The sequence below is a fragment of the Panicum virgatum genome, chromosome 7K (assembly GCF_016808335.1).
Source record: "Panicum virgatum strain AP13 chromosome 7K, P.virgatum_v5, whole genome shotgun sequence".
Classification (NCBI taxonomy): Eukaryota; Viridiplantae; Streptophyta; class Magnoliopsida; order Poales; family Poaceae; genus Panicum; species Panicum virgatum.
In genome coordinates this window covers 40,355,925-40,424,678 of record NC_053142.1, presented here as the reverse complement: position 1 = coordinate 40,424,678, position 68,754 = coordinate 40,355,925, and the positions used below count along the sequence as shown (strand labels likewise).

Sequence of the window (68,754 nt, the reverse complement as noted above, 5' to 3'; positions counted from 1 at the left end):
GGCCCCTGAGAGATACATAAAATACGCAGAGCACACACCCAAGTCCTCCGTTCTTCTTCAGCTCCGGTCCCCTCCGCCGCCGGCCACCATGACGACGCTCGGCAACAAGATGAAGATCAACGCGAGGAACTGAAGCTTCAGAGCAAGATCCACAAGCCAACACCGAAAAGAAGCTCCAAACCTTGGAAGATGCCGCATGAGACATCGCCGCCGAACCACCCCGACGACGAATCGAAGACGCTGAACGAGCTTCGGCGCTACCTTTCCAGCGCTGGCAAGGGAAAGAAGCAACCAGCTCCGCAAGGAAGCTGCTGCCCCGATCCAGAGCCATCTTCGCAGAGGAAGAAAACCCGGAAGATAAAAATCCCATCCGATCGCAAATCGAAGGGAAACAAACCTCACCGACCAAACAACGAAGAACACCTCGCCGAAATTGGTCAGGAGGACCAAAAGCTCCATCATCGAGCCGCCATCACCATGGACGACGCCAACGGCGACGGAGAAAGCACCGTCACCCGGCGGAGAAGCCACTGCGGACACTTTATTCTAACCCTAGCCTAAAACCTAACCTAGGACTAGAAACTATACCGCCCCCGGCCAATTCGGCTTCCCCTCCCTCTCCGGCGCTGACGAGGACGCCAGAGAGGAGGGGGAAGCAATTCAATCAAAGCCGGAGCCAAGAAATCGCCTTCCGCCTGCGCTCGCTACTGTAGCAAAGGGGAAAGAAGGAAGGGGACTGAATATAATGGTTACAGGTTGAACAAGTTAACTTTAGATGTGAATTGTGAACTGCGTTGTAGACCATACAGGTGAGCCTGTTACTTATACATTTAAATCATGAATTATTTAACTATTTTAATTCATAAATGTTAAGGATGTATTATTCAACTATTTTAATCCACTTCTGTTTTCATCGATCAGACTTCAGACTGTTTCTAACATCATAAAAAAATCCATATCCATCATCACATCCTTATAACCGCACATCCGGCAAAAAATGGATTAGCATACAAAAATGTAATATCCAATCTGATCTGATCAGCTTTCATCCCCACCTACACCTAATACCAATAACCACTAGAGCCTAATCTACCTAGGTGTGCACAAAAAATGGTACTCTACGCAAACAGCATCAGGAATGTACACTAAGATCTACTCTCAATTCTGGTATCATAAAAATACGGATTCGACACAAGTCAGAACTTGAGCTCACTTCAGATCAGGTTACAACAACAGTTGAAATCACGGATAATGGCCGCTTGAAGATGATGGTTAGAAGAAACCTGTACACGAAACTGAAAACGCCATACATAGGCGTCATCACGTACAACTCTTGCCCCTCCTGCACTTGCAAAATTTTGAGGGGCAACGTTCTGCCAAGGTTTCCTGAATCTTCCCATGAGGTTAAGTAGTGCATATTTCACACTACTGTCAAGGAAAACGATTGTCGTCTCTAGAATATCTGCTTGATGGAATCCTTTGCATTGTCTGCGAGAAATCTGGCTTGAAGCGCTTGTTAAAATTGGGCGCAAATGACCTGTCCAAATAGAAAACTATTATAGAGCAAGCTTGCTAAGACTTGGGACGTTGTACAAGAACCAATATCCACCCTAGCAAGTACCAAGAAATTATGGTCTTTGATATAAAGCTAAACCTCAATAACCACCGAATAATGAAAAACAGACACACAATACCAAATAATCACCTTGGAGAGGCAGACTGTCTTTGAGAAAGTTGTCCCAGCATGGATTTCAACGTTCCATAAGCCTCATCAGCAGCCTATTAAAAGGAATTTTGTAAATGAACAGTTCAAGAATGAAGGGTGTAGATGAACCACACAATTCATTTAAAACAAAAGGCTCCCTTTTGTACAAAAACAATATGTTCATGCAATTTCTGTCATTCATCACATTGCACGATAGGACAGTACTTTTAATTTGTCTTTGCCTGTATCTTAAAAAGCAATATTTCAGTGATTACTTTGATTCCAAACCAGCTAGTAGCAAAGGTTGTTTAATGTGCAAACAAACTTTCAACTGAAACAAGACAATCAGTTGCCTAATAGAGAGAAAAATCCTCCTTTGCCGAATACAAGTGAAAATGAAGGCCCACTGACTCAGGCATATGTTTTTCATTTCAAGACACCCAAGAGCAAAAGAAAGGATTGAACTATTTATTCCATCTGCTTACAACCTGCAGCTTAGCTTCCTCCCATGTTGCTCCAACTCCTTTCCCTAGGATTTGCCCACCTATTTCTACCTGAAAAGCCAAACGCAATTTCGGAATAAGAATGCGCTACAGTTAGCATGAAAACAAACAAGATTATCTGTTTATGCCATCGGATCAAATTGAACCAAAAAGAAGAAAAACACACCAATGACAATATCATACACCAAATCATGTACTATCACAAAGTTAAATAGTAGCAGGTCTACTTTCACTAATTGATCTTACAATATCAAGATATACTAGACATGCTACATGATCATTTGATCCAGATGTTTGATCCAGATGTACTGACCTGAGCACGAACTTCTTTACCTGCTGAACCATCTGTAGAAGGCTGGGATAGGAATACTAAATTATACCCTTCAACTGTACACTGCAATGTACCATAACATCCTTTAGTTAAAAGAGCCTAATTGTCCAAGAGTTTGTAATTAAGGAAGCAACTTACAAGCTCCTTAAGAGCAGCAACAGAACCACCAGGTTTTCTTAAGTTGTCAATTCTGTCATTTATATATCTAGACTCATCTGAAGTGCTTGCAACTGGTAACATATCATCTCTATTGCTTCCTGGATATCTGTGTGAGTTTGAATAGCTATTAAAACCATTCTCCTTCACAACTGTCATCTTATCTGGGTCCCATGATAGAAATTTGTCTACAAATGAAGTTGAAGTCAAATATATGCATGTTTTATACAAAAGGAAGAGACTTATGCAAAGCTTTATGAGAAGATTGCTGGATTCTGTAATTTCCACCCTTTCTTAGAGGCATTCTGTACCTAATTCTGGAAGGAAAAAAAGCAAGATTCTGCATACTACAACCATGCCATCCAACAAAATGCAAATAGGTAGAAAAATCCGAACACCTAAACATTTAAGCAACCTTAGATTAGCAAAACATCATTCAAAACCAGAATGATAAAACTATTCCACAGTTTTGACACTTTGATCGAACCTCAGAAAGTCAGAAGCCAACTACTGAAAATAAAACTACCCATGACCTATCATCAAGTATAAAATATACCCAAAATGAAATGTTACTACAAAAATACCCCCCCCCCAGTTACGTTGCACATTAGCAACTCCAACTGAGCATAAAAAGAACGGGGGGTCGATCATCAATTCACCTGCCAGATTTCTTAAGGATGTATCAGCAGCTTGACACTGTGCTTCCTTCCTTGTTTTCCCAATTCCTTCACCTATTTTTTCTCCAAAAATCCAAACCTGAGAGGTATATCTATATCATAAGGTTTGAATAGAAAATACGAGACAAGCATAATAGAGTGATTTGCAATCAGTCACAAAGTTAAAAAGTCGGTGATAAAATTAATACATGCTTTGAGCTATAGATCAGCAAGGATCATGCAAAATGTAACTGTTAAGTATGATCAGGGCCCATAGGCCCATATGGACTACCTTATATACCACAACTGCAGACTCTGTTTAGACATTCACTCATTCAAGGTAACATGGTACAGAGCAGGTAGGGTTAGGGATACCTCATCCCACCCGAGATCCACTGTTCCGCCGCCGAGATCCACTGTTCCGCCACCGCCGGCCGTCCGGCGACCATCCGCCGTCGCGGATCCGCGAGTTGCGGACCCGTTTTGCAGCCGCCCGTCGCGGCTCGTGTGCGGGCGTGGCTCGTCGCCGCCCCGCCTTGTCTCACACCCCGCCCACCGTCGCTGCTGTACACGCGGCCGCCTGTCGCGGTTCGTCGCGGTCGTTCCCTGTCCGCCGCTCGTAGCGGCCGTCCCCCGTCTGCCGCCGTCGCGGCCTGCTACCGTCTGCCGCCGCCGCGGCCTGCTGCAGTCGCACACGCCGCCCGTCGCGGCCTCTGCTGCTGCATCTTCTTCAGGGGGGGTGCGGCTGTGCTGCTGGACTCCTCCACGCCGTCCGCCTCTGCTCTGCTGTGCTGCTCTGTTCTGGTTGGTTTTTGCCCTCTGCTGGTTGGTCTGTTGCTGTACGGGAGCTCTGCCCAGCCTCTGTTCTCTGGTTTGAGTACAAGTATCAGCATTTCTTCAACATTAAGTATCAGCATTTCTTCAACATATTGCAATCCAGTGTTATGGCTAGTGATATCAAACTTGATGCTGGGGTTCATACTAATGGAACCGTGTCAATCGTTGCTGCCTCTCAGAACATTGTTTCGCAGTCTTGGATTCTGGATTCAGGGGCTTCTTTTCATGTGACGTCTGACAAGTCTAAGTTAGTAGCATGTAAACCAGTCACTAATGCTACTTCTGTCCACAGTGCTGATGGTACATCATGTCATGTTACTCACCAGGGTTCCCTTCACTCTCCCTATTTTTATATACCCGATGTTTCCTGCGTACCTCAGCTATCTATGAATCTTTTATCAGTGGGTCAAATAGCTGATATGAACTGCTTTGTTGGATTTGATGATTCATCATGTTTTATCCAAGATCGTCAGAGTGGAAGTGCGATTGGGACTGGTCATCGCCATAGAGATTCTTCTAACCTCTATGTTTTGGACACCTTACATCTTCCTTCTTCCACTGCTCGTGTGTCATCTGCTGTGTCATCATCAGGGTCATCTTTCGCCAAGTGGCATCATCGTCTTGGCCACCTATGTGGGTCTCGATTGTCTACCCTAATTCATGAGGGTCGTCTTGGTCGTATCCCTATTGATTCTAGTTTCCACTGCAAGGGTTGCAGGCTTGGCAAACAGGTACAGCTCCCATATTCTAGTAGTACTTCTCATTCCACTCGACCTTTTGATCTTATTCACTCAGATGTCTGGGGTCCTTCACCTTTTGCTTCCAAGGGTGGTCACAGTTACTATGTCATTTTCATTGATGACTATTCTCGATACACTTGGATCTATTTTATGAAACATCGATCCCAACTATGTTCTATTTACCAGTCCTTTGCTCGCATGGTGCACACTCAATTTTCCACTGCTGTTAGAGTTTTTCGTTCTGATTCTGTAGGTGAATATTTGTCGTCAGCTTTTCACCAGTTTCTCACCTCCGAGGGCACCCTTGCTCAGCTCTCATGTGCAGGTGCTCATGCTCAAAATGGTGTTGCTGAACGTAAACATCGCCATCTTATTGAGACTGCTCGCACACTTCTCATTGCATCATTTGTGCCTTCTCATTTTTGGGGAGAAGCTGTCTCTACTGCTGTTTATCTTATTAATCGGCAACCTTCCTCCAAACTTGCTGGTAAATGTCCTGGTGAGGTTCTTTTTGGTATACCTCCTAACTATGACCATCTCCGAGTTTTTGGGTGCACGTTCTATGTCTTGCTTGCACCTCGTGAGCGAACTAAGTTAACTGCCCAGTCTGTTGAATGTGTTTTTCTTGGTTATAGTCCTGAGCATAAGGGTTACCATTGTTATGATCCTTCCTCTCGTCGCATGCATATCTCTCGTGATGTGACATTTGTTGAGAATCATCCGTTCTTTTACAACCCTTCTACTCAGCCCTCGTATTCGCCCACAGAGTCCACATCGTTTCTTTTTCTTCCTCCTATTTCATCCAGCGATACTGCTACTACAACACCACCACCACCTGTTACACTTATTCCCGATCCCACTCCTTCCATCACACCCGTTGAGCCTCCACCACCACCTCCTCCACCCTCTAAACCACCTGTCACAAAAGTTTACACTCGTCGTCCCAAAGCTCCTACCGAACCTCCATCTAATCCGCCTTCCTCGGCCACTCCTGATGCTCCTGTTTCTAATGATTCTAATACTCTTCATCAGTCACATGATGTTTCTAATGAGTCACAGATTGGTCAGCACTACAATTTACGTGATCGTACCACTATTGAGCGACCTGACAGGTTTGGTTTCTCACGTGTTGGTGCCGTTATTGATGAGCCATCCACTTATCATGAAGCTGCCAATATTCCAGAGTGGCAGGCTGCTATGACTGAGGAACTGGCTGCACTTGAGCGCACATGTACTTGGGATCTTGTTCCATTACCATCTCATGCAGTACCTATCACATGCAAATGGGTATTCAAAATTAAAACCAAATCAGATGGTTCTATTGAGAGATATAAAGCCCGCTTGGTTGCCAGGGGTTTTCAGCAAACTCAAGGTCTTGATTATGATGAGACATTTGCTCCCGTTGCTCACATGACCACTGTTCGCACTCTAATTGCAGTGGCTGCTTCTTGTTCTTGGACTATCTCTCAGATGGGTGTTAAGAATGCCTTTCTCCATGGTGATTTACATGAGGAAGTGTATATGCAACCCCCACCAGGTGTCCATGCACCTTCAGGATATGTTTGTCGTCTTCGTCGTGCATTATATGGTCTCAAACAGGCTCCTCGTGCTTGGTTTCAACGCTTCGTTTCTGTAATACGGGCTGCAGGCTTTTCACCGAGTGAACATGATCCAGCCTTATTTATTCATCATTCTCCGCATGGACGTACTTTGCTTCTTCTATATGTTGATGATATGTTGATTACGGGAGATGATATAGAACACATTTCTCATGTGAAGAAGCAACTTGGGGAGCAATTTCAGATATCTGATTTAGATCCTCTCAGTTATTTCTTAGGGATTGAGGTTTTGCATTCTGCCAAGGGCTATTATCTTTCTCAGTCCAAATATATACAAGATCTCCTTGCCCGCTCTGGCATTACTGATAATCGGACGGCTGCAACACCTATGGATCTTCACTTGCAACTTCGTCCTACTGATGGTGCTCCCTTGGAGGATCCCTCTCGGTATAGGCATATTGTCGGGAGTCTTGTTTATCTCACTGTTACTCGACCTGACATTGCTCATGCTGTGCATATCTTGAGTCAGTTTGTGAGTGCTCCTACATCGGTTCACTTTGGACACTTGCTTCGTGTCCAACGGTACTTAAGGGGGACATCATCTCAGTGCTTACTCTATGCTCATGATAGTCCACTACGTCTTCATGCTTACTCGGACTCCACTTTGGCGAGTGATCCCACAGACCGTCGTTCAGTCACTGGTTATTGTATTTTTCTTGGTTCTTCTCCTCTTGTTTGGAAGTCCAAGAAGCAGTCAGCTGTATCTCGATCAAGTACGGAGGCAGAACTTCGAGCACTTGCCACTACCACTTCAGAGATTGTATGGCTTCGATGGTTGCTAGCTGATTTTGGTATTTCCTGTGATACCCCCACACCTCTCCTTTGTGATAATACCGGAGCCATACAGATTGCAAATGATCCTGTGAAGCATGAACTCACAAAACATATTGGTGTTGATGCCTCTTTTACTCGGTCTCATTGTCAGCAACAGACAATTGCTCTTCAGTATGTGCCATCAGAGTTGCAAGTAGCAGATTTCTTCACCAAAGCACAAACTCGAGAGCAACATCGACTTCATTTGCTCAAACTCAATGCTTCTAATCCTCCATCTCCGCCTTGAGTTTGAAGGGGGGTGTTAAGTATGATCGGGGCCCATAGGCCCATATGGACTACCTTATATACCACAACTGCAGACTCTGTTTAGACATTCACTCATTCAAGGTAACAGTAACGTCTGCTTTCAAGATTACTTCCCGAAGCCCATATCAAGTTTCATAACTCCCAATATCTTAACATCCCCCATTAAATGAGACTATGTAAAAATTAGATAGTAAAATATTGTATCTACCTCAATGGAGAATTGCAACTCTGTCGTATCACATAAAGTTGATCGGTACTCCACCTAGGTGAACAAAATATGAGATATGTTAAGATATAAGATAAAGAATAAAATAGCAATATGATTTTTCATCTTAAAAATACCTTAAATCCACACTTTACTGCAATCTCCTCCAACACACCCGTGATTCCGCCATATTGTATGAAGTACCTTCCTGATTCCATTTGGCTGCTTCTTTGTCTTGAAGGAGCATGACGAGTTGCTATGTCCTCGCCTTCACATTGCAAATCAAGTTTAGAATACAATAAAGCACGCACCCACAATATTCCAAGAAAAGGAGTTGCATAATTTAGCTAGCAACAATAGGGATTTCAGCCAAACCATGTTTGGCAACTAGACCACACACAATATAATATGCAAAATATAAGAGGCAGCTAAACTAACTCAGAAGAGGTAGACCTCAATTTCCAGCCAAATAAATAGTCTCTTCTCATTTGGTTTAGAAATTGAAACCAAAAACTAGTGAACAAACTAAAACTGCAAGCTTCTTACATAACAGTGACAAAAGGAAATACAAGTGCAAAGCTTGCATTGAGAAAAGTGAAAACACACATAACTCTAAAGGGACAGTTTGAGATGAGAGACGAGTAGGTTAGCATACACTATGGATCTTAAGATATGATAAGCAAGCACAAAGAAAGACATGCACTGCAGACTGTACAATATGCTCAACAGCTGCAACTGCAAGAGGAACACCAGAACCATCGAAAGTAGAGAAACATATACCAGAAAAAGATCTATATGTTGCTGGTGCATGGTTATGAAGCACTTGATGATCTTCACTGTGACGTGGCTGCATAAATAAAGCATACCACAGACACCTCATTAACAAAGATCAATTAAAAAATAAAAATTCTGATAAAAAATGATCACAAACCTGAGGAGGATATCTCTGGTTCTTACAGCTATATCTATCTGCAGATGTAGGGTTGTCCCCAACAGGGAAGTATGATGGATGCTGTGGTTGCTTCTTATCATAATTTACAGAGTCAGACTCTAAATGGAAGTCTGTTGAAGGCTTATTCAGGTTCCTTGGATTCATCTCCTCTAAGGAAAACCAATTTCCATGAGATTGCACTGGCGGTACTGAGACTTGTGCAGGAGGTCCAGCAGGAAATGGCGGTGCAGCTTCTCTTGTGTCTTGACCATGCTGTAATATGAGAAGCCTTCTCCGAGTGTCAGGATCCAACTCAGACTCAGGAACCTCACCCTCTTCTCTAGCTGGAGAACCTTGTGAAGGATCCACAAGACCAGATTGAGCAACTGGCTGGCTGAATGAAGGAGGCTGGGGAACATGCTCATTATTCAAAGGAATCATGCCTAGTGGTGGTGCCATTGGGGTAGATGAGAATGCAGGGGTAACAAAGTGCTCTTTTGCAGCTACTGACATCACATGGACATCAGTTGTTATTGGATTCACAACTTGAAAGCTGGAAGAAGCTTCCTGAAAATTTCAGAGACAAACAAGGTGAGATGATTTAAGAATGCTAAAACCATTAGCAGTTGCTAGCAAATTTGAAGTTATTGGCTTACGGCATATATTAAGACTTATGTTAAGCCTGCTCATTGGATGTTTGAACAAAACCATAGGAAGCAGTTGCTAATAAATAGGAAGTTATTTAGCATTACCATTTGGTTGCTAGATGGAAGAAGATGATACAAATTGAATAATGCCATGAATAAAAGGTTTCTTTTTTGAAGAATTGATTGAACACTATAGATCAAACTTCATCAAAAAAATCTGCTGCAACAGCATCTCTCAGAATTTTGCAGTAGAGCTTACAATGTATCTTGCATTATTGCTAAAGAAATGTGCCCACTGTTGAGTTCCAAGTTATGCTTTTATTTTATGCTCATAAAAACCGTAAGAATTATAAGGTTGTATTTGCAATCCATTTTTAAGCTATAACATAATGAAGAAAAATCACACATAAATACTAAACAGTTACATCTTTAAAAAGGGCGTACCCAGTGCCGTAGGCTTCCCGCACTGTGCGGGGTCTGGGGAAGGGTTGTTTTTAAGCCCCAAGCCTTACCCACACAAATGTGCAGAGGCTGGGGCTCGAACCCAGGACCTTCCGGTTACAGACGGTAGGCTCTACCGCTGCACCAGGCCCGCCCTTCAAACAGTTACATCTTTGATATTCAAAATTGGATGATTTAACTCTAGGAACAAATATCCTAAATGAACACTAAGCATACTGCAAGACATGTTGTGCAGGGAAAAGTTTACTTAATCCCCTAAAGTATTGGTGCTTGTCTACTTAACCCCCTTAACTATAATCTATAAAACCAGATATTGAGCCCTCTAAACTATTCAATACCGTCTAAATACCCCCTAAGGCAGTTTTGGAGGCAGTTTTGCCACCATAGCAAGGTACATGTACGATGACATGGCAGCAAGTCGGCATATCAGTCCAATCCCTCTCTATCTCTACTACACTCAGGTCCCACATGTCATATCTTCCATCCTCTTGTTCCTTTCTCTGTTTTATATCTCCTGACCCCAATAATACTAAAAGAACGACAGATATCACTCAACTGTGCTCCTAGCTTCTCCACAATGCTCACCAAAGCCCCCCACGTCTACCGCCGTGCCGCGTGTCGTTAACTTAGGCCGAAAAGAGAAGAGCATGCTGAGGGAGCTCTACCGCGGCGATGGTGCCAGGGAGACACCAAAGATCAAGAAGACTACACAAGGACACTGAAAAAGAAAATAAAAATTATGCATCAATCAATTGGCTCGGAGCCAAATGATGATGCAATTCTTCTACAGTGGCAATAATGACAAGCTATACTACCCAAATCTCATTATTAATCAGTTAATGAGTGGAGTTCACATCAGATCGACTTGGAAGTCCAATTGGAGCCAGCTTCCCCTTGCTAACGCCGCATGCCTGATCTGATCCCCACCCTCAAGGCCTCAACGGCGTGCCATCCGTACAGTGCCGCCATATCTACTGGCATTCATGGCGGCCTCGACAATGTGGCATCAGCAACAACCATGTGCTCATGTTGCCTGTTTTGCGAGCCCTTGGCCTGTCAGCGTGTGGTGCCATCTAATTTGCGCATCAGATGGCCTACTGCTCTCGCAGTGCTGCCTACTGCCTGATTCATGCACCCGATGGTGTCAGAGCAAGAAAAGAAGGAACGTAAAGGGATGTCAAGTGGGACCGAGTGTATGAAAAAGGATGGAAGAGATGACCAGTTGAGTTGGCGCTACATCATTGTCCGTGTCATGCGCTAGGGTGGCGAAACCACCATCAAAAGTCAAAACTGCCTTAATGGGTTATTTAGACAGAATAGAAACCTTAGGGTCTCAAATATCCGGTTTCATACTTAAGGGGTTACGCAATCACACCACGATACTTCATGGGTGAAATGAAGCATCATACTTCTTATAATAGCAACATACTTGCTTCATCTCTATTAACTTCGAATTTTATACACTGTAGCAAAGTATCCAGAACAAGTCAATAAAAGTGCAAACCTTCATCCTCTTCTCAACCTCTGCATCTGCCATACCATCAAAAGCATGTGGATCTTTGTTTGCATTTGAAATTGCAGCATTCTCATCCTAGCAAAGGGAAAATTAATGTTTCTTGGTAGAAAGTAGGCACTAGGTAGCCAATCTGAAGCAATTTCCTTTATGAAAGTATACCTCTGAAATTAAATAATTGCTAACATCAGGAGCAGAAGGAATGCCATCCATTTCATCTTCATAACGAACCTCACTAATCCGGGGTAGGATGCCCTCGTCAAAATCTCTGCCAATAGAACGAATCATAAAACTTATTCTTAGGCAAAAGATTGTACGGAGCAGTTTGCATGGCAGCAGATACAGGACAATGTCATGACAATTAATTATTTAGAAGATCATATAGACAAATATGTCCTTACTTGAAGAAACCCCCCCTAACATTGCAAGCAACATTTCGGGCGACGCAAAGAACCGGAATAGGGAAGTTTGCCTAAAAATTGAAGAAAAAGTGACAAGGAAACCTCAGTAACCCATAAAATAAGATAGGTTTATGTTGCTATAAAGTAAAAATCAACCACTACCTCTGCCTGAGGGGCATAATATGGAGCAAATGCAGGAACAACGTGAACTCTACGCTGATCCTTCTCATCCCAAACTTTCAAACGGTCGTCAATAACAAGGGCCATTCCAGGGTTACAAGATCCATCATGGAATACATTTAGCAATGATTTTTTTGACCCTAGATGAGTAAATGTAGCATTAAACATCAAAAGGCTGGAAAGATCACAAGAAATTAAGTCCATGCACATGGAAATTCATAGAAGGGAGTAATACTATCAACAAACTTAAGAGTTTAGCAGTGACGTTATGCTCCTGATGTTTGTATTTAAGAAAAAATGTTTAAAACATACCAGATTTGACACAGACAAGTCTGTCAAGAAGTTGGACAGAGTTTATCAATTTTGAATCTGGATCAAGCAACCTCCACATTTCCAAAGCATAGTCCCTCTCGGCCATTGTGCACACATACACCTCAAAACGTTTGCGACCCCTTGCAATTAAGTAGCTCCGAAGGTCGTCCCATGCTGGTCTTAACCGTACCAGGACACTAGTATCTCTTATCTAGAAAACAGAAGGGAAGAGAAAAATAAGCCAGAAAGTCAATTGGCAAGCAAATGTAGTTGAATCAAAGCCTGGTAGATACAGGTATTACTACTATCAAAATAAAGTTCAGCTCTACAAGAGAGAAGAAAGAAAGATTGAACTTTTGGTTAGCCACAACCCTTAACCCATGTAACTTGGCCCTAACAGTATGGTAAGCCCTGTGTGCTAATAAAGCATTTGAGCACATAAAGCAACTGTCTAATGAACAAAATAGCAACAATAAGATTTGTGTATTATTTTCTTCTCCATGAAAAAATTATGCCAAGTAAAATCAGGTAAATGAGATGTCTGAAAAATATATTAAATTAACTTGTGGTGGTATAATTCAGTTTAGAACATCATGCAAAATAAACTGAATAAGGCAATACATTTCTATGCTTGCGAAAAGAATGGTGTGATCGATAACAAAAAGTGGAAGCAACATACATTTTAACATCACATGCTTTTAGAAAAAAAATTGTTTTGAGCTGTTTAGAGTAAAAGCTTATGTTATGAGTTACGTACCGATGGATTTATACGTGTCAAGATAATATTTTTCTCTTGTAACCTTATAATTGGGCGTGTCATAGGTTGTTGATGATTGTCAGCTAAGGGTGGGATGACCTCGGATTGTACTTTATACACTTCGCCGCCATCAGTAACCTGATCACTTTCTATATACTGCTTTAGTATAGACTTGTCATCTTGGTACCTCTTGATCTCTGCCAACATACCACTGATGCGCTGAGGATCAGTCTCATTACCCAATTTTCTCTGAAGTGTATCTATCCTATCTTCAAAAGACCGAGTAGTATTGGCAATAATTAATGTTTCATCAAGGTCAAACACAATGCCAAGACATCGAAGATTCAACATGCTCAAGCACGAGTTGTATAATCCCAATGGTACTTTATATCCCCAAAAACATGCATGATTTGGCAAGTTCCTCTTAGAAGTCATCGCCACTAAGTGTATCTCTTCCGCTCCAAGTGGAAAAACCGCTGTCTGCAAACATAATGCATCAAAGGGAACAAGATCAAACACAGAATAAATGTTTTCCACTTAGGGAATAATAAAGTGTGAAAACTTTGAAGAGCACAATGAAAGACATGGAATTTTACAAGGCACTTATAGCATATATAAAGTTTCCATAAAAAAGCCTTGCATATCAGAGTAACATTGTTATAAATTTTTGAAGCAGGGATTAGATGAACACCATTTACATATAAAATGTTGAAAAAATAAAACAAGAATTTCACAGTGGCGATAAATTTCACTACTCAGAGGACTCACAGGGACCAAAATAATATTTCTTAATACATATGCGCTCTTTAAAGAATACTGGTCCGATGAAATCCAGCAACATATTAACTTGCCAGTAGATGATTGCCATGGACATTAATTTGTTCAAATTCGAGTAATGCTTCGCTCATTCCTCAAATAGCTCTGTGAGCATATGTGAAGTTCAGATGTCAGGATGTCAACTGCTGAATAACACCAAATTCTTCATAACCTCCAGCACATCTCAATAACCAAATGACCAATATGTCGCATTCAAGATCTCAAAATATATTTTGATATTTGCTCCATTTCTGAAATACGGAACTCTGTTCCTGAAACTCATCCATTGAGCAATCAGGCCAGGTTCTATATTTGCATCAGTTCTATTACTTGAGATCAAGTCAATACCAAGACCATTGTCCAAAAACATTGTATATAAAAGTGAATTCTCATATAAGTTCCAGTCAGTATTTTTAATCGTGTCACATCTTTGTCAAAAATACCAGTCCACAGATAAATAAAATTGTTCATGCTGAATACAATAACCATTAATGGAGTAAATATTCCAGGAATAATTGATTCAGTAGTTTCTCTTCTGCAAATAAGACTCATGGTGTGGCTAAGGCTGTCCACATAAAGTAAGAGGTTCGATTTGTTCATTTATTCCATTAGTTCACTTTGCTGCTTACTTGTTTCGGTGCCAGGAATGATTCACATGTATACCTTGTTGTCCCTGAGGCAAGCGGTGTGCATGGCGACGAGCGGCGGTGGGGGCTCGTCAGCCGTTGATGTGGGACTGGACTCCATCACGAGGCAACGGGCGCCGGCCGCGACGGCGTGCAGCACGGCGAGCGGCGGGCACCGCTCGCTGGGCGGCGACAGGCGGTCCACCCGGATCGCCCGCGCCCATGACAGGTCCGTCAGGCCCTTGGGCCACAACTCCGCCTCCCCAACGGGGATGTTCCCGTAATAAACCACGGACTTGATCATGTCCGACGCACCGGCGGAATCAGGTTCGCACCGGGCGAATCAGATCCCAAATCCGAGTGGTTCCAGAGATGCAAATCCTCGGTTCAGCAGAGTCTGTTGCGCACGTCCACGCACCGCGCGCGCACTGTCCGCGCGCGCTAACAGGTTGACGGATCTGCGCGCCGGTGGATCTGTTCTTATCGAGTCTCCAGAACCAAAAGGAATTCAGCGACAGATAGATGCGCGCGTGCTGCTGCGTTTATGGTGCTTCTTCGGATCGCATTCGAGTTCTTCGCAGATTACGGACGGATTTGGTGCCTCGAGGTGGGTTGAGGATGGGTTTTGCGCAGCTCGTGCTAAGCCCCGGCAATGGCGGCAGCGGGGACGCTCGGGGAGGAGAAGGGAAGGGGGAGGGGGTAGGTGGCGACTTGCAAACCCTAGGCTGTTAGATATAGGGGCCGAGCCCATAAATAATTCATCTCAAAGGCATACTCCCGTACTTAGTTTAATCTTGCCGATGGACCATCTCTACGACAAAAAATTTGCGGATAAATTTAGTATATATAACTAATCAAAATCTCTTATCCTTGCCCATCTATATATTCTATACTAGATGATACCCCGCGCGTTGCTACGGGATTTTTTAAATAAAATTTTAACGTTAAATTTGAAAATAGAAAAATTAAGATGATTGCATGACAACATTCAAAAAAAATTGATGGAAAACATAAATAGATGGCCCTAGTGGATGTTGATGTGGCATTTGATATAATGGGTTCCTATATGATGCGGATAACTTGTATGTTAAGAGAAATAGAGTAAACGACTTTAGTGGGTGTCATATATATATATAGGCTATACAGATGATATGAATTTTACTTGCATGTTATTTTTTATGAGGATCTGGTAGAAATCGATAAACTAACAAAAGTAACATCAATAAAATATTTGATAACATTATAGAAGAATAGGTGCTCAAAGAAATAGAGTGTGTATATAAGTCTTTACGTTAATAGATTAAACATTAAAAGTATTGCAAAAATAGAGTATGTATATGACTTTATGTTAATAGATTAAAGATTAAAAGTATTGCACATAGTAGAGGTCATATGGACATTTTCTTGTTTATGGAATCTCGTAAAAATCGATAAGCTAAAAGAAGAAACACCAATAGAATATTTGATCACATTATAAAAGAATAGGTGATGAAAAAATAGCGTATGTATATGATTTTACTTTACTTAATTAAAGATTAAAAGTATTGCATATTGTAGAGATGACATGAGCATTTTTTGTAATTAATAAGATAGTTGAAAGTTAGTGGGACACTTAGTGGAGAATGAGGTGGACACCTTGCATGAAGAGAGAAATAGTTAGTGGGTGCTATCTATATAAGATATATAGATAGATGCAACCCACTAAGTGTCATAATTGTATTTCTCTCAATCCTCGTGCTGCCACGTCATCAATCCACTAAGTGCCATGTTGCTATGTCATCAACCCACTAAGTGTTATAATTTCTATTTCTCTCAGTCATGTTTTTCAATATGTTGCGCTTCATCAAAAGTATAAATAAAGAAGAAGCCCAACAGCCAAATTTTTTATTTATCAATTAAATATTACTCTATGCAACATACATATGTTAAATCCCCTCCCTTTATTTTCTTTTATTATTATATCATAAACATTATTTTCATTTATCAATTAAATATTAGTCTATCTAATATTAATAAATAAATCCACATTTGTTTCAAAAAGAAAAACAATTAGTCTCCTATAGTATTTCTGTCTTCTAAAATTGATACATCCCACTAGGAAACGTTAACAAAAAGAAAAACAATTAGTCTCCTATGGTATTTCTGTCTTCTAAGATTGATGCATCCCACTAGAAAATGTTAATTTATATTTCTCTCAATCCCCATTGAGCCACCAACAATGGAAGAAGCACTCCTTCATCCACCTTACTATATCTCTTCATTTCTCTCAAGTTTGTAACTTGATCATCCAAGCTGTCATTTCCTTAAGTCTCTCTATCTACCAATACACTCCCACCGCCACCCCTTCCACTTCTCATGATCTGTAGAACCCAACGCTATATATATTTTGCTTAGTCGAAGCCATCGTAGCGTTACACACACTCTCGACTCCATTATTCCATTCGGTTCTGGTAGCTCCTTGCCTTCCCCAGCTGTTTTGCTACTCTTAAATTTTGTCTTGCATCACTGTGGCATGCAGGAAGAGCACCGTGAAGGATTGTTCCAGGTCTCTTGTCTTCAATGTTACACATTCATTCATTATGTTCTGATATTGACGTTATGTTTGGTTCTTCCTTAATATTTTACTGTTTCATACAACTATATTTGTACAACTATATTTCCAATTATCAACATTTCACACACAACTGCATTCCTCACATTTCATTTTTAAAAAAAATATTTGTATAAATTTCGATTAGCCAAAGAGTCGATACAAAGTCGAATCACTTCACAAAATGATGCAGACTTTTTCTATTTTCTCCTAGAATAAAATTAAAGTGATCTTACCATACCAATTACGATTCCTCTTTTTATCAATTTCATCAACTTGAATTTTTTTATATATACTTCAATTTTAGTATTTAAGCATATCTTGTATACAACCATGCCATATATCTTCAATGCTAAAATTGACTACAACTTCATATCTCCATCTTTTCAATATACTCAACTTCAACATTTTTGTCCACAAATCCCGCAGCAACGCGCGGGGTATTCAACTAGTTCTCTATATTCCTTTTCTAACACACAGGGTCCAAACGAGAATACTATGATCTCTAGGAGTACAAGATTATGATAATTTTACTAGTTACTCTCTATATATTTTTCATCTATATTCATAGTTTTTTTCTTTACATTGCACATTTCGTTTGTCTTGAATATATGATTAGTTGAAATAGTGGAGCAACTTTTTTTCCTTGGTAAACATTTGGGGAAAAAACACATCACAATACATAAAAGAAGAAAATAACCATAATCCGTTGTTTTTTTTCTCATCTCCTTGTTCCCGGAGGTCCTTTCTTCCCCTCCCTTCTCCCTGTTCTTTCTTCGTCCGAGGCCTAATGCCCTGGCGGCTATGCACTTAGAGCAGTCCTAATCTAAAACTATAGTGGTTTCTATACCATTAAATATCATGTAAAATATGCAAAAAAAACACCCTGATTAATTAATGAGGAGAGTAGAGAGGAGAAAAACAAAAGACATCGTTTCTCAGGTGGGAAACAAACACCCTGCTTGTGCTTGCCGCCGCATGGCCGCGGACGGCGGACGCTCACGCTCAACACCGCGCTTGCCGCCACATGACAGGCGCTCGTGCTCGTCTCCGTGTACCTGCTGCCGCGCTCGCGCTGGCGGCCGCTGCGTGTTGCAGGCGCTCTCCCTGGCCTCCTGTGGCCGCCGTAGATCCGTCCGCTGCCACCACCGTATCGTGCAGGAGAGATAAAGGGAAAAACATAAATACATATGATCAAAAACATAAACAAGGATTTGAAACCTAACTTAAAAATGCTAGAGATGACTGGCTTAGATGCCAACCTCCAAAAAAAGAGGACTGAAGTTCGAATTCCAGACGACACACTTCACTGGGAGTGAGGGCATCGCCGGCCAAGCATATCGTAGAAAGAAGCTGGCTTCCCATTTAAAGTTTCAAAAAACCTAGGGTTGACCTAGCCTCTGGCCTTCGAAAAATGCTAGAGATGGGGATGGCTCCTACCTTAGAACTCCAGAATTCTAAATCGACCCCCCGCTTTCGACCCCCCGCTTTTATGATTCCTCTGACATTATTAGTGAGCTTAAGCTTGGATCATATATATATATACACACACACATATATATGTATACATATATATATATACATAGACATATATATATACATATACATATATATGTGTATACATAGACATATATATATATGTATATACATATATATATACATATATATATACATATACATATATATATACATATACATACATATACATATATATATACATATACATACATATATATATATACATATACATACATATATATACATATACATACATATATATATACATACATATTGTCTATTCTACACATAGGGTGTTGTAGTATTCAACGCATCAGAGTAAAATTCTCATGATATTTACTACTGCAACAGAAGGTCTTGATACAATAAATACACAATAGTGTGTTACATCATAATTTCCTGCCCACTTTCAGTGCACATTAATTACGTGTTCTCTTCTCCCCTTATTTCTCTCACATACTACCGTGGCTTCATTTCTAGGCCAATCAATTCCAAATCTCACACTAACTAGGTACGTAGGACATGTTTTCAACTCTAATTTATCCACTTTTAGGCACTTGACCGGTACTATTAGTAGATAATGATGGGAAAAAAACATTTTCCCGACAACTACGTCGGTTGGGGCAATATCAAGAATAGAAGTAGTGCAAATGATACTGTAGTAGTAATTTCCAGAGCATAAAAAATTATTAGTGTGCTTCCACGCGTTGCAAACCAGTTGCATGCTAGAGTAGTATTTTCCATTATTTAGAGTAGTATTGTGTTCATATTCAAGTAGTATTTTCACACTTTTTTAGTAGTACTGTTTCATAAATTATAGTAATATTTTTTTCTTACTCAAGTAGTACTTTTCACAATTTAGATAAGTATTGTCATAATTTTGAGTAGTATTTTTCCATAATATAGAGTAGTATTTTTTGTTCTTTTGATTAGTTCTATATACAAGCGTAATTCTTGGTTTATGGTGTGTGCTTGATTTATGGTTCTTTAGTACTAAAATTACTACATCTGGCAGCTTTCTAGGACATAGACTGCACTCACAGACCAACACATGTCTTTTCTGTACACTTTGTCCTCACTCGTGCGTACCCGGGAATCACTTCCTGGTCGGTCACCCATCCCCAAATTGCTCCGGGCCAAACACACTTAACTTCGGAGTTCTTTGGAGACCGGCTTTCGGAAAAGAAGTTGCATCTTGTTGGTATGAGTATCCTATTAGTCCTATTAAACCCTGGGCCGGGGTGTCACATACTCACCCCCTTAAGAGACCGACGTCCCCATCGGTCAATCCAAAGCCAAGAACGTCATCTCTTGGCCATGTCCCGTACGTCCAGTGCCAACGGCCCATGTGTCACACCCGTGCGTCAAGTGCCAACGGTCCCCGTGCCACGTCCGTGCGTCAAGTGCCAACGGTCCCCGTGCCACGTCCGTGCGTCCAGTGCCAACGGCGCATCCCAGATGCCCGCGCACTGACCCGCCACGCGCCCGTCCACATGCCGGTGGCATCTGCGCCCCCACACGACCATGCTCATGCCCGCGTACTTACGCCCGTACGTGCCCGTGAAACCGCGAGAGTCGGTTCTGATACCATTCTGAAACGAACCGGGTTGTTGAACGGGCAACCCGACTCCCTGTATCGTCGTGATAGTCCCTGGATCAGTAGCTATCACATACAGAACTCATTTCAATTACATATCACAGTCATACTTTGCGTTTAAACACAACAAAGATTTAATTATTACATAATCCAGCGGATTGTGGTACGAAATCATCTAGTACAAGCCCATTGGGCTAAAAGGGAACAACCAGAAAATGGAAGCGGTAGCTAGACTTCTGGGGCATTCTCCATCTTGGCGTCTTCTTTCATCCACAGGCAAACTTGAGCGAAGCACGAGTCGTCCTTAGTCCTTCCTTCAGTGTCGTCGTCGACCTTCGAGTCGGATCCTACATCTACCAAACTATCCCCAAGGACGGGATAGGTTCACGTCACCATCCGTATGCAAGCTTTAAGTGGATGTATTATGGTAATTAAGAATATCCAATGGATAAGGCTAGGGTTTCCTATGCGTAGCATCATCAAAGTATAGCATCTGCCAAAACACCTGACGCGGGCCATTCCGGCATCCCGAACTCCATTCCGGCATCCCGGACTCCCGGTCAACTCACACCTCCGAGACTTCCCCAAGTCCCTGATATCCAACCAAGTCGGTGCGAGAACTCCCTCTCCTCGCACCTCAGCTGCTATTCAAGCAGGAAAGTAGACTAGAGGGAGGTAGAAAAGTATCAAGGCACACTAACTAATGTAGGTAACAGAAGAGTAGGAATGTACATGACCGAGTACACGGCTATACGTATAGATTTCACCCTGCAGGGGTTGTACACCTGTACCCACTCGAATCGCTGCCAGCCAGAGGCCAGCTGACTGACAATGAGACACCGGTCTACTGAGAACAGGAACTAGCAGCCATGGCACCATCCCGCTTTCCCAGGTTTGGGCGCGTTCTCTCGCAAGAGGTCGCCCCGGGACTGTGAAGCCATCTAGAATAGGATTCCCATGAATCCCGCGAATCGGGGAACGCCAGGTCCACACCTGCTCCCCCTGCACTGACACTACATCCGCCTACAGGCTTGGTACCACGCTTACTAGCCTCGGATCGGATCTACCCGCATAGTGGATAAGTGGTGTGCACGCTCACAAAGTCCCACTAATCATAGTTACACCAACCGGTTCCTTATATGCCGGGGCGAGCATCTCCGTCCTCATGCGTATCCGCCACAACAGTCCGCGAATGGCACCCATTACAGGTAAGGCCCACAAAACACCTCAAGAGTCTAACCGTGTCCAACGACACAAACATGCACCCGCAACATGTGCTCGCAGGGTGTGCCCAACACACACCCCTAGCAAAGTCGACTTGCTCGGCTTCAATCTTTGCTGGGTCCACTGCAACTCCATCAGCTGTCAACACGTGTCCTAGAAAAGGCAACCTTCTCTAGCCAGAACTCACACTTGCTGAACTTGGCATACAAGTGGTTCTGCCTTAGCTTCTCGAGAACAATCCTCAAATGCTCGGCATCTTCTTCAGCAGTCTCGGAGTAGATCAAGATATCGTTGATGAAAACCACAACAAACTTGTCTAACTCCTCCATGAACACTTTGTTCATCATATTCATGAAGTATGCAGGTGCGTTGGTTAGTCCAAATGACACAACAGTGAACTCATACTGCCCATATCTTGTCACAAAAGCTGTCTTCAGGATGTCACTCGGTCGAATCTTCATCTGATGATAGCCGGATCTCAGGTCAATCTTGCTGAAAAATTTGGCCTTCCTCAATTGGTCCAACAGATCATCGATCCTGGGCAAAGGGTACTTGTTCTTGACGGTTACCACGTTCAGGGAACGGTAATCGATGCACATCCTCATGGATCCATCTTTCTTCTTCACGAACAACACTGGCGATCCCCATGGTGAAGCACTAGGTCTGATGTACTCCTTGTCCAACAAATCCTTCAGTTGCTTCTTCAATTCCGCAAGTTCTTCTACTAACATTCTGTAGGGTCACTTTGCGATAGGAGTTGTGCCTGGCACCTGGTCGATCACGAACTCGATATCTCTATCAGGTGGCAATCCTGGTAGCTCTTCTGGGAATACATCCGGGTACTCACAAACAACTGGCACGTCAAAGAGTGTCTTCTCTTTCAGGTTGCTCAAATTGTACACCTGAGGTACTTCTCGGGACTTCAAGGGCTCTACTTCTATCTTCTTCCCACCGGGGTGTTCTAGAGTCACAAGTCTGGGCGAACACGAAATCACTCCTTTGTGCGCAGTCAACCAGTCCATTCCCAAAATGACATCTATCCCATCTGATTTCAGTACTGTTAAATCAGCTAGGAATGGTAACCCATGTATCATGATCTTCACTCCTTTGCAAGCATGAGTGCATCGGAGATCTCCCAACGGAGAGCTGATGACAATGGGGCGACTCCTAAGAGTCATTGGGAGTGCATTCTGTGCAACAAACCTAGTAGAAACATAGGAGCTAGTAGCTCCGAAGTCAAACAAAATCAAGGTGTTAGTGCCGTTGATAAGATACTTACCTGTCACAACATCAGGTGCATCACGAGCTTCTTCTTCAGTGATGTGAGCGAGACGAGCACGATCAGTGGTGCGCAGTGTCTTGCTTGTAGAGTTGGAAGCTTGAATTGTGGTCTGAGTCTTCTTCTCGGGGCATCTGTAGGACTTGTGCCCGGGTTGGTTGCAAGTGTAACAAATGACTGTCGGAGTCAAGACATTAGTCTCTTGCACCAGCTGTTGGTTGTGGTCTTCACCTTCTCGGGTCTGTTCTTGATCTCTGTCGTCGGTGAGCTGGTTGCTTCCTTCACCGATGTTCCTGCCCGGCTGGATGGAGCCGGAGCGGAAACTGTTCCTTCGTGGGAGTGGTGGTACACTTCTGGGTTTTCGGAGAATCCGGTTGCGAGATTGGTGCCCGGCTTTCCTCTTCTTCTCGCGCTTGCGATCCTCCCATTCTAATCTTTCAGTCTCCATGGCGATAGCACAGTTGACTAGATCGCGATACAATGGATGGGTGCTTCCTGCCAAAATCTAACGAATCCCGTGGTGTAGACCGCGGTGAAACCAGAACTGCTTCTTCTCATCGGTGTTCACATCTTCGGGGGCGTATCTCATCATCTTGGTGAAGTGGCGTTCATACTCCTGAACCTTCATCGTTGCTTGGGTCATGGTGCGAAACTCTTGAGCCTTCTGAATGAGAAGTTGTCGGGGCACGTGATGGTCACGAAATGCCTTGGCAAACTCCTCCCAAGTGATGCTCGCTGGGTTGGCGCGAGAGTTACAGTAACTGTCCCACCAAGATCTGGCGGTTCCTTCGAGTTGGTGTACTGCGAGTGCAACGCACTCCTTGTCGGTGCAGTCGGTCAAATCCAGCTTGGACTCAATCACTCTTAGCCAATCGTCGGCATCCATAGGATCTTGAGAGTAGCTGAAGGTCGGTGGCTTCAGACTAATAAACGTCTCGATCTTGCGAGGCAGACTCTCTGCTTGCAGGTCCAGGTGATGGTCCACATTGATCTGTTGCACGGTCGCTTCAGTCAAGCGTCGAAGTAGCTGAGTCTGTGCAACTATGCTCTCGGTGATGTCCGGTGGAGGTGGTGGATCAGCATTGATCTGCATGTTGACTTCTTCATCGTCTTCTCCTTCGTCCACCTGTCCATTAGGACTGTTAGGAGCTCCAGCAGACAGGTCTGCGCCCCTGCTTTGCTCCGGGGGGTGGAATGGGTACCTGAGCACGTCTGGGTGCTACAGCAGTAGCTTCCTCTTGAGCGGCTTCCTCGAAGCGTGCCATCAGACAACGGATTCTTCGATCTGACATCTTCTACGAAGGATTGACGAAGGGATGTATTGTTTAACGTATGTCACTCACCATAAAGAGCACACAACCTAAACCCTACACTCAGTAGTAAGAACCATAGACACAAACAAAATCCAATCAAGAATCAAACACTCAAGCAATCAAACATCCTATGAAGACTATTTCGCGTAACTATCGATACACGAACTTCTTTGAACGGTAGTCTCTACTTAACGAACTCAAGGTCACTTGTCTGCCGACGAGATCATCTCGATCTCATCCTAAGGGCTTCATTAGAAGTTGGACAAGCGCAGGAAAGAGAATGACTCGGAAGTGGGGGGAAAAGAATAAAAAAGATAGAATTTATAGTTCAAGGGGGGTATATATAAAGTAGATGGAAGCGTTCAGAGAATCCTGAATCTAACGACCATTTCTATGGCTCATGCTACGGTCAAGTATCGCTCTAATACCATTCTATAACTTCCCGCCTCCCCGAGGCCGGACCCGCTTACTTACATCTGGCAGCTCTCTAGGACATAGACTGCCCTCACAGACCAACACATGTCTTTTCTGCACACTTTATCCTCACTCGTGCGCACCCGAGAATCACTTCCCGGTCGGTCACCCATCCCCAAATTGCTCCGTGCCAAGCACGCTTAACCTCGGAGTTCTTTGGAGACCGGCTTCCAGAAAAGAAGTTGCATCTTGTTGGTATGAGTATCCTATTAATCCTATTAAGCTCTGGGCCGGGGTGTCACATGAGCCTTTTATTTGAGTTGGTCCATGTGACCGGACTTTGAATTCCAAAAACTGCAATTGAGTTTTATATTAGTAGTAATATTATCAATATCAAAGAGTATTATCATAAAATTAGAGAACTACAATTGAGTTTTTTACCCTGGCACGATCCACACAACTCAAACATAGATCTCTATAGCCACACATTCCACTTTATACTCCATCCGCATATTTTCCACAACTCTAGTGATGCTGACGCGAACGCCGCACAAATGCCCCATGCATGGCGCCCTTTTTACTGGTCAATCAGTGCTTTATTAATGTGCGAGTAGTCAAATGTGCATTAAAACATGCCACAACCATGACAAACCATAGGCTCCAGGGATATATATGCATTAAAAGTACACACTTAACCAAATTTTACTACCCTCACATTGTGTCACCGTAATTTTGTCTTGCCGGAGTGCTAGCTCCCCGTGGGCGTTAAACAACTATTCAACACACTAGGTGCTAAATAGACCGGTCCTGATTGACCATATATATACGACATCAATCATTCGGGCGTGGAAGACTATACCCCCGAATATCTCCAGGGAATATCACGTGAAGAAAGTTGTGCGGAAGTGGACAAGACAAAAGGAATAAACAGTAATTAAAACAGTAAATTCTACTGTAGCCAGGACAAATATTGAAGGCAGCAGCGCCGTCCAGCTGTACAGGCAATAGTAGAGGAGAATAATTGAAGACGTCGGGTGTCCAGGCGCTTCCTTAAGCTAGAAGGCTCCTCCCTTCTATAAAAGGAGAAGCCAGACGCATGCACTCATCGCCGGACCAAGAAGAGGAGAGAAGACACCGACCGCCGAAGACCCACAACACATCCACCACCACTCCACTTAATTGGTACCACTCCCATTGTAATATAGAAATAAGGGAGCCTGCTGTGAGCTTCTGTCGCCTGTAAGGTAATCTACCTAGCGTGTATAAGTGCTTAGGGTATCCCGAAAGAGAAAACTGTATGTAAGCTTGTTTGTGGAAATGGAGCAGTTTTTGCTTTGAAAATCTCTACTTTGCCGTAGGCCGTTTATATGGGGAGAGTTTCTGTGCTAGGAATCTTGTAGGAGAAACCTCTTCGTTGAGTTGCTCTCGTTTAGCCCAGGGAGAGGCGTCTGAGAGAGCCTGTGTCCGTAGAGAAGTGTTCCCTTCAGGTGAAACTGCCTGGGGAGACGATAGAACCTCGCCTCATATCACTGTGGTTAGGGTGCTGTTTGGGAAAGAATTAGCTGCTTTCAAAGCAAACTCGCGACGCGTATGGTGAGTACCGAGTAGGACAGACACAACCATCTGCACGCACGCCTGCTGAACCCTTAGCCTCGCAAGCCTGCCAAAGATCCTGAGAATCGCACGCATACCCATATCCCGCTAATCACGGTCATAATAATCACGCACTCCACGATCATAATATCCACGCACTCCACCATCCACGCACGATCACCATAATCCACCTAGTGCTCCACCCACCGTATAAGCATAGTAGTGCCTTCAATATTAGCAAATATTGGGTGCCTGATCCACTCCCCGGTGAGTGCTCTTGCACTGTTCATATTCCGAATTTGAATAGTACATCGTATTTTGAATAGTATCGCGAATTTGAATAGTGTCAAGCTGAATTTGCATAGTGCTGTGAATAGTAAATCGAGATTTTGAATTTGCAGTTTGAAATTTCGAGTTTCCCCGTGTTCCCTGTACCTCTTTCCCTTTTTTCCCTATACTTCCCTTTTACGTCTGCGAATGAAAACATCAAAGTAACCTGTCTTTGGGCCAAGAGGAGGAGCCGGCCTGGCCCAAAGTCGAGCACCCTACCAAAGCCCTTTATAAAGGAGCCTGCTCTTAGGAGGGAGTTCATGGCCCAATAAAACACGAAATCATCAGAGTGACTGCGGCCCACGGCGTGAACAAATGATCCAGCCTACCTTCCTACTCGCCGTATATATAAGGAATGGAAATCCCCGGCGCCGCCGACTCGACTCAGATCCCGCCGCCCTCAACATCAACAGCCAGTCAGCCGGATCTGCCCGAGGTATGCTTGCGGGATCGTCGTCGTCCTGATCTGATGAAGTTGCGGCGCCGGTTTGTGAACGTGGTGGCCGAGAGCTACTTGAGCAACGTGTGTTCGCTGCACCGCCTGGACGTCTCGCAGCATCTCTTGTACCCATCGACGGCTGAAGCAGAAGCGGCGGCCAAACCAGAGGTCTTCCGGCTATCGCTTCCCGCGCCGGCCTACAAATTCCAACCGGCGGTGCGTGGTATGACCCCAGAGCGGCATCTTTTCGGTCTGGCGAACCCCCGGATCAGCGAGAGCAGGATCCTCTGGAGAAGCCAGGAGGGGAACACCTTCGTCTTCCACGCCGACTCGCACACCGCCTGGTCGATGCCCAGCGGCCTCAGCTACGTGGGTAAAAGCCCCATCGTCATCTCCGTCGCCGACGCCGATGCCCCTGGGGAAGCAGAGGACCTCTACGTCATGTCCTCCAACTGTGACTCTACCTCAACTTCCAGGTGCTCAGATTCGACCACTCCAAGCCAAAATTCCCAAACCGAGTAACTTATCCATTATGGGCATGGGAACGTCTTCCGCCGCCGCCGCTGTTCGAGAGCTCCTCCATCCACAGCCACGCGGTGCTAGACGGCGGCCGCATCATATGCGTGTCGGCCTGGTCCCCCCCCCCCCCCTTCGGCGGCACCTACCTGTTTGACACGGTGAGGCGCCAGTGGATGCGGCATGCCACCAGCGACTGGCAGATGCCCTTCTTCGGTGCGCCCCAGTACGTCCCCGACCTCGATCTCTGGCTGGGCGTCTCCTGGTCCGGCGACGACGAGGACGAGGACGACAGCGACAGGCACCACCTGTGTGCGTGGTCGGACCTCGGTGCCGCCGTCGCCGCAGCCGCCAGGGGTGAATACAGACCCTCGGTGACAGTGAAGCATCACTGGAAGGAAGGCCTCGAGACGCCCGTAGGGTGGCACACGACCTCCAGCGGAGGAGTTCGGCTGGTGGCTCCAGCTCCAGCGCTACAGTATTTTCTTCTCACATCGTTCCAGCTCTAGCATCCAGCGACCAGACATGTAACAGTATTTTTCTCTCACACAACTCCAGCTCCAGCCTGCCGAACACAGTGATAACAGGTGGGGACGGACGAATACGATGAGTGCCAGATTATAGGTAAGAGGGCAGCTCTGCTCACTGGTGTGGAGCTGGTTCGATCCTCTTCTTCGGAAGAAGGGTTCAGGATGGTGGTGCACAAGTCACTGCGTTACATCTTCCGTCGAGAAAGGATCAGCTGGGTGCTATAAATCAAATCAAATAATCGTTGCGCCTCCCATATATCGTAGTTGTTGGCTGTTCCTTCTAGTATTAGAAATGGCCTGTGTACCAGGCAGTACTAGCTAGATGTAGATGCGCCGTCATCTATCTGTATCATCAGTACCTTATTGTTATCTATGATCATCTAAAACATGCAGCTGTTCTTTTTCGCCTTATCGGAATTAATTTATGCATCACTAAATTGCTACTATTTTCAGCACTGGTTCGGTCTTGGGGCTAGCGTCCGCGAGCTCCTCCGCAAGGGCCACGACGTGATGGTAATGGAACAGAGCGGCGGCGGCGGCGGCGGGCAGTGGCCGTACGTCCCCGAGGACGACGGACGGCGGCGGCGACGCCCTAGGCGTGCACAGCAGCATGTACGCCTCCGTCCGACTCATCAGCCCGAGGGAGCTAACGGCCTTCTCCTTCTCTGACTTCCCGTACGTTCTTTCCCCAGCATACGACGGCACACCGGCGACGCCCGGCGGTAGGTACCCTGGGCACGCCGAGTTCCTGAGATGCATCAGGGACTTGTGCGACGCGTTAGGGCTTATGGACGTCGTCAGGTTGAAACCAAGGTCCTGCACGTTGGCCTGTCGCCGCCGCGCGGGCCGCTGACATGGTGACCATGAGGGCGAGGCGGTCACCACGTACGGAGGAAGTTTCTGGGATTCTTTATTTTTGCAAATATTTCGGAACATGCAAATAAAGGCTAGAAGTGGCACCGGTGCAGCAGTGGTGGCAGGGAGCCTCGACGGCGTGCCGAGGAGCCACGCCGACGACGCAGCATCGGGCGTCGCGGGCTGCGCTAGTGCGGTCACGGCCGTCGGAGAGGTGAGCGGAGCGTTCACGGCGCAAGCAGCAGCGGCGACTGTAACCGCTAAATTAAAACTCTAAATTAAACATAATGACCATCATTTGAATACATCAGGCGCATTAGCTTAATGGTTTAATTTGACGGTCCTTTCTCAACCCACGGCCCGATCGAAATAACACTGGTAGTCCCACGCGAAGGCGGGCGCAGATGGTACAAGCACGATAATTATTTGGAAATACAAAGAGGTGACATACGATAATAAACAACGAGTTTTACAAATCGAGCTCCAATACACCATGACTTACATAATTTACATAAATTGCATAATGTACAAACTTTATAATAGAGAAACAAGTTCAAAAGAAAAGAACCTGCGACTAAACTAACTCCCTGGTTCAGGTTCAACACAACCGGTCAGACCGGTTCCCTACACCGGTCAGACCGGTGCCCTCCCCCGGCCTATACTAAACACCGGTCAGACCGGTCCACGCAAAACTGCAAGGCTGCACACTCAGCCCTCAAGTGTGCAATCCGACGAACACCTAGCCTAGGGGTCTCGATCCACCACTTCCCACCCCTCTGCATCACGGCGGATGAATTTGACACAGCAGGGACAGAAATCAACGTCCGGGTGACCTGAAATAAAATTTGGTGGCAACAAACCCTGAGCAACTAATACTCAGCAAGACTTACCCGACCAGTGGGTATAACTTAGCCCACATACCTAGACATGCAAGGCATTTGGCTGGTGGTTATTTTGCAGAAAGGCGACTAAAGTAATTCCTTACTTTTATTATTTTAGCCCCAGATTCTATATAAATTAACTCTAATCTAATATTTGCATGAATCAACTATAGCAAACATGGTGATGCAACTAATAGTAACAATACAATGTAATCATAACTATAAATATCATTATCAATCTAACATGAAACTACGATGTGACGCAGTGACCAAAGTGCTCATATCCGAGAGCGACTGGCGGCGAATCGATCTGATTTAACCTTGCAAGGTAGACCTAACCAACACGGCACGCGTATGCCCCGTCGGACCACACGCATCAACCCTTCCCCTCCCCGCCTCGAACTACAGAACCGCCCCACCTACATATAGTTAGCCGAGCTCAACGAGAGACCACCAAAAGTAAATATATGCATCCCGTTTCTCCATTACTACTCGATTCGCCCTAAGGGGTGGTGATGAAGTTCTGTACTTTCGAAGCGAGACAGTACTAAGCTTACCGGTTTCGACTACCTCCTACTCCCGGCATGCGGTTAGTATAATTCAAACATGATCAGCAGGGCCAACAACAGTACGGTCCTTAACCGACACAGACGGAACTAAGACACCCAGGAACTCTGTCTTGCTGTCATACCTACATATCCTCATCATTCACGTCTGGTCTCAATTCTCCATTCTTTTCATATCAAATTCAACAACTCATGTACTGGAATATAATTATATCTCATATCTCGCAAGTAACCAAAAATTACTCGACTTCTAAACATCCTATATCTCGCGAGTGTCAAGAGATCACTCGTCTTCTATCGGAAACTATTAAGCATAGCACTTCTATCGGCCTCAAGGTAACCTATGGATCATGCAACTAGAGTTTCAACCAATTCCTAAACCTAATGCACAGGTAATAGAGACATATATATAGGTGTCATAAATTTGAAATAATAGGTCATGCACTGGGGCTTGCCTTGAGTCTGTTGCTCAGTACCGGGGTCAACTGGGCCTTGGGCCTGGTTCTCATGCCGCTCGTCCTGCTGCGGGGCTTGCCCCTGCGGCTCCTGTGGCTCCGCAACCACCTCGTATACCACCTCCTCCGCCGCGGCTGCTACACGTATGCATATGCATATGACATGAGCAATGTAGGTATGATTTACAAAAATTACAAATAACCAGTAACCAAAATCGCTTTCACCAATTTCCACCAACTACCCCTAACTAATCCCTCTCAGCCTCTACCAGCCACACCGGTCAGACCGGTACCCACTACCGGTCAGACCGGTCATACCCAGACCACGAACTGGAATTCTTGGCGCGGCGAAAATCGCCCACCAAAATCAATACCCTTCTAGGAACTAACTCAGGGATGCTACTAAAGGTATTTGACCAGAGGGAATCGCCTAAATCATACAGAACGAGAGATCGACCCACACAAGCCTTAATACCTTGAATGAGCTCCTTCTTGCACGAAGAACTCGAATCCAAGGCACCCCAGGGAGGGAATCGTGGAGAGGAGCGCGTCCCACACCGATTTGATCTTTTCCCAGCCTTGGATCCAATAAAGAGGAGGGATTTGGGGATTAGGGTTTGGGGGAGAAAATGAGAGGGGTGAGCTCGAGCAGGCGTGCTCAGCTCGCTGAGGAGGGGGGGAGTGAGTTGGTGGAGAGAAGAGAGAGAGATTTAAATATTGTGGGGCTCAAAACGGCTGAAACCGGCTCAACCGGTCAGATCGGTTGTCCCGACCGGTCAGACCGGTCCGGCTGAGCTGAGACCTAAACTTTGGTTTTGTGAAGTTTTGTCGTGTAGGTTTGTAACTAATATCTGAGCTTAGTCTTAACTACAAGTGATTAACACCTGAGGTGTTACAGCAACGGCGCTGGAGCTGGCTGTGGGGAACGGAGTCTGCACTGCTAGCGGCGGCAGAAGCTGACTGCGCGGTTTGCACGTTTTTCTCTTTCCTCACTTGCTTCATCCCCTTTCTCTTTCCTCTCCAACCCTAATTCATGGAAGCCATGGAACCAAAGTATAAGAAGCACATCAGTTGACAGTTTGTCCTCAATGAAAGGTAGGTTTATTTATAAATATTTCATATCACAGATAATGTTATTACTAGATTGCTTCTGTTTGAAGTTATTACACATGCGATGATGTTGCCTATAAAGATTTAGCAAAATGTGCATTTGCATCCTAATTTATCACACTGAATACCAGGCTTGCTCGGTAAGGGATTATTGCCATTGCAAAAGCTGGTGCAGTCTGTGATGTTTGTACTTGGTGCTGTAGATATTACACCGCCGCAACCCGGGGCAGGTGTCACACGGTTAAATCGAATCGATTCGCCGTCAGTCGCTGTCGGACATGGGTACTTTGATCAACTGCGTCACATCGTAGTAATATGAAATGGAATATGGATTATATTATATATGTTGATGTCTACTTTGAATTGTGACTAATATTCTATCATGTTTGCTTTAGATGGTTTATGCCAATACTAGATCATAATGAATCTATATAGAATCTGGATCTAAAATATCGAAAATAAGGATCCACCTCTAGACGCTTTTCCTGCAAAATGAACCACCAGCCAGAAAGCTTTGCATGTCTAAATACGTGGGCTATGTATACCCACAGTCGGGTAAGTCTTGCTGAGTATTAGTATACTCATGGTTTGTTGTTTACCCTATTTTCAGGTATATGAGTTAACCAGGATTCGCATCGGTGGGCTCGATATGACGTCATGTCTTCACGACTTGGTAGTTCTCGATTTATTTTTTTATTTTATTTGTTCTCTATTAAAAATGCTCCTCAGGTTAAATTCTTTTCCGCTGCTATCATTTCTTATGTTTATCCTAAATGGAAAGCGGTTTTGTAAATAATTTAAAATTAATTACTATTCTTGTAAAATTTTATCATGCTGATACCGTCTGCGCTCGCCGTCGTGCGAGACTACTGGTATGTTTCGATCGGCCTGTGGGTTGGAAGCTGTCAGGTTACATTTAATTAAGCTAATGCGCCTGATGTGTTCAAATAATTGTGGTTACGCTTAATTAATCCGTTTAACCGGGCGGTTCTGTCACATCTGACCTGTATTCTCGCTCCCTGACCACCCTTGCCGCGGCTCCTCAATCGCGATGAAAGGGCGATGCGCCCTGCGGTGGCGGCGGCCGGCCGTGCGGTGGTTTGAGCAGGTGCAGTGGCGGCGGCCGGCGGCACGTTGGACTGCGAAGGGCATGCAGGCGTTTGGCAGCCGAGCTGCGGAGGATGTGCGAGCGGTGGGCGAAGCGGGGGAGGGGGGCAGCGTGGAGGTGCTCGGAAGGCGGCGAGATTTACGGGCGGGCGCTCGGCAAGCGGCATGATTCAAACAGAGGATCGAAGGTGGCAAATTCAAACGGGCGATCAGGATTAGCTCGCGGCTTAACCAAAAGGAACGAACGAACGGATCGCATGTGACAGTGTAAAAAAAACTTGACCTGCGGGGGGTGAAACCGCACCAATGGCATTATTTGAGAGGTAGAATGACCTTCTCATAGCAGGCCAAGAAAACCCCCGAACCCCTGCCTCACTCGTACACGGGGGCCCGTCGCCTTGTGAGTTAGGCCGGGCTCCACAGTGCTTTGGACGTGGGACAAGTGAGGGAGTTTTTTTAACCCCAGAGCTAAAATTCGCCCCCGAGGGGGATCGAACCCAGGACCTCTGGGGAGTGCCTCCAACGATGCTACCACTACGATAGCATGCCTTTGGCGCATGTGACAGTGTAGACAAAAAAAAACGTCACCATTAGCCTCTTTTTATAGTAGAGATAGAGAAGAGATGGAGAAGAGATTATGAATCAGAACACCCGCCATATGCTTTTGTAACTAAGAGGCAACCTTTGCTATTGTGTTCCTTTGATGACTTAAGCGTAATTAGCATACCTTCCATTTTATAAAGTGCATCTGGGGAATTGTTTCTTTTGATGTTACTCTCTTTGTTCTAAACGTCTAACGTCCTAACAAGCATGAGTACTGTCATGAGAATACTTATAATTAGTGATAAGTATATTATCTTTATTTTAGTTGCATAATGCATACTAGAACCAGTTGGTCCATTACTCCATTTCTGTGTCTGAATCCGCATACATTTACCAGCAGAAGGCGTTTTTTTATATATAATTTTTAATGGTGACTTCTTTAGATGTACTCCTTTTCTCTTTCCCCTCTATATATTCTTTTTCTCAAGGTGTTTGACCAAACCGTCTGACCTTACCGAAAGAGAAGAGCCCACCTCACCAAACGTTCGCGATTGTGGGGTCCTGGATGGTTGGATCGGTGATGAGGCATTGAGGCTGACAAATTTGTTTGTGTGGTCCTAAAGATACAGTTCAGAGGCGTCAGCATCAGCAGTGCGTGGCACAGTCCTCCTTTTTTCTATCTTTTCTTTTAATGAAAGAAGTTGCACAATACATATGCCTAGCACAATCTTCCTAGTCAAAGGAAAACATGAAAAGACCACACTCATTACCTTCGTCAAGCCAATTCCAGTTGATTTTACCTGTTTGTTTGGCATCACATCAAACGATTCAGAGAATCACCGAAACGCTGTTCCTGATTCCTGGTGGTGCCCGAGACAGCCCTGAGAGCTTTCGCATCAGCTTCGACAGGCATATCGATGCGATCACCAAATACCTGGAAGACCAAAGTCGTGGGGAGCAAGATCAGCACTCGCCGCCAAACATCTGAACAGTTGAAGTCCAAGGAAATTGCGTAGTTTTCTCCAGAAACCACAAGAAAAATGAACGCATACAGTGCACAGACATCACGCGACACAACGGGAAAAGAGCATGTAGCAATGATCGAAAACAGAGTGGATAACAAATTTGTTGGATAAACGGCAGTTGGACACCAGATATACATCAGAAATGCACCGGGCCAACCTTGTTCAGAAGCAAAGTCCAAAAGCTTCAGAACTCAAAATTTTTGCATCTCTTCCTAGTCCATTACTCCTATACTCATGTACCATTAACTTCTCAAGCCTGCTATACCAGTACAACGAATTCATCACTCTGTGCAACTCTTTTTTGCTTATCTTTTTCTGTAGAACTGAGATTTCTTCTTACAAGAATATATAATAAAGGGGTAAACATCAAGAGAAAATCTAAACTGGACTCAATGGAGAAAACAGATGAAAAGATGGTGGCAAAAGATCCCAATGATCTCGCTCCAACCGGCCGACGCCTGTCGTCCTTCCCGGGCTCCATTCTCATGTACAATTCCGGGCAAACCAATTCGCCGTGCCTTGAGTGCCAGGTCGTAGGTTAGTTGAAGATCACAAGCAGGTGCACCTAGGAGCAACAAAATCCCACATCCCAGACTGCTGTGCAAATCACCCAAATTTTCACCTATCTATACACAAAAATCACCCGGCTTGCTGCAGAGCAGATGCCGAGTCCAGGCAGCAGCCTCATAGCTACTATACTCGAGCAGGAAACCCAAAATTCTGAAATGTTCTGATCTGACCACCACGCCCTGCTGTGGCAATTACCATTCCCCAGGCGGACCAACTCGGAGCTTGACCAGCACCACTGGGAAGACTGGCACTAGACCGAGGGCTCTGCTTTGTTGGCGTCATGAGCTCTTCGGGCCAAGTTGCTCTATCACCACTGTGATTTGAACTGGTGCTTAGGATATTGCCACTTTGGGCTTGGAAATCACAGGAAGCTTGCAGTTTCTCAGGGACAACATGCAACAGATGATGCTCGGATACACAGTCATGCTCATCGTGCTTCCTGGAGTTTGTTCTGGATACCATTGCCGAGCCAGTAGATGGCAAAGCAACAGCTACTGTCACATCCTGGCAGTGGAAATATTCATAGGAATTGGTGACAGTAACATTCCCCTTGCCTCTGCCTTGTTCAAGATTATCATCGTTTCTCCATATATACACATGGGAATCCTCACTTGCAGAGATCACATACCTCCCACTAGCAGCTAAACAGGCTGAGATTTGGCTGCTAGTATTTCGGAAACCTGAAAGAGTATAGAACAAAGAGTCAGAGCCCTTATACTGGAAACAACTAGAAAATTAAGCATCATATGCATATTGGACCCATCAATGAGCTGATATAACTGTGTTATCATGTTAAGTGAACACGAAGACCTATCACCTCAACAAAGTGGAGACTGACAAGTTTTGTCACTTTGTTAAAAGCTAGGAGATGACAGGAGAAATGCAAAAAGGCTACATGATTCAATCAAGGGAACAGGGAAATGTTTTATTGATAAACAGATGATCGGAAGATGATTTGATTGGTGTGGATCTACTGTAAAGCCTATCACACTACAGACATCAGGATTGTAGCACACCACATAAATCTTCTTAATGAAATGACACAAGGCTCTCCAGAGTTACTAAAGAAAACAGCAACCAAGCTTAATAGTAGCAAACCATGTAAAGAACCAGATAATTGGTACTATTAGTAGAAATTCAATTTCATTTCATAAATCACTTCTTAGAAACAGAGAAAGACACTGTAGCAGTACGGAACTATGCCTTAGAAAAAGGTCTAATATGACAAGCCTCCAACTCTTAGAAAAGTTCCCAGACTCAAATTTGATACCTTTGTACTTGTGAACTAGATTTAGGCCATCAACAACCCTGATTCTTGAATCTGCAGATGTAATAAGCACCCTTGAAGTATTTCCTGGGAGAAACTATTCAAGAAACTATTATTCAGTAAGACAGGGGCTTAATGACAAAAAATTTACTGTGCTTGTAAAGTATACACAAATTTGTGTTCTACTAAGCACCTGAAACCCAGTGATTTTCTTCTGATTGGACTTCTTTTTCTTATTTTGCAGATCAATTTGTTTCTTTTGAAGAAGTCTATTATCTGATCAGAAAAGTAAAAGAACAGGTAAGATCAAAGCCAAAGAAAAACATGGAAACATGACGATCATGCTACAGGTGGAGAGAGGTACCGGATGTATCATAAATATGGCAGCTGCCTTTATGGGAACCAATTAAAGCACTCTTCAAATAAGAAAGAAACATGTTAGACCTTAATACGAAGAAGATAAGACCAAAGAATGAAGTATGGATGATTAGAACCTGTCCATCTGGGGTATAGCAAGCAGCCGTGACCATTTCATGCAAATCATTCCAATCAACGATTTCACGGTTTTGAATGCTCCATATCCGAACTTTTTCGTCCAGTGAACCACTAATGAAGTATCTATCATCAACAGGGTTGAATTGGATGCACGTCACTGTGATACAGGTTCAACATAGGAAAATTTAGGATAATGCTGGCTGAGTGAGAAACATTACATGGTGCAAGGGGTGGATAAATCTTACCATAGTCACTATGTGAGAATGTTTTCAGACATGAAGTGCTCGAGATATGCCACAACTTCACTGTTTTATCCATTGAAGATGAAAGTAAGTACTGCAAAGCATTTGAAAAATGTGTTACTTGGGAAATTTTCTAATGACAGAAGAATCATAGTGGCTACAGGATAACCATAGTGATTTTTTTTTCTGTAAGACATCGGTAGAACTTTAGCAATCATAGTTGGTAAAGAATTTATGAAAGCACTGTTGGCGAGCATAAGTCCTGATATGTAGCGAGCATAGAGAGGTATGGAGTATAGGACATAGAGTACCACTGTAAATCAAGGAATGTCTCAAGTCAAACATATTTTATGCATCTACTCATGCATTTGTGCTATTGGAGGCAACTGGTTGGCCGCGAATTGCAATTGAAATCCCTTCATAAATGTGTCTACGGAGGGATAACACAAACTTGCAAAACCTGATAAATAGTATAGTACTTACCGATTCCTTAATGCAATGCAATGTGACTTAGTTTCAGGCTGTTTGGAATCTGACTAACAAGGATACAATGTGTGTGCTAAGAGATCATAAACTGAGAGTTGAGACCCCACGGCTTGATGCAACATGACTTAGTGCCATATGGCTTGTTTTGCTGCTTCATGATGTTACATAAATTGTGAGTAACGAACAAAGTCCCTTTTATACATGTAGTTAGTCGATATAAATGTTTAAAAAAATGAAAGCACATGATGAAGCAAGATAACTCTTAATTTCTAGAAGTTCACACGCCTAGTCCATAAAATATTGTGAAACACATAATATTTAAATTACTGCCTAAACAAGAAAAAGAAAATGGGAGCTACCATGTTACCAAAACTTAGAACCTTAAATATAAATCATCAAGGGTCTGAAAACTTCACCGCTATGTGCAATTTGATACTCAGTTACCATCATAAGACAATATTGTGCAAGCATTTGCCATGACTTGATAATGGTTATGTGCTGAGAAAACCGTCAATATGTGTTTCTAGATACAAAAAAGAAAAAAAAAATTGGAGGAAGAACGCTAATGGCAGCTAGCAGACACAATCGCATTTATGAATTGCGACCTATTGACTTAAACTTTGGAGCTCATTGCACCGTAAATGCGTTGAACTATGTTGAGTCTTGGAGAAACGGCTAAGGCATATTTCTGTCCTGACATGGTTGGACTTGATTACCACAAAAATAGAAGGCTGAAATAATAAGCTTCATAAAAAATTTCCATTAACATTTCCAGAGTAAAATAAAAACAAGAATTAAGCAATCACTGTCTATTATAATTTTTACACTGTTTATGGCATGCATCTAAATTTCAGCATTCATCAGGTTAATCGTCAAATATCAACTAGGGACAACTCTAAAACAAATCACTATGCTAGAATTACCTGAGATTTGGACCAACAGAGATCAAGCACATCTTCTGAATGCCCCACAAAGGTTCGGATTGGCTTTTCTGACAATGCAAACACATGCTCTGGCACCATAAGCTGGTCCGAACTCACAGACCTCCGACTCTCCAAGAACCTTGCCCGACGCTTCTTCTCACCATTGCTTCCATCCAGACTGGCCAACGCTAATGTTGGCTCCGGCGAACCATTGCACACCATGGCAACAAAAGGATTGCACACCCCATTCTCCTCACGTTTCCTCTCAAACTCGGACACTTCCCAGACATGGATCACGCAGTCCTCACCAGCACTCGCGAGGTATTGGCCATCTGGACTAAACCTGATGCTCCAGATGGACCCATTGTGAGCCTGTATCTCCTGGTTCATGAACAGACCACTGAGTTCCTTGTACGACTTTCCATACTGCCGGACCTTAACGCGCACCGGGCCATGGTGCACGGCTCCGGCACTGTCCTGGCTGTCATCTGTGGCTGAACTGGACCGGCGGCCGCCTTTATCCGAGCACGTGTCCTTCTCGTCGCTGCTGCGGCGGTCGCGGGAGCTGACCACCATGGAGCCGGCGACGTTCCGGATGCTCCGAAGCCAGCTGCTACGCCGTCTGTGTCGCGCTGCTCCGTTGCTGGAGCCGGAGTTGGACCTCTGGATGAGGGTGGACGGGTCGTTGTTTGAGCCGGAGTTGGCACCATTCTCGCGTCGCATGAGCTCCTGGACGATGGGCGAGCGGCCGACGCAGAGGTCAACAAACTCCTCCATGGTGAGCTGCCGGCCCGTGCCGACCTCGCGGAGGTCGAACTCCTCCTTGACCACGAACTCGCTGCCGTCATCGAGGTTTCGGATTAGGCACCTCGGGTCGGCCTCCTCCCCCTCGGGCGTGGCCTCGGAGGAGCCCGAGGACGCCTGGCGCGACCGGGCCCCCAGCGGGGGCTTTGTCGGGACGGCGCCATCTGATCTGGATCGGGAGATGGGCGAGACCGGCGCCGGGCGTACGGGCCCGTCGTAGGAGGCCGATCGGCCCATCTCGTGGCGCGCGAGGGCGGGGTCCCCGGCGAGCCCCATCATCTGGAGCAGCCTCCGGCGGCGCTCCTGCACGGGGGCCGGCTCGGACGTCCACACGTCGAGCGCCGCCGCCGCGGCGGAGGGGCCCCCATCCCGGCGGCGGCGCGGGTGGTCGTGGTCGTCGTCGTCCGAGGCGGAGGTAGAGGAGCAGGAGGAGGAGAGCACGCGGTCCCGCGACTCGTAGAACACCTCCTCCTCCTCTTCCTCCTCCCCGCCGCCGGCGCTCATCTCCGCGCCCGCATTGACCGCGGAGCCCGGGGCAGATCGAATGGACACGGCGCCGCCCACCCGCGGGGAATCGCCCGGCCGGCACGCGCCGACGACGCGGCGGCGAGGACCGAGGGGGGAGAAGCGGAGCGACCGCGACCGCGCCCGCGCGCGGGGGGTGGCGTCAGATCCACCACCAGGAGCACGAGGCCCGCGACCGGTTCGTCGTCGGGCGGGCCAATCGCGACGGGTTCCTGCCCCGTGCCGCGCGCCTGCCTCCTCCGCCCGTGCCTGCGCCTGCTGCCCTCGTAAAGTGGTGGTTGGCGCTGGTGCCGTCGTCGTTGTTATTGCGGTGGTGATGCCACCCCTCCCCTCCTTCCTCCCCCTCCCCGCTGCGCGCGTCGTTGTTGTGGCGGTGTTTACCAGCGCCTACTGTTTACTGTCGGGTAGGCAGGCGGTACAAATCGTCCTCCCCATGGGCAGGGACTTGGGAGGGGGGACGGCCGGACGGGAGGGAAGGGAAGTTAAAAACCCGGCGGCCGCGGGGCCCAGCCGTCAGCCGGAGTCCCCGGGCGCGACAAGTGGGAAAGGGTAACCGCTCCCCACGCCGTTTCGGGGAAGTTGATTAGTGCCAGGGGGCAGGGGGAAGGCCATCGGTTTTTCTTTTTTTATTATTTTTTCTTTCCAGAGAGAGGCGGGGAAAAGGAAAGACCATCAATTTGGGGACGTGTTTTGGAAGTTTTAAAGTCTGTGTATCAGTTCATGCCAACACTATCATGGTGCAATTGGACAGCCGAACATGTTAAAGAAGTAGTTTGCTGAGTTAGTCCGGGTTCGAGAGTCACGGCATAAGCTTCTTACGATGAAAATCAGGAGGACGCCTCTTCCTCTGGTCGAGTTTTTTTTAATCGGTTCATATCTTTATTGTACTATCATACCAGCATGAAACTTATGAGAATGAGAATAACCTAGCCAATATGAGAATGAAATTGTCACTCCTCTCTTCTTATAATAATTACCATATCAACAATTTTACTAATTTAACGCACATGAATTTTTTTTTGAAAAGTTACGCACATGAAATTTATTACTACAGCCTGGCGTAGCGTGAGGTGGCGTGCTGTACAGGCGTCGGCGCAGCGGGGAGTGAAGTACGGGAGGCGTCCGCCGTGCGCCTGGGTTCTTTTTACTTTTCGGTTGCGAGGAATGGGAAAATCAAAGATGCCTATCGCATCGCATCTCCGGCCTCTGCTGCTCTGGTGAAGGTCTCATGCCGTCGGACGCTTTGACGACGTCATTCGTACCCGAGTCCTGTCGTCCACCCACGGGGTTTGATTTGTCGTCTTTCCCGTTTTTCCAGAATGTGGAAATGACTTCTTCTGGCGAATTGAAACAGCGACCGAGGAGCAGGGCAGACAGTATCTGAGTGAAGGTGTCAATGAAGTGAAGCCCTCCTTCGTGCAAGAGCTGCTCGCACAATCGCTCGCACTTGTAGGACAGTAGGAGTGAAACATGGTAAGCCCAAATCTTTTTTTTTTGAAATAAAAGTAAGCCCAAAACTTTCAACCAAAAAAGAAGAAGAAGAAGAAGATGGCGGTGAGCCAAAGCACGTAAAAATTAAAGAACACGCACCGAGCGCCATGTGCCACGGCTAGCAGATTGGCACCACATGCGGCGTGTCAGGACCATCACGCAACAGTCACCAAGGATCCACCCACCCGCAAGTCTCCCCGCGGCAGCGGCCGGCAGGCATCCGATGCTCTGGCAGGACCAGCACCCGCCGCGCCTCCCACTCCACCACCACCCCTCCCGTCCCTCTCAAGCCCCTCTCGCCAGCGGAAACCCTCGCAGGGGCGGCGACACGCCCATCTCCACCCCCCCCCCCCCCCCCCCCCCCGGTCCCCGTCCCCGTCCCCGTCTTCATCAGTTCGTCCCGCTCCGCGCGGCACGACGGCGCGACGCGACGATTGACTCCGGAGTCCTCCGAACTGAACGCCCCCCTCCCGAGCGCGTGCCGCGCACCCGCAAGCGTACGACCGCTGCCGCCGTGCCGCGCGGTCCCGGGGATGGCAGGGGGGGCGCCCGGCTGCACGCACTCATCTGGTGTCCCTTCGGTCCCTGGCGCACGACCGCGGGGCGGGATCGATATGGGTGCGTGGCGGCGGATCGGCGCCAGCCGCCGGGGGGCGCCGCAGCGCCGGCGCGCGCGACATGATTGAGCGCAGGGCGCGCAGGCGCAAGGAGCCAAGGCAAGGGCAGCGAACAGGTGTTGCAACGCAAGGGTATTTTAGCGAAACAGGGAACTGTAGTGGTAGACTTCCATACCCAAGATCGTATCAGCAGACAAACGGCTCCCTGCAGATTATATATGACTACTCCCTCCATATCAAAAAGACTGTTGTTCTTTGACTCTTAGAAACTATATTTGACTGCTCGCCTTATTCAACTTTCTTTTACAAATATTATCACTTTTATTATGACTTATTACATCACTAATGATATTTTAATAATATATTATTTGTCTTATAATATACATAAAAAATTTGAATAAGACCAGCGGTCAAATGTAGTTTCTAAGAGTCAAATAACAACGATTTTTTTGGGACTGAGGGGGTACTGAATATTGACGTCCATACCCAGCTTTTTTAAAAAAAATAAAAAGACATCTATTCCCCTTGTCCACTTTACCCCTTCCCTTGAATTATGCCTTCTAGTAGACTCTGCTGCTCTAAGCAGATAAAAGCAAATCCCTGAAGCTGATCTCCAACATCCCAGAAGAAAATCCCAGCTGAGTTGTGCTCGCCAACAAAGTCAGCACTAGCAATGTCTTTGCTCATAATTTTTTTCCCAGCATGTGAACCTAATACTACTACAACGTGCTGGACTAGGTCGATGCGCACATGACAAGGAGTCAAGGACGATGCTGGACAATACATTAGTCGCAAAGCAAACCCCCAACGTGCTAGCTACATACTTAATCCTCTTCAGCTCTTAGCCTGCGATCTCGTACTATAAAGTTTAGAGCACAGGAGTTTTGACTAATAACCAAGGGTGGTGGACGACGACATGACCGTAACTCTTAGCGCGCACTAGGTCTAATCTAGTAATCCAGTCCGATGCCACTGGCCTGGTGGTGACCCGTGAACAAGAGTTCTGCCAGCAAAGGGAGGCCGACAGTGGATAAGATGAGTGCTTACTCCGTACGTCCAAGCAGCATTAGCACAGGGCCGTGATTAGATTAACCGAAGCAGGCTTACAGCTAACTCTGCTAGTAGCTGGTGGTGGTGCTGCTAACAGCTTTTGCGTGTTGACAAAAGTGGATAGAGGGTGTGCCGGAGCAGTAGCCCTGCTCGGGGGAGCAGGCTGGGGAAAGCCTAGCGCCGTAGCCCGCGTAGGCGGAGGGTGGTACAGGCTGGAAAAGCCTGAAAAGAGCCCCACGGAAAACATGTGTCCCCATCAACGCAGACGATGCTGCTGCGGTGCTGCCGATGGCTGCTGGCTGGAAATGGAGCCGTACTGAAAACATGTGTCCACGCCACGCCACGCCACGCGCGCGCAAATGGAGCCGATCAGCAGAAGCCAGAAGCTAGCACACCGCGCCACGGCGGCTGCCGCATGCATGACCCGTTGCCATCCCCGAACAGTGCCGCGTCGCCGTCGTCGGCTCGTCGCCCCGGCGGGCTCGGAGCTCTGCATAAGTCCTCTTCTGCACCCAGACGGCACAGGGCACATGAACTCCTGAGACTGCTGAGCGAGGCGCCCGTACCGGCCCGCCCGTGCTTTTTAACGCCAAAAGTCCAAGAGCTGCGTTGCAGGGGCGTGGTGGTACGGCGCTGTTCGCCGGCCGATCCGGCTAGCCGACAGCTCCCCTCATCAGTAACGCCTCCGCCGCGGCGACGGCTGAGGAGTAGTGAGGAGCACGGTCGACAGCAGGTTCCCGAAAGTGCAAAGCGCGAACAGAAGCCGGCCACACAGTGCGCGGCCAGCACTGTTCCGCGAGGCGATGCATGATGCATGCGGCCCACAGTGGCAGCTCGCCCGACAATCATTTTTCCGAGCTAAGCAGGGCCATTAGTGTCGGAGCGAAAACGTGGGTACGTGGTGCTCGGGGTACAGGGCGCGTGCCAGCCTTCCTTCCGAGGAGCCGCCGCGGCGCTTCGACTGTCCCTGGACGGGGAGGCATCGTCGTCCCCCGCCAGCGCTGCCGATCGCGAGCGGGCATGCAGACCGGGGCGGCATCGGTTCCGCTGTTGCAGGTCAGTGCACGCGCTGTGCGAGCTCGTGGCGCGAGCGCTAGCTCGACCACCAGCACACCGGTACAATGGATGTAGAAAAGCCTGCAGCAGCAGCTGGCTGCGCTCCGGCCGATCGGGATCCTTCTGGCGTGGCCTGTAGGTGTCGGTCGGCGAGTAATCCTTCTGCTGTGCCTTCAGCACGCGCTTCTGCGTGGATAGCATAGCATCATCCTAAGCTTTCAGATGCAGCTCAGCGCCAAGAGAGAGACCTCCGGCCAGAAAAGCTTTCAGACGTGCCCTAACTGTGCAGAAGTAATAAAACTACTATGGTGGTAGAGCGCGTACGTGAAGCCTCCGTCTCAGTCCACAGCTCTCGCCACGGCAAAACTCACGTGACAACCCGCGGGCAAATGGGTCGCCAATATTTTACGCACTGGACAAGAGTACGTACGAACGATATGAATCTCGGGACCATGCGCGCCATGCTCCACTGTAGGCGAGAGCATATTGCGCCATGCGGAACAGGTACCCTCCGCTGTAGAGGATAAAAGCGGCGGCCCGGTCACTCTGGCAATCGATGATGCCTCCCTCGCTCCCCCCCCCCCCCTCCCTCGTGGCTTGCCCGGCCGAATGATGGGGCCCTCGCCCTGCCCCGGCAGAACGTTGGTAGGGAGCCCCCCCCCCCCCCCCCCCCCCCCGGCGACGTGCCGCCGTGTGCTGATCTGTCGAGACTCGAGAGGAGCCGGCCGGAGACATGCATGCCGCTCGCCGCGGCTTTGCCGCGCATGCCGATCCGTGCGCTTGCCGCTCGATCGGCATCGGCAGGGTGCTACTTGCTCATGTAGTCATGTGCATGCGCGGCCGGCGGCCGGCGGCCGGCAACAGACCGCGGTCGGTCTGCCGATCTCGTCGCCCTCTTGAGCCGGCCGGGCCACGCGCGCGCCAGCCAGGGATCGGGCGCGCGAGGGGTGCGGAGAAAGCCCCGCACGACGGCGACGTCGCAGGCCGTGAGCGCGCCCGTACCACCGGTGCTTTACCAATCTTCGGCCGTACGCCCTGCGGCCGCTCGGTCGCTAGCGGCTAGTACTAGCTAGGCCACGGCGCGCCAGCTGCCTCTGCCTCTGCCTCTGCCTCTGCCGGGTTTCACCAACCGTGCATGTAAGCAAAAGGGAAAGATCAACGGCCCGGGGCTTAGCGAAAGAGGGTGTGCCAAGCCAAAAGCCCAGTCTCCAGACCTAGAAGGACTTAGATATGCGATAGCGATAGGGACATTATAGGACACGCGTCGGGTATGCTTGCTAGCTAGGGAGGAGATGATTAGTTGGACCGCCCGGGGACGTACTAAAGGGATCCTGGAAAGAACATGGCGCTCGGTTGGTGGCGTGATGGAGCTGCTAGTAGCTCGGTGCCTCGATGCTTGGCTTAATTGTACTCTTATATTATTGATGGATTGTTTCTTCAAAAAACATATTGATGGACCAAATAAATTGAGCCGCGCGCTCGTATCCGTGCAGACAACCACAATCAGGTGTCAGCCGGTCATATTAGCTGACCGATTATCGGCAGCACACTGTGTGCTTATTACGGTGGACCTCAAAAAGGCTCTGACTTCCGCACCGAAGACCTGTCCCTTTTGCCGCCGGCGGTGCTCGTCCCGGTCTCTCGCCATCACGGCCGCCGGATCTGACCTTTCTGCGGCTACCTGGTCGATCGCCCCGCTTTGAGCCTCGGACCGGTGACCAAGGTTTCAAAAACCGGTGCTACTGTTCAAAACCGGAACAGTAAAAAATAACTTTTGTATTTTTGAATTTAGAAACATAAAATATAAAAAATCGAACCCGGTTTACCGTCCCGAACCGGACCGAAAACAGGAAAAAAAATCCAGAAACCGGCGATTCCCGTCTATTCAGGGCAGAACCGGGTACGTCCTCGTCCCCTCGAGCAAGGGGGCACCGCGACGCCACATCATGGGACGCAGAGGCAGCCACTCCCTGCCGGCCAGCCCGGGGCCGGCCCGGCCCGGACGGAGCGCCTCCGCCGCATTATTGTACCACCAAAGGATCACGTACCGCGATCATAAAGGTGGCTAGAAGCCCAGAAACTAATGGCCGGAGATCGATCCGTCGGCCGGCCACCACTCTTTCTCCCTGCCAATAATTCCCCGATCCGCGCGCAAGCACGCACGCGCCCGATCCCGAACCCCCTTGCCACAGCCGCCCTGTTGGGCCTTATCGTCCTACTGGACCTTACCTTACTTCGCATCGAGCCGTAAGCCGGCCTGTGAGCCGCAGGCATGTAACGGGCTGAGCCCAGCTAAATGACCTATATACTCGCTGTGTGGGTGGTCGGGCGGTCGGCGAGATCGAACAACAAACTGAACCCTACTATTCCTCTGCCTTCTTCCTATCCGAGACGGCGCCGCCGTGCTCATCGCCGCGCGCTTCGCCGGCAAATCCCATCTCGCTATTATCAGGCACGTAGCAACTGGCATCAGAGCCATCCCAACTTCCGCCGCTCCACCTACTAGAATCGGTCCTGGCGCCTGCCCCTCAGACCACCACCACCGCCGCCACCACCTACGCGCCCAATTCATCTAGCCAGCCACCACCTCCCCAACCTAAACAACGCACGCAGCGACCACCAACTCTCACCACAAGGATGACAACAGCAGAGGAAAAGCTGGATCTCCTCATCACTGAAGTGAAGTCGCTTCAGGCCGGTCAATTGAAGCTGCTCACCACCGTTGACAGCCTCAACAAGTGGAGCATCACCGCCGACGCCATCACCGCCGATCTGGGTACCACCATGAAGGATCTTATGTCGCGCATCGAGGCTTTGGAGGCTGCTACATCACCTGCCTCGCCTCATGCCCCGCCGCGCGAGGAAGAGGGGCGGGCCCATGGCCACCGCGTTGTTACACAGTACCAAGGTAATGATGGGAGGAATTCTTCTCTCCATCACGCCCTGGTCAAGGGTGAGCACCAACCCCACCTTGTTTCCCGTACTTTGGGTTTTCCTGAATCTAGCCATAGGAGAGACAGTGATCATTTCTCTCACAACAGAGATTACAAACTGCCTAAACTTGATTTTCCTAAGTTTGATGGTAGTCACCCTAGGGTTTGGAAGGAGAAATGTGAAAAATATTTTTCCATGTATCATGTTCCTTCACACCTTTGGGCCAGTTTTGCCACTTTACACTTTAAAGGAAATGCGGAACTCTGGTTACAAACATATGAGGCTCAACATGATATAGAAAGCTGGGTAGAACTTACAGTAGCTGTTGATACTAAGTTTAGTAGAGATCTTTATCAGAACTACATGAGGGACTTTATGAGCCTCAAACAAACAGGGGATCTGCAGGATTATTATGATAGGTTTAATCAGGCTATGCACAGAATTTTAGTTCATAATGGTAAATACGATGATATTTTCTTTGTTATAAGGTTCATAGATGGTTTGAAACCTGACATTAAATCTGCCATCCAGTTGCACAAACCTAGAACTATTGATGCGGCCATGTCTCTTGCCCTCCTGCAGGTTGAAGTACTGGATGCTTCCAACAGAAGGTTTTATAGCAAGCCATCAAGGGAATTCAGTAAATATCCTGGCAAATCTCAGCCTACCTCTACAACTGGAATTTTGGGTACCAGCCCTGCTGAGGTCAAACAGGCATCATCACCTGAACAGAAACCCAAGGGAGACGACAAATTGGCTGCTCTGCGTGCTCAGCGGCGCAAATTGGGCTTATGCATGAAGTGTGGTGAAAAATGGGGTAAGCAACACCGTTGCCCTGATCACGTTCCCTTACACATTCTGGAGGAATTTCTGGAGGCTGTAACTGATCATGAGGATTCAGAAGAGGATAAGGAAATTGGTTCTAGTGATGAGGAACTCCTAACACTTTCTTTTGCTGCTACTGAGGGTATTCAAGGCAAGAGAACTCTGAAACTGCAAGGACTGGTTAACAATCAAACAATTCTCATTCTGGTGGACTCAGGCAGTTCCAAAACTTTCTTGAGCACTGCAGCAGCAGAAAGACTCCAGTACTCAGTCCAAGATGCTCCCCTTGTCCAAGTAACTGCAGCCAATGGTGGCACTCTGTCTAGTGACTCTCTGGTTCCTGTTGTGACCTGGTACACTCAGGGACATACTTTCTCCACATCAGCTAGAGTTTTGTCTCTACCTCACTATGACATGATTTTAGGGATGGATTGGTTAGAACAATTCAGTCCTATGTGGGTAGATTGGAAGCGTAAGAAAATGAGGTTCACACACCAAGGGAGAAGGATCACACTGACTGGCATTAAGGATTGCACTTCAGTGTGTCCAAAACTGAAGGCCACCAAACTCAAGGGGCTGCTGCGCAGAGGAGGTATTCATCATCTGGTCCAACTATCTCCTGTTCAGCAAGAGGCTTCTTCTCAAACCACCCCAGCAGTGGTCCAACAGCTTGTGGATAAGCACTCTGAGCTATTTCAACCACCAACCACATTGCCCCCAAGTAGGGAATTTGATCATCACATTGAATTGCTGCCAGGAGCTAAGCCAGTTAACATCAAGCCTTACAGATACTCTCCAGCACAGAAGGATGAAATAGAAAGGCAGGTCAAGGAAATGCTATTTAATGGCATCATTCAACCCAGCACTAGTCCCTTCTCCTCCCCGGTTTTGTGTGGATTACCGTCAACTCAATGCTTTGACTGTCAAAAACAAGTACCCCCTACCTATAGTAGATGAGCTGTTGGATGAGTTGCAAGGATCTGCATGGTTTTCCAAGTTAGACATGCGCTCTGGTTACCATCAAATCCGAGTATCCCCAGCTGATGAAGCTAAAACAGCTTTTAAAACACACCATGGACATTGGGAGTTTAAGGTGATGCCATTTGGCTTAACCAATGCCCCTGCCACCTTCCAAGCTGTCATGAACAATATCTTTGGTGATATGTTAAGGAAATTTGTGTTGGTGTTTGTCGATGACATATTGATATATAGCCCTACATTGGAAGAACATGTTCATCACCTCACTCTGGTGCTCGAGAGATTAAAAGAACATGGTCTTCTTCTCAAGAAATCCAAATGCACATTTGCCCAACAGAGTTTGGAATACTTAGCCCACATTATCAGCAGCCAAGGTGTCTCCACTGATCCAGAAAAATTGCAAGCCATCAAATCCTGGCCAATACCATCAGACATCAAGCAATTAAGGGGATTTCTGGGTCTATCTGGATATTATAGAAAATTCATCAAGAACTATGCTGTGTACAGCAGACCATTGACAGACTTATTGAAGAAACAAGTGCCTTTTGTGTGGACCTCTCAACATCAGTTGTGTTTTCAAACCTTGAAGACAGCCCTAATGACAGCACCAGTGTTAGCCCTCCCAGATTTCAGCAAGGAATTTCAGGTGGAAACTGATGCTTGTGCTACTGGAATAGGTGCTGTTCTTATGCAGGATCATCACCCTATTGCTTATCTGAGCAAAGCCTTGGGAACTAAAGCCCAACAATTGTCCACATATGAAAAAGAGTGTCTTGCTCTTATTATGGCTGTGTCTAGGTGGAAGCCTTATCTCCAACACAAAGAGTTCACAATTCTGACTGATCAGAGAAGCTTGATACACCTCACAGAGCAGAGAATTCATGAGGGGATGCAACAGAAAGCCTTCATCAAGTTGCTGGGTTTGCAATATAAAATTCATTATAAGAAAGGCCTTGAGAATAAAGCTGCTGATGCCTTGTCTAGGCAACCCCCACCAGATGACCTCCATGCTATATCTGTTAGCACACCTAAGTGGTTAGAAATTATAATTGAAGGATACCAACAGGACCAGCAGAGTAAAGACCTTCTCTCTGAACTCAGTCTGACAGGAACCAATGACAGGGGATATACACTGGTTGATGGAGTCATCAAACACAAGGGACGAATCTGGCTAGGCAACCACAAAGAAGCTCAACAAGCTATCTTGCTCGCTCTGCATTCCAGTGGCTTAGGAGGACATTCTGGTATAACTGCCACTTACCAGAAAGTTAAAGCCTTGTTTGCTTGGCCAGGTATGAAACAAGACATCAAGAATTATGTCAACTCTTGTCAAATATGCTCCCAAGCCAAACCTGAACACTGCAAGCTTCCTGGTTTGTTACAACCCCTGCCAGTCCCACCACAGGCTTGGCACACTGTTTGCTTGGATTTTATTGAAGGCCTACCAAAATCCAAATCATTTGATACTATATTGGTGGTCATTGACAAATTCAGTAAATATGGTCACTTTATCCCTATCTCTCACCCTTACACATCCTTATCAGTGGCTCAGGTTTATATGGCCAATGTTTACAAGTTACATGGCATGCCAAAAATGATCATCTCTGACAGGGATCGTGTATTCACTAGTGGCCTATGGCAGGAGCTCTTTAAGTTGACTGATACAACCCTCAATATGAGCTCAGCATATCATCCGCAAACCGATGGTCAAACTGAGAAATTAAACCAGTGCTTGGAGACTTATCTCAGGTGCCTAGTTCAGTCCTGTCCTTCTAAGTGGGTCACATGGCTACCTCTAGCCGAATTTTGGTACAACACAGCATACCACTCGGCTCTGGGCAAAACACCATTTGAAGTATTATATGGCTACCCACCAATTCATTTTGGCATTGTGCCCAGTGATGCTTGCACTGTCCCAGACTTACAACAGTGGCTGAACGAACGTTCTGCCATGCAGCAAGTGATTCAACAGAATCTCCAGCGTGCCCAACAGCGCATGAAGCACCAGGAGGATAAAAAACGGCAAGAACGTGAGTTTCAGGTTGGTGATTGGGTCTTTGTTAAACTTCAGCCCTATGTGCAACAGTCGGTTCAGCGCCGCTTGGTTCATAAACTCAGTTTCAAGTACTTTGGGCCGTATGAAGTGCTGCAACGCATTGGACCAGTGGCATATAAACTGCAGTTACCATCGTCTAGTAAGATCCACCCTGTCTTCCACGTCTCCCAACTTAAGAAGGCCCTACCTCCTGATATCCAACCTCTGCCAGATTCTGAATTGGCTATTCTTGAGGGAACTTCTACATCTACAACACATCAGGTATCACATACTGGTTTTCGTAAAGTAGGAAGCTCTACCATTCCTTATGCTTGTGTGCAGTGGGGTACTTCTCCAACGTCATGGTCGTCTTGGGAGAATATGCACACGTTACCTCTGAGTACTACTTCAGCATCTCTGTTCGTGGACACTGATGATACTGCAGCCTGAGGACATGCTGCAACTCAAGCGGGGAGGGATGCCACAGCCGCCCTGTTGGGCCTTATCGTCCTACTGGACCTTACCTTACTTCGCATCGAGCCGTAAGCCGGCCTGTGAGCCGCAGGCATGTAACGGGCTGAGCCCAGCTAAATGACCTATATACTCGCTGTGTGGGTGGTCGGGCGGTCGGCGAGATCGAACAACAAACTGAACCCTACTATTCCTCTGCCTTCTTCCTATCCGAGACGGCACCGCCGTGCTCATCGCCGCGCGCTTCGCCGGCAAATCCCATCTCGCTATTATCAGGCACGTAGCACCCCTCCTCCCCACTCCGCTGCGCGCGCGATCAGATCATCCATCCCGGCACGGCATGGGCAGGGGTGCCGTACGCGCACCGGCCGATCGAACGCCGGCGCCCCAGCAGCGGTACGGACTCGGCACCCGGCGCTGCCGCTCGCGCACGCGCCCCGGCGGCATGGCGCGCGCTCCGCCCGCCCGCACGGCAACCAGGCGTGCGTGCACGGCCCGCCCCGGCCGCCGATGCGGCCGGGAGGCCGGATCCGTGGATCGACCCGACCCCGGCCGTGCGTGGCGCGAGTAAAAGCCATCGAATGATGGGGGCGCTGTGGCGAGCCCGTCCGTTCCCCGTGGACCGGGCACAGGCGTAGGTGGCGCGCCCACGCCGGCCGGCGGGCATGGATCGATGGCATTAACGCCCGCGCGCCCGGTCAGGACTCAGAACTCAGAAGAGGTCGATCAGCTAGCCACGAGCAGCCACCCGATCGGCCAGTGCTAGGCTAGCGCCGAGGACCGGCCCGGTTGATGGAGTCCAGCCAGCGGCTGCACAACCAAACAGGGCCGGCCTTTAGCTGCGGTCCTGGTAGGGGTGGTAAAGGGCCCAACATTTTGAACTAGAAAATCTAAGGATCGGGCCCTAAAATGGCCGGGCTCTAAACATATGTATTTTTGAACTAAAAATTTTAAGGGCTTTATTGGACTGTGAAGAGGCCATTAGGGCCATGGCCCATTACCACCCCTAGGTCCTGGACGACGTAGCTAGGCTCTGCTCTACTACACGAGATCGGACCCTTTTTTTTTTGGCAGGTCTTTAAGCTCGCGTACTGCTCTTCTGTTCTGGTCCATGGGCTAGGCACTTAGGCAGTAGTGTGTACCAGCTCTAGCCCGCTCGTTAGCTTGAAGAAAAGAATGACGCATGAGTACAGTAGCACGTATGTGTGTACGGTACACTGCCATGGATGGCCTTTGAGAAAGATGGACAGTGCAGATTGATCCTCACAGTCACATGCACCGGGTTTGTCCGCGCCTCCGCGGACTTCAGAGGAGATGATTCTGCCGTCGCGTTAATGCAAGGCACATGCCTCTGACCAAGATACTTGTGGAGCTACTCTGAAGTCTGAACCGCAACCATGCAATTTTTTTTTTCAGACCGATCTAATTTTGTCACAGAATCTCTATTTCTCTGCACATAGCTGATAGCTCGCAGGTGCTACGAAGCTACGGAGTACAGGAATCCGATGAATCTCCATTGTACGTACATATAGCTCTTGATTGCTGGAAAGTTTAAGTGTATCAGTTTTGGGTGGTTGGGGCCAACAAATTCAGTATTTAGACCACACAAACGAATTGCTTCATGTTTTCCTCATCAGAAGATTAGCTTGAAAAAAATGGTTTCAACAAAAACTTCTTTTAAAAGGCAGGCGTTACCACATTTGACATGCCTGTAACTGTAAGCCTGTTGATAAGCAGTGTGCACATAATTGGGATCCGCAGTGACCCATCAGCGAAGTGTGTGTCTCATGCACGCGTTCGACACCTCCTGATCGTGCCACGGAACCATCCAAGGCTGCTCGCGCGGGGGTCCGGCCACCGGCCACCCGCGTCCGTTGCAGAACAGGCAACCTGTTTCGAAAGCGCACACGCATGATGGCGCGCATGTGGCGTGTATGGGCGATGGCCCAGCAGCTCCCTAACACGTCCATAAATTCAGAAAGGGGTGAACAGTGGATCAGGAAGCTAGTAGCAGAGGGGCGCGCAATAATGCCCGGCGAACTCAACGCCGTGTTTAGTTCCAAAAATCAAAATTCAAATTTTTTTTCCGACACCTGTATGGAGACTTAAATCTAGACGAAATAAAAAAACGCATTGCGACAGCTGCCTGTAAATCGCGAGACGAACCTAATTAGGCCATAAGCAGATGCTAAATTGCTACAGTAAACAATCTCTAATGACGGATTAATTAGGCTCATTACATTCGTCTCGCGATTTACAGACGAGTTCTGTAATTTATTTTGTGATTAATCTATATTTAGTACTTCAAACATAAAAAGATGTCTTTTCAAAAATTTTACGAAGCACAACTAAACACGCCGAGCACCGCGGCCACTCCTCGAGCTCGACGCTCGGACGGCACCTGCAGTCGACCGGTGCGTGCGTGCCTGCTCGGGAGACGCCGGGGCGGCGTCGCGCCGGTGATCTCCCTCCATGCCCGTCCATGTCAGTGCGCTTAGGGCCCGGAAAGCCACTCCGCAACGGCCGCTGAGCCCAGGCCCTGCTGCACTATCGCGAGCGGTAGGGGCGCGTGGGGGCGGAGATGGGCAGAGCCCCAGATGGCGGCGTGGCGGGCAGGTCGCCCTCGCCCATGTCTGGTTGGCGGTTGCCGACGTCGCGCGCTGTGGCGTGGCGCGGGCACTGGCATGATGAGGTGCTGTTACTGTTACCCAATCCTAGGTGCCAGTCAGATTCGGCCACCGCCTCCTGTGTTGCTTTGTCGCGGCCGGTTCTTTTCCGTTCATGCTTTTTCAAGGAGGAACCTTCTCGTATACAGTACTGGTGTTCTTACAAACAAAAGCATATAGGCACTGTTTAGATCTTTACCCGTAAAATCCGTAAACGCAAAAAAAACATCACATCGAATATTTTGACACATGCATGAAGTACTAAATGAAGTTTATTTACAAAATTTTTTGCATGGATGAGCTCTAAATCGCGAGACGAATCTAATGAGTCTACTTAATCCATGATTTGCAACAGTGATACTACAGTAACCATCCGCTAATTATGAATTAATCATGGATTAATTAGCATTATTAGATTCGTCTCGCGATTTACAACCCATCTGTGCAAAAAGTTTTGTAAATATACTTTATTTAATACTTCAAATTAGTAAAATTCCTTTATAATTTTTTTCCAGGTAAACAACTAAACACGGCCCTACTTTGATGCAGCTTTAGGTGCGTGGGAAGAAAAGATAAACCTGAAAGTGACGGTGACTGACGCGCCGGGTCGAAATCTGGAGCACTACGGCGCCAGTCGGAAAGCGAAAGGTTGTCCTGGCATCAGCTGCATCGATCGTACTACTACCGCGTGCTCGATGTGCAAAAACTAAACTGTTCGAGCGAGTACCAGTACGCCGCTCAAACTGTCGTTAGGATTTCCTATCAAAAAAAAAAAACTATCGTTAGGATGGTAGGAGTACTGCAGGCACTGGCCCAATTTCGCGTTGCGCATTTTGTCGACGACGCGAATCATGCCGAGTTACCCGGCTCCACCACGCGCGCATTCGACGTGACGCCTCCACCACGGTCGAGATGACTGAGCAGTTGCGTGCGCTAGCTCAATGACTGCGCGCTCTGTTTGTGACTGCTCCTCCCGGGCGCGGAGCGAACGGGACGGGCGGCGGCGACAAGCGAAGGAACTGCCGCGCGAGGGGACAGCGATCGCGTAGGGCGCCCAGCGGCCGGATCCTAGGCTAGGCGTCGCGTGTCCTGCCGCTGGTTAGCTCAGGTCCGCAGAAAGAGGCCGTCGACGCGGCGAGACCATGAGAGAGATGTCGCCCAAACCAAAGTCCACAGGCCGCGGTCGCGATTCGTGGATGCTGGCACGCTGGTGCTCGGACCGGGCCCCCAACCGCCCCAAGTGAGGTGAGCGTTTTTTTCATTTTTATATTAAAAAAACAAAATTTAAAAAATATACCGAATAGAGAAATTTTAAAAAATAGGTGCCTGTCGTAGGGTGTCTACAGGACCTAAATTTTTTTATATTTAGGTCCTGTCGCCCATTAGGGGGGACATGCACCCATTTTTGAAAATTTTCGAATTCGACATATATTTTTGAAATTTTGTTTTTTTAAATATAAAAATGAAAAAGGTCCGTGAGGTGAAGCCACTGCGCGCGCGGGGCGCGGAGCAAGGAGATGGGCCGGTCTCTCGCCGAACGCCGACCACGGCGCGCCTGGGATTGTGCGGTTCAGGTTATCAGGTAGTACAAGGTACAGCAGGGACTTGCATGACAGTGTGGCGCCCCGTTGTTTGGCTTACTTCCTGTTGGTTTGTTTTGGAGATTTGCATGGTTGCGAAGGCCGCGATCTCTCGACTCATCGGCACTCGAGCTGCATGTGCGTTTTTGTAACAGAATGATATACTTGGCAGGTTGATAGGGAATTGGTGGACACTGCCGACGAACCGTTGCACATGGCAGTGACGAAGCTAAAGTAAATTGAAAGGATGCACTTCAACCTGCAAATGGTTTGGGCCACAGTGGTTTTAATGGATTGGATTTGCTCTGGGCTTGGTTTGGTTGATTGTAAATGGGCTTCTCATATTAATTGGTTTGGTTTGAGTTGGATGCTGAAATGAATAGTTTGGTCTGATTTGGATTGAGCCTCAACGATTTGGTTCTAAATGGGTCGAGCCCATGAATTGGGAATGGTTACACGGTCAGAGAAAACCAAAGAACCCTATCCCGGCGACTCTGCCCCGGACGTGCGTCACCCACCCTCGCCGCCACGACGCCAGGCGATCGCGGGTCCTCGCCGGCACCACGTCTCCACCGGCCACCGTCGTCGTCGCCAAGCCTCGCCGGCCCACCACCTCCACGCCTGCGATCTCCGCTGGTTGCTGGCCTCTCCCCCCCCCCCCCGCCGCCGGCGCGTCGCGACTCTGGGGGCACCGGACCCGCCACCACCCCCTAGATCGGGCGCCTCCTCCGCCAGCCGCTGGTCTCACACCCCGCCTCTCCCCGCTGGGGCCGGGCGAGCTCGCCGTGGAGCGGAGAGGACGCGCGACGGTAGGGGAGTCCTTCTCTTCCTCCTAGCCGAGCCCCCTTGCGGATCCATCCTTGCTGATTCGTACTGCTGATGAGAAAACTATGCAGTGCCTGTCTTCTTGTTGCATATGTAGTCGGCCGTTGTTGACAGCTACGTGATGATGGAGTTCGATCGTGTTCCTGTGCAAGTGCTTCTTTTGTTTTGTGCTGTCAGATTTGGTCTGCCTCTACTAAGTGATATACGCATAAAAGTGTACCGCAAGTCTACCTTTGGCTTATTTGATGTCACATTTTTCATCATGCCAAAATTTTCTATTACATACTGGAAAGAGTCTAGTGCTGATTTTTTGGAGTAGTGAACACTGCATTGTCTGAACCCAAAATGTGATAATGCTATGCAGGAAGCTAAGCAAGCTGTTGAATTGATTGGAAAGTGGGAAATGATTGATGTGGCTGATGCACTAGAGCTTCTCTCACCGGATTTTGAAAGTGACGAAGTATGCTGTCTGCCATCTTTATTTCTGCATCTTTCTGGTTTTATTATGTTTACTTGTTTGTAGATTTTTGTTAGATTACTAAGAAATGTAAATGGCCTCCCATGTGCAGATTCATTGTGAGCTACCTCAAAAATGTCTGCAAGCACATCCCACACAATTGATAGCTCTGGAACCGATGATGAGCATGATTCATCTCAACCACGTGTTAGGAGATCAAAGGTATGGCAATTCTTTGAGCAAGATTTGGTGATGGTAGATGACGTTTGGAAGGCAGTTTGCAAGTATTGTGGGCTGAGACTTGGGGCTCAATCGGGCACTAGTAGTCTTAGAAGTCATATTGCTACAACTTGCCCGGCTATTGGGGATGTTGATAGAAACGGTTTTTTAGACACCATAAAGAAAAAATCTTCAGACACCATAAAGTATGGTCTGTTAGTCTTTTTTGATGCTATATTAATATTTTCTTTTTGCAGAGTACTCTGTAGCTTGTTTACACAGTCTGCCTCATTATACCAATGTGCTATAGATATTTGCTTCAAACAGTCTGTGTCTTGTGCTGAGATCGTTTTTCAACGATTTGCAGAACCCAGCGAAGAATAAAGTGATCAACTGGAGCTTTCGTCTAAGACTTTATTGAGTGGCCTCTTTTGTGATCCAGTGAAGAATTCGTATTTGTGTTCATCTGTTGGGTTTGGGGCGTGATGCATGTAAAAAGGATTCCCAGTGTTATCGCTAATTGAGTGGCCTCTTTTTAATCGTGCAAGTGCAGTCTGAGAAGGAACGCCCCCATGTGAGCCTCCTTGGGCTGCTCGGCAGTCAAGCAGACTAAGGATATCTCCAACCATTCCCCCATCCAACTCCCCCCAAACGTACTATTTACTATATTTTACTACCTCCTTCCAAAAGATTCCTCCCCCTATAACTCCTTCTCTCCAACCATTCCCCCCATATCTATTCCCTCTATATACTATCACTCATTAACTAACTATTTATTTATCATTTTTGAATTAAAAAAATCATACAGTATTTATACTGTCATAATACGCATTATCATCATGTTACGGGGCTCAAATAGGATTAATATCACGAAGAAACGGTGTGATTAGAGATATAGGGGGAGTTGAAACTCACCTTATATATGGGGGGAGTTTCAACTCCCCCTGTATATACGGGGAGCTTTGGGGGGAACCGTTGGATCAGATTTCCCTCCAAAGCTCCCTTTACGTGGGGTGGGGGGCGGTTTACAGGGCACCGTTAGAGGTAGCCGGAGGCCTGCCTGAGAAGCAACGCCTCCTGCTGCAGCTGCAGTTTGGTGGTCGCTCGCCGCACACCAAACTATGGTTTTACAATGGGTTGAAACCATAGTTGTGGGGGTGGATTGATATGGTATATAGGATAATATAATATCATAGTGGGGTGAATTGGTTTTTGTAATTGATGGATTGGAGTGGGGTGGATTTATGTTTTATACAATAATGACACGGATTGGTTTGGGTTCAGGTTGGGCTTCAGCCCACTAGCAGGTTGAGATGCACTCATCTTGTGGGTGTATAGAATTGAGCTGTGGGAGATAAATATATGATGAAAATTAGACATGATCACTAATTTTGCTTATTTTTGTGGGTGCATGTCACCCGCTACTTACAATGTAGCACTCCTACTCATAAACGTGAATTGCCTACAAACATATTCTCGTGAAATACATTTAGGATTCCTACTAAATTACATTTTTTTAATTCATATAAGTGGGACATATATATTTTAGGGAAAATTCGATTCATGCCACCACAACTCCGTGAAATTGGGTTTCACGTTGAAAATCATGCCACTCAATGGCATCGATTTCAACATGAAATCAAAAATCGTGAAATTGTAGTGGCATGGATCCAACTAACCCTATATTTTAATGATCCGGGGGAGTATTTTACAGGAATTGCTTGCTCAAAAAGGAGGGAGAGAGAGAGGACAGTGCTTCTCCATGGGCCTTTCGTAAGGAACCCAGTGACCCTTTCCTGGACCCTGCCTGTGTTATTACGTCTAGCGGGCTTGATTCCACAACCTGGCCCATATTGAACCCAGTGGATCGGGCCTGTGGCCATCAGGGTCCTTCTCTCAAACGGACATCCCTTTGGATCCTCCTCCCCGTGCAGGTGATGGGAAACCATTATGAGATGTCGCATTTCCTTAGCATTTTGCGTGGTTGCACAAATAATATTGAGCAATCGTACATGTGCCGTTCAAGCCAAGTCATTGTTTACCATCATTATGCGATATGCCGCAATGATGCGCTGATCATATCTTCTGCTTCCGGAGGAGGACGGAAGGATGATCGGACTGGGTTCTGGGTATAATCTAGCGCATGGATCATCTGCTCTCAATCATCAGCGGAAAAAGCCCACGACAAATATATAAGACCCACCTGGAGCTAGCAGAAGATATTTCACGAGTAGCTAGCGCTGGGTAAGAGATGAGTGCGGCATCAAGTGGCGGCTAACCAGTCTCTCTCTCTCCTGCCTCCATTTCGCTAGTGCGTGTGGTTAGGTATAAATAACGGGGCGTTTGAGTCATAGAAATTTGCAGCGCGTGACGGCTGTTTTGGACAGTGCTGCTTTTGATATTTTCAGTTAGCACCAATGCGGACCAGGACACGGCTCCATTTCACTCTGACGAGTAATGATGATGCATGCTCGGCGATCTGTTAGCTTGCTTGGCGTATAAGTGACGACGCCATCCTGTTCACTCCATCTCTTCATCAATCTAGTGCTTGCTGCTTTTCCCTGCCTTCTAGGTATCTCGGATTGGTCCTGATTCCTGAACGCCCGGGTTCCAATAGTTCTGACCGGCAGTACGAATTCAGGTGGGGAACTAATAACCCACCATTTTGCAGCCAAAATCAAAGAAGAGAACTAGCGAAATCACAATGAAATGATTCTGTGTCCTTCCTCACCATACTGACTTATCAACTTTTCATTTTTCATGCATGATGAACCAGTAAAGTAAAATCATATATAAGCATGCTGTCCTCTCATCCGAACCAGATTGTGTTCTTCGGTAACCCTACATCAAGGTCGTTGTCGATCAAGAACAACAAAAGACATGCAAGGACCAATTCGTTTCGCAACCAGTCGAACTTTGACCATATTAAAATTCCTGTGCTTATCGAGATTGTCGTTTTACTGTCTGCGGGACTAATTCTACTCGAAGCTTTGCTGCGTACAGTACATCATCTCTCCACCCCCTAGCAAGCAGTAGGGATGACGACGCAAACTTGATAAAGACGTACAATTTCAAATTTCCCTATGCTAATCCATTGAGTGCGAATTCAAACCGGGAGTGTATATATATTGTTTTCATGATGATTCCAAATACAAATAGTATAAATTAAAGGTCTAGAACCCTAGCTAGATTCTACCAGCTCCAACTGATCTTGTCAGCTGTATGCGTATACATATACGAGACCTAGACCATGGACCATTTGTTCTGATAACTTAGTTATATGCTTTGGTTAGCTGTGGGGTGTACACATTGACACATACATACGATACAGCATCAGTAGTTATCAAGTAATCATCGTTATCAGTTTATTGGACGTAGAAGACTTGGCCAAGTACCGTGCGTGATGATGTCTATGTTGCCTAAGTTTAGTTGAAAGATTTTACTAGAAGGTCTTATTAGCTAGGAACCAATATCAGCCCTTTAATTAACTTGCAGTGACGGTACTGGTGACCAAGTACTGTGCGTTATGATGATCTATGGTGGCTTTGCTATTATTTGCTAATCAATCTTAATATCTCTCCACCTAGTTCATCAGTTCAGAGATCTCTCGGCTCAGTTCGTGAGTCTTAAGATCTTCATCCCAGTCCAACGTTCCTAGGGATCTCAGGGGCGCGGATGCAGTCTTGGCCTGGATGGTACCTCTCTTTCCTCCTCTACAGTCATGTTTTTCCCCTCCATTTCTTCTTCCTTTCTCCTCCTCCACCGCTACTATATTGGCTCCTGGTAGGGATTAAGTGTGTGTGTGTTTGTACTATACATACACAGTTTGTGTGTGTGTGTGTTCTTGGAAAAAAAAGACCAGCAAATTAAACATGACTCTCGAACATGTTTGTGCAACAAATCCACAACTCCACAATATAGAGATACTCAAAATTTCAAAAATTGTAACATGCCGTACGTCAATGTGCCGAGCCGCCGTACTTCCTCTCAGATATTAGTAGAGCCATATTATATGCTTGCATGTCTATGTGCATAGTTCTTTTGTCATCACATGGCACGATTTTGACAGATACAGCAAAATAACCACGAAGCCACTGCTCATTATTGTTCCGTATCTTGTCTTGTAAATGAAATATTCCACACGGCCGGCCAGTACTCTGACACGCTGTCTGTAATTTGGGCCGTGTTTTGTAGGGGTGAAAAAGTTTTTATGATTTTTTTGCCCCTTTGACCACTAATTAAAGGTATTAAATAAAGTCTAATTACAAAACAACATCCACAATTATGGTACTGTAGCATGTGCTGTAGCTAATAAGGTCTTTGAACGCATGATTAGAGGATGTTTAGGTGCGGTTACTGTAGCATCACTGTAGCCAATCATGGTGGAACTTGACTCATTAGATTCGTCTCGAAAAGTTACACCCATTCGTGAAAAAGTTTCACAAATAAACTTCGTTTAGTACTCCATGCAGGCATTCGTCTTTTTTTGAATTTTTTTTTCACATTATGAACCAAACATGGCCTTGGCAGTAACCGGACCCACTCTCTCGGACATCCCTTAGGGGCACCTCCAACCCTCTTTAGTTCAAAATTTTGTACTATTTTCTAAAATAATATTTTATTATAAAAAACTAGTACAATATTTTAAACTAAAGAGGGTTGGAGGTGTCCCTAAGAGCATCTCCAACAGCTCCTTCAAATTCCATTGTCTAAACTCAATTTAGACAACCATTTGCAAAATCATTTAGCCATCCAAAGAGGGGGGAATCCAACAACTTGTCTATCCATCCACTCCTCCACTCAATCCTGACAACTGGACCCCACACGTCATACTCTTATCTTATCTTCTTCCTCCCCTCCTCCTCCCGCAGACCCGCCATGGTCTCCAGCGCCGCCATGGTCTCCAGCGCGACCTCGTCTACGGCGGCGTGGAGGGGCGCGGCGAGCGCGGCTCGCGACGGCAGGAGAAGGTCGGGGTGGCGTGGAGGGGCTCGCTCGGCGGTGGGAGAAGGTCGGGGGCGGCGTGGAGGGGCGCGGTGAGCGACGGCGCGCTCGGCACGGGAGAAGGTCGGGGGCGGCGCGCAGGAGAGGAGGTCGGGGCGGCGCGGGGATTTGGAGGATGGGATCCATCTTCCACCTTTGGAGGACGGGGCCAGCTTTTTGCAAAAGCGGATACAGAACGAGCGCAGATAGAGGAGCTATTGGAAGGGGGGTTTTGTCCCTTTCTTGGGTTCCTTTTCTTTTTTTTACAGATACAAGATTGGATAGAGGAGCTGTTGGAGATGACCTAAGGGTCACCCATTGACACGCCTAATTCTAAATAGTGCTAAGATGGGATCCAATTCTAAAGTTCCAGCTTGGTAAATTTTGCTCCAGCGTGTAGCAAAAGTTGGCCTCATATGTTCTGCTTCCATAGCCACAAGCAGTATCCATATCCAATCTGAGATGCAGCGGAACTAGTAAATAGAGATACAAAACACTTCTTTAATATAGGAACCGGGTGGAAAGCTGGGCACCAGGTGCCAGGATAGAACATATAAGATTCTTTCCAGTGTATTGCACCCTCTCCATCTATTTCTCTCTCTTCCTAGCACCCTAAAAAAAACACACATTGGAGCTGCCCTTTTATCCTCTCGTTGAGCACTAGCAAGTCAAAGGCCTCTTTGTCGGCGGGACGGCCGGGCTGGGTAACACGCCAGCAGGCAAGCATCAACCTATGTTACACGCCAGGCAGGACGGTGGTCGTCGATCGATCGTCCGGCGCAAGTGGCGCCACGTTTCGATGCGCACTTGGGCTGCCGCACCCGATCGATACCGCCTTTGCGCGGCAGCGTCGTCGTCGTCGTGCAGCTTGCATGGGTGCGTCGGCCAAAGCGAAAGTTTCCGCCCGATTCGCACGCACAGCACAGGCCAGCCAGTAGCAACAAGGTCAGCGCCCTCGCCGGGGCCGGCCGGCCGCAAGCCAGCCAGCTGGGTGCCGCCGCGGCACGCACACACGAAACCGTGTCCCGCTTGGGTCAAAAAGCCTGCAAAGCCACCGGCCGGCGCGGCGCGGCTGCGGCTGACGACGGGGACCCCCTCCGTGTTGCAACACTGCAACACGCAACGGTCCCGGCGGAGGCCGCCGTCGCCGCCGCTTCGACCACACAAACTACCACGGGTGCGTGCTTGGCCGGGTTGCCCGGGCCCCGGAGTGGGTGGGCGGCCGCGACCACCGTCACGTACGACCGTGGTGGCCGCGAGCCGCCGGCCGGCGCCTGATGGCGGGCCCCTCGCCGCCGCAGCAGCGCGTTCGTGGAGCCGTGGACTTCTCTTTTTCGTGCGGGAAGTGAGGAGAAGGAATTGAAGCGAGAGATCTTTTTGTTGGGTCGTCTGTGCCGTTGGTGCCGAAAGCGATGGCGCGCGCGCGGCCGGGGGCCGGCGGGTACGTCCTCGAGCACGCGTGCCCCGGACCCCTAATGCGCCCAAAAAAAAAGGTCCAATGGCTGCCTCCGCCGCTCCGATCGAATCGACCGACTCTTCCTTTTTGTCATATTTTCCGGAAGAATCTGGCACCGGAGCTCGGCCGCGGGCCACCGTTGCCAACTGCCCAGGCCCAAGTAGGGGTGGTAATGGGCCATGGCCCTAATGGCCTCTTCACAGCCCAATAAAGTCTTTAAAATTTTTAGTTCAAAAATATATATGTTTAGAGCCCGGTCCTTTTAGGGCCCGATCTTTAGATTTTCTAGTTCAAAATATTGGGCCCTTTACCACCCTTAGGCCCAAGGCTGCTGTAGATCGATCCATCGTTGTCCTCCACGCACCGATCGATGCTGGTGCTAGTGTGGTACAGTACGGTTGGGTTGTTGCCCTGGCTAGGACATGATCTATCAAGCACGCAATCCGGTCCAGCATATTCGTGCTCAGCCACCAACCTACAACTCACCGAGATGGGCAGAAGTAATCTTAGCAAAATAAACGTCATCATGCTTGCGTCCATATATTGTAGCTAGCTGAAGCAACCTCTGTGACGAACTGAAGAAGCACGTATAACAATGAACAAGGTGATGATGATCAGGACAAAGCTGCAGGCATGCTCGCACCTCACTCACAGTTACTAGTAGTTCCGAAGAGGAAACGGCATGCAGGAACCGAACAGCATGCCACCTCGAGCAATTCGTGGCGATCCCCAGGACAAATCACGGGGGTGAGGGGCCCTAAATTAAGCGGGGGCTTTAGGTTAGCACGCTAGTTTATTCGGCAAAGCCTACCACTAGCCTAACCAATTCGGGAGGGATAAGCTATAATACAGTTTTAACAAGGAGACGATGCTAGTTAATTCATCTTCCTACTGGCAGGTCGTACGAACTGGACAAGGGGGGAAGCACGCAGCGCGGGGACAAATTCCGATTGGAGCCCTTCTGGCGTGCGATTAAGAAAGCTAATCTTTTCTCTGGAACAATTGAGAAAACTAATCGCTTGTCTGTAGGTTCCGTTACCTACCGCATAGTAAGGGCTAGCTAGCTATATGATGATGGTCCATGCATGTCAGCGGCTGAGCATTTGCCCACTACCCGGTCAGACCTAAAATATAAGGCATTTTAGTTTGTCCCAAGTCAAAATAGTCTATGTTTGATCAGATTCATAGAAAATAATATTAATATCTAACACATCAAATAAGTAAATTATGAAAATATACTTTATAATCATTCTCATTTGACATTCCAAATATTATTATTATTTTCTATAAATTTAGTCAATCGTAAAATAGTTTAATTTAGAACAAACTAAAATGACTTACATGTCAGGACAGAGGAAGTATGTGAAGAGAGAATACTAACGAATAAAGAGTTGTCAGTCAACAACACATCGTTTAATTTGGAGTATGTTATGTTCTAAAAAAAATATTTGGAGTATGTTATAGCTAGTCATTTAATTTGAAGTTTTTTTTATCTATTGCTCTCAGTGCTATTCCTGACCGTCGTTGCAATGAGCATTTTGGTTTGACAATGACAAAATTTACGACTTTTGAGAATTTTTTAGTTGGTATACACATGTTAGAGGCACCCCTAATCATGCATGCATCTTATCGTTATTTCAGTATATATATGCTCTCGTACCTACTCAGAATGGTAACAGTGACAACGTTGCCAAACTGTCCGTTGGCATCAACGCAATTATTGCGGGCGTGATGGGATTGGTTCGAAACTGCCGAAACTCAAATTTATAATCGAGCCACACCACTACCTTTTCGGGAGGGTGGTCGGGGCCGGCAGATTGGAGGACCAGGAAAGCAACCGAGGGGGGTCAATCTACCCAGCCAAAGCAGATCCATCCATCGATCGATCAGTGCCGTCCGTCCACGCCGCGGTGACAGCAACAGAAACAAAAGGCCAACGTGCGGCCTTGACGTGTCGGCTCGGGAGGGCCCGCGACGAGTCAATGCGGGGTGGGGCCCGGCCACCGGCCGTGAGATCATGCTGCTGGCTCGCGGCGGCAAGGTCGGTTCACCAGGCCGAGGTGAGGTGAGGAATCACCCGCCGGCTCGTCGCTCTGGCTTTCGTCGACGCCCCGACGTTTATAAGCCAAACCGTCCCCGTCGCCTCCAGAACCAAACGCCACCGCGCGCGCCAGCTCGCCAGGCCCGCACCGGTCGCGGAGTGATCATTTCTCCGGGAGTTCGCTCGCCTGTCCGTGCTGCAAGTTGGTGTCAGGATCAGTTTCTTTACGAGGATCTTGTCGTCCAAGTATATATTGCCGGGTCGCTGGGCTTTCGGTTGCGCGCATCTTCGCATCGGCGCGCTGCAGCATCGTGGTCGTCGTCTCGGCATGGATGCGTCGAGCGCGAGCGGCGAGAGCGGCGGCGGTGGCGGTTGTGGGGGCAGGAGGTGGAAGGGGAAAGGCGTCACGCCCATACAGCCGCGGCGGCAGCTGGCGCCGGTCATGGAGGACGCGTCGGCGGCGTCGCTGCGCCCGCTCAAGAAGATCGGGCGCGGGCCGGACCGCTTCCAGCGCTCCGCGTCGTCGCTCTCGACGTCCTCGTTGGCCCCGCCGTCCCCTCGCGCCAGCGCCGCCTCGGCGGCGGCGGCGGCGGCGTCGCCGCCCTCCGCGCGGCGTATCTTCCCGTTCGCGTACGAGACCTCGGCGCTGGCGGGTGGGGCGGCCCCGCGGCTGCAGCTCCCGCCGTGGCAGCACTCCAGCGCGTCGCCGCCGCGGCTGCAGGCGCCCCCGCAGAGCCAGCAGATGATATCGTTCGGCGCGCCGCCTCAGCACCAGGCGCAGCTCTTGTTGCAGGCGGAGGGCTCCCCGCAGCAGCAGCAGCATCTGCTGCGGTACTGGAACGAGGCGCTCAACCTGAGCCCGCGCGGCGGCCAGGCCGCGGCGGCGGCGCTGCCTTCGCTGTACCAGCACCTGATGCGGGCTCCGCCGCCGCCGCCGCAGAAGCTGTACCGCGGCGTGCGGCAGCGGCACTGGGGGAAGTGGGTGGCCGAGATCCGGCTGCCGAGGAACCGCACGCGGCTCTGGCTCGGCACGTTCGACTCCGCCGAGGACGCCGCCATGGCGTACGACCGCGAGGCCTTCAAGCTCCGCGGCGAGAACGCACGCCTCAACTTCCCGGACCGGTTCTTCGGCAAGGGCCACGCCGGGGGGAGCGGCCGCACCAGTGCTAGCTCCGCAGCCGCCCAGCAGAACGCCGGCGCCGGGTCTGGCTCGTCGTCGTCGTCGTCACCTCCACAGACGCCGGACGAGGCGAGCGGACAACAAACCCCACCGCCCCACGCAGAAGGATCGACGACGGACTGGCAGCCACAGCCACCGGTGGACACATCGTCGTCGCAGCAAGGAGGCAGCCCTCGAGACACTACTACCATGCCAGCAGTCTCGTCTGAGATGATTCACGCGCCGGTGGCTCATGGCGGCGAGTGGGGTCCGGCCGACGAGGCCTGGTTCAACACGTGGGGCCCGGGGAGCTCCTTCTGGGACTACGACATGGACAGCACCCCACCAGGCCTCTTTCTCCACGGTCGCTTCGCCGGCGATGAGGCCGGTATGGAGCACTCCAGCGCATAAGGAACCATAGCAACAGCTGCGGCGGCCACCGGGACGGACATGTCATGCGATCACGTCCCGGTAACTCATGCATCTTCTTCTCCCCCTCTTCACTCACAGTCTCCTCATTCTCCTTCCTTCATGGACTAAGCAGCACACCCCCTGATATATATCTTGCTGATCCCATTGTTTCTTCTGCACCCCGCGATTGCCTGCAGAAATAGCACTACTAGCAGCTAGGATAGAGATGCACGCGGGTTCAGTTTTTTAAGACAACTTGCGGCATCACACCGATTCATTTCACAGCAGCATTCAAGAACCATGCATTATTTCGTCGTCATCAAGCACTTCTTCTGAAATCCATCAGGAAATTAACCATGCTCTAGGCTGCAATTTTTAGGCCAGCTACTAGGGCAACTAGTAAATTTCTCTCTCCCATGTTGTGCAACGGCATGCGTCCTCTACAGATGACTCCTGTGTATTTCAGATAAGCGTTCTTCAGTTTGTTTGCAACATTATGTTACTGCATGCTTCATGCGGGATGGCTCCGGTCACTGGTTCAGCTATGGATTTCTAGTGTTAGGAAAATGGGTTTAGCAGCTTTTTTTATGTATGTTGTGCTCTGATTTATTTTCATGTACCTTGTTACTAAGTTTGGAGTTTTCAACCATGCATTACTTGAAATGTCAGGCATTAAGTGTGCGTGCATGCACGTTTTGTGTGATTACCGTATTGATCTTCAGAGTTCTTACATGTAGAAGGGATATTCCGGTTTTGCTGAACATAATCATCTCAACGCTCTTATATCCCTTAAAGATGTGAATCATGCTGGTTGGTTTTTATTGACAATGTAAGCTCAAAAAGATCCTTTTAAATGATCGAGCAGTTCGTTCCAGCATGAGCATGTGGTCCTATTTGACCTTTCTTCGGCCTCCACAGAACTCCATGAGACACCATAGCCGTGAAGCAGAAAAAAAAAGGAAAGCTAAGTCTTAACCGGGTAATTTTATCTCTCTTTCACACTCACAATATTTTACCACTCATTCTTGTTGCAATTCAAGCTTGGCTGTTCTTCTACAACGCTGACGAAGTCCTCGGTACGGTAAAAGGTCTGATGTACGCAAGATTGGGATTTAGGGACTTAGGGTTCGGGTTCACCATCATCCAACAGAGATATATATTGAAGCTGGTGGCACCATGATGATGGCCCTGATCCTGGTGGCGGTACATAGGGGGCACATCATCATAGGGGTGTTCAAAACCCTAAACCAGTCCAACTCAAACACACACACACAGAAAAAGGTACACACGAATACACGATACACTAATTATGAAAATCAAGCAAAAACAGGAGCACTGCACACCCTGTTTAGGTTAGGGGGCTTTGAACAGCCACAGTACGTGGCGGTCCAATAGCAAAAAGCATGGTCGTGGAGTGTGGTGTGGTTACTGGTTAGTCTCGATCAGTGGCAAATCCAGCCAACACAATTAGAGGGGGCTCATCTCCCTTGTCATCTTCTTCATCCCCCTCTCTTCCCTTTAATCTCCCCTTCTTCTTCATTATTTTTTTCTAAAAATTAAGAGGAGGCTTAGAGGGGGATCCATTGATTTTGGAGAGGTAGGGGGGCTTGATCCCCCTAGCCCCCCCCCCTTTGGATCCGCCCCTGGTCTCGATGAACGTGAATAATTGGGGGATGATACACGTTGGCGGAAGTAAGAGGATCGAGAAGTTAAGTGAGCAAGGTGCAGTGCGATCTGGTGGATAGGCTACACAGGCATGAATTTTTACATTTTACGCATGGATAAATATAAGTGCATGGTGCATGTAACTTAAGACCATGCCAGTG

The 68,754-nt window shown here is 47.6% G+C and overlaps 3 protein-coding genes across 7 annotated transcripts; 1 reads left to right on the top strand and 2 right to left on the bottom strand.

The window, feature by feature from the left end:
- Positions 1-945: 945 nt before the first annotated feature.
- On the bottom strand, positions 946-15,205 carry LOC120642371 (RNA polymerase II C-terminal domain phosphatase-like 1). Of its 5 annotated transcripts, XM_039918860.1 has the most exons (18): positions 14,515-14,628; positions 13,804-14,123; positions 13,036-13,515; positions 12,279-12,489; positions 11,949-12,106; positions 11,787-11,857; positions 11,548-11,653; positions 11,377-11,463; positions 8,764-9,330; positions 8,613-8,679; positions 7,970-8,100; positions 7,836-7,889; positions 3,355-3,451; positions 2,678-2,883; positions 2,522-2,602; positions 2,194-2,259; positions 1,706-1,779; positions 946-1,537 (listed from the first exon to the last, which is right to left on the bottom strand). In XM_039918860.1, exons 3-18 carry the CDS (start codon positions 13,468-13,470, stop codon positions 1,432-1,434), a joined length of 2,517 nt encoding a protein of 838 aa, XP_039774794.1. In that variant the 5' UTR covers positions 13,471-13,515; positions 13,804-14,123; positions 14,515-14,628; the 3' UTR covers positions 946-1,431. The 5 variants fall into 5 exon arrangements, 2 of the variants coding, with proteins under 2 accessions (XP_039774794.1, XP_039774792.1); XR_005662586.1 differs by lacking the exon at positions 13,804-14,123 and having other exon boundaries at positions 2,542-2,602; positions 14,515-15,205; XM_039918858.1 differs by lacking the exon at positions 13,804-14,123 and having other exon boundaries at positions 14,515-15,204.
- Positions 15,206-34,435: 19,230 nt separating this feature from the next.
- On the bottom strand, positions 34,436-39,973 carry LOC120642380 (WD repeat-containing protein 44-like). Its single transcript, XM_039918878.1, has 7 exons — positions 38,346-39,973; positions 36,940-37,030; positions 36,694-36,851; positions 36,564-36,615; positions 36,393-36,475; positions 36,203-36,296; positions 34,436-35,612 (listed from the first exon to the last, which is right to left on the bottom strand). Exons 1-7 carry the CDS (start codon positions 39,651-39,653, stop codon positions 35,056-35,058), a joined length of 2,343 nt encoding a protein of 780 aa, XP_039774812.1. The 5' UTR covers positions 39,654-39,973; the 3' UTR covers positions 34,436-35,055.
- A 25,514-nt stretch (positions 39,974-65,487) lies between these two features.
- Positions 65,488-67,584, top strand: LOC120642455 (ethylene-responsive transcription factor ERF054-like). The gene has a single exon (XM_039918985.1). The coding sequence runs from the start codon at positions 65,687-65,689 to the stop codon at positions 66,926-66,928; it is 1,242 nt and encodes a 413-aa protein (XP_039774919.1). The 5' UTR covers positions 65,488-65,686; the 3' UTR covers positions 66,929-67,584.
- The last annotated feature ends 1,170 nt before the right edge of the window (positions 67,585-68,754 follow it).

Coding starts and splice junctions, on each gene's coding strand:
- LOC120642380 (XM_039918878.1), bottom strand. CDS start 39,653: ATGAGCGCCGGCGGCGGGGAGGAGGAAGAGGAGGAGGAGGTGTTCTAC. Junction 36,297..36,392: donor AGAAAATCACTGGGTTTCAG/GTGCTTAGTAGA, acceptor TTTCTTGAATAG/TTTCTCCCAGGAAATACTTC. Junction 35,613..36,202: donor TCTAGTTCACAAGTACAAAG/GTATCAAATTTG, acceptor ATACTCTTTCAG/GTTTCCGAAATACTAGCAGC.
- LOC120642455 (XM_039918985.1), top strand. CDS start 65,687: ATGGATGCGTCGAGCGCGAGCGGCGAGAGCGGCGGCGGTGGCGGTTGT.
- LOC120642371 (XM_039918858.1), bottom strand. CDS start 14,781: ATGATCAAGTCCGTGGTTTATTACGGGAACATCCCCGTTGGGGAGGCG. Junction 8,680..8,763: donor ACCAGAGATATCCTCCTCAG/GTTTGTGATCAT, acceptor TTATTTATGCAG/CCACGTCACAGTGAAGATCA. Junction 3,452..7,835: donor AGTTGCAATTCTCCATTGAG/GTAGATACAATA, acceptor TATACCTCTCAG/GTTTGGATTTTTGGAGAAAA.